The sequence below is a fragment of the Magnolia sinica genome, chromosome 16 (assembly GCF_029962835.1).
Source record: "Magnolia sinica isolate HGM2019 chromosome 16, MsV1, whole genome shotgun sequence".
NCBI classification, from domain to species: Eukaryota; Viridiplantae; Streptophyta; class Magnoliopsida; order Magnoliales; family Magnoliaceae; genus Magnolia; species Magnolia sinica.
Genome location: NC_080588.1, coordinates 3,934,079 through 4,006,167, shown reverse-complemented (window position 1 = coordinate 4,006,167; position 72,089 = coordinate 3,934,079). Strand labels below are relative to the sequence as shown.

General features: G+C 39.8%; 1 protein-coding gene across 2 annotated transcripts; it reads right to left on the bottom strand.

The window, feature by feature from the left end:
• Nucleotides 1-29,090: 29,090 nt before the first annotated feature.
• LOC131229873 (WRKY transcription factor SUSIBA2) lies at nt 29,091-54,832 on the bottom strand. 2 transcript variants are annotated; one of them, XM_058225917.1, is made up of 6 exons: nt 54,579-54,832; nt 47,729-47,923; nt 33,899-34,469; nt 33,350-33,518; nt 33,095-33,253; nt 29,091-29,973 (listed from the first exon to the last, which is right to left on the bottom strand). In XM_058225917.1, the coding sequence occupies exons 1-6, from the start codon at nt 54,765-54,767 to the stop codon at nt 29,394-29,396; spliced, it is 1,863 nt and encodes a 620-aa protein (XP_058081900.1). In that variant the 5' UTR covers nt 54,768-54,832; the 3' UTR covers nt 29,091-29,393. The 2 variants fall into 2 exon arrangements, with proteins under 2 accessions (XP_058081900.1, XP_058081902.1); XM_058225919.1 differs by lacking the exon at nt 47,729-47,923.
• Nucleotides 54,833-72,089: the final 17,257 nt, after the last annotated feature.

Below are 72,089 nucleotides of genomic sequence, written 5' to 3'. Positions count from 1 at the left end.
TAATAACATGAATTTTTTTTTTGTAACTAGCGGTTAAGAAAATTTCTCTAACCCTTGATGTGGCCTAATTAGAAAGTGTTACGTGTGCTTATTAAATGTGGGCCCGTAATCAAATGGGCAAAGTCGTTATCTTACATTATTGAATCTTTGTTTCTTACTACGAGGCACGTATTTAATAAGCGCGTGTTATTATTGAGCTACATCAAGGTTTATAAGAATCCCTCGGTAATTCACATCTTTGATTAATTAAGCCTAAAACTTATTTTTTTCATGCAAGGGTAAGATACATGTGAAAATAGATTGTAGGTTAAGATAATTTACAGCGAGCTGTAAGTGATTAATCCTCTTTTAAATTGGAATGGATGAAATTTCCAAGGTAATTTCAAGGGTAAAAGTGAAAAGATTTTGAAGGCATAAAATGGGCCTAGCTTGCAGCTAGTTGTAGGTGATGAATTACCCGTGGCATTATTGTGCCATTTAAAAAAGAAGCTTATATATGCAAGGGAATAATCATAAGTCATAACCATCATTATATTACAATGAGGTGTTAGAATATATATTGATCCATATGACTTTTAGGCTTCATGTGTGTCATTTCACATTCTGACTCTTAACATTCCAGAGAATGCATTTTCATATTTTGAGGATGTACTTTAACATTTCAAAAAATAACATTTCACATACCAAGACTCTTCATATTTCGAGGATGTCTTTTCATATTCCAATCAGTGTTTTCATATTTCGAAAATGTCTTTTCATATTCTAAATATGTGACTTTTTTCATTCTTAAAAAAAATTATTTCGAGTACAAAAATCTTTTAAAAATTTTTAATGTCACTAAAATTTTTAATTAATTGAAGGAAACGAAGAGTCACATAATTAATTGATTACTTTTGATGGGTTAAAATCTAACTATCTATAAATTTAGTTCTCTTGTTTTATTTCTCAAACTCAACATTGTGGTTGATCTCCAATCTTTATTTATCCATCATAGCTAGTTAAGGAAATTAAGAAGATCAAAGCTAGTTGATTTTAGTTGTTGTCTAAGACTAGAGGTGTCATGTGGAGACGATCTAGATCGTTGAAAGCATGCAAGCAATGGCTCATCACTATCAAACTTCTTCATACAATTCAATGGTGTAAAACACGCCATCTAATTTGTATAACATTTTAGTTTTTGTTGCTTGCAATAAGTCAAGATCATATAGGTTTATATTATTGGAAAACCTTATAGCTACTAACATATGATATCATAACATAGATTCTTATTGATGTCTTTGACAATCCATTTATCTGATATCTTTATCTAATGATTCGATTATTATCCCTACATATGATCAACTATATGCATGTAAAGTTTACCGTTGGATTAAGTACATATGCTCATAAACCTTAATGATAGTTAGCTTATTTTCAAATTTAATGCAATTGTGTGGCTTATTGGTAAACTCATGCATTTAGGTTCACCAATCAATTGTGATCGATAGGTTCACATTTGATGACATAATTTTACACTCTTGGTATGCTTGTACATGCATATGATGATCATCATGTTCACACATGAAATTATGTTTTATTGTCTTATTTATGTAAAAGTATCATGTTTGAATTTTGATTTTCACCATATTAGGCCCATCATGTATGCTTTGGCCCACGAGTTAAAATATAATAGTTTGTTAAATAATTGAAATTTAGCCTAAACGAATTAAGTGAGCCATTAGTGGTACAATGATCAAACAATTATTTATGTTTCTCTTAGGCTATTTGTATAGATGTTATTAGCTCTTATTAGAAATTCATAGCTTAGAATAGTTCAGTAGTCGCCAAAGTGACCTAAGTAGAAATATCTATAGATATCCAATTAAAATAATTAGTCTTTCGAATTATAATAAAATTTCAAGAGTAATAGAGTTGAAATTACGATTGTGCTTTTTGAATATCATAGATCGGTGGCCCAAAAGTACAATCATTTTTTAAGTAATTGCAAAACCAAAATATGATAATGAGAATGAGCATCCTGATTGAGTTTGGGTTGGAATATCAAAAGTATGAACCCTTCTCAATTATGGCATGATTGATTATTTAGTACTATGAATAATGTTTCTCATCCACTGAGTAGACTAATAACAAATTGTGGTCTTGACCCAAAGGAAGGATTACAATGATGCAATGAAGTCGCTTACTTGAGTAAGTCTATAAATGCTTTTTAGAATTACTTTGAACTATTGAATTGGCTGAATCCCAAAGCATTTTAAGTAATTAGTGAGTTGTTGATCTTTACAACAAGGCCCACACCAATATCAATTTCTTATAATGTTCTCATGTTAGCTAGACGTAATTATTCAGATTGACATAAGCAAATTTTGTTTACACTGAGCTCTATGGATTTGGACTTGACCTTATGCATTAATAAGCCATTGAGCCCACAAATGAGAATTCTCTTGAAGCTAAGATTCTATATGAAAACTAGGAGCGATCGAACCAATTAAATCTCATATATATAAAAATGTCTATTGCTAAACATATCCGTGGATTCATATCATTGTCCATGAAGGCACAAAAATACCTTGCATATATGGAAAAACGCTTTGGGTTGATGGACGAATCATTGGCCGGAATGCTCATGGCAAAGACAACAACTATGAAGTATGATGGACTAAGCGTGTAAGAACACATTCTTGAAATGGTGCATATAATAGTGCAACTTAAAGTCCTAGATATGAAAGTAAATGAATATTTCCTCATACAATTTATTCTAAGATCGCTTTATCAGTCATTTGTACCATTTAAGATCCATTATAGCACCAATAAGTATAAATGGAATATTAATGAACTGCCAAGTATGCGTGCAAGAGAAATCATGACTTGTACAGGAGAGAGGACATGTCTGTTGGGGGGATGCACGTAAGCAACCTCGAGTTAGAATCAAATAATAAGACATTAAACAAAACAAGCACATAGAAAATACAAGGTTTTACGTGGAAAACCCTCGCAGGAAAAAAAACTGTGGCACAAAGCGACAACAAATCCACTATAATAAATAATGTTACGAGAGATGAAAGAGCTTACCGATCCAAGAAACCCCAATTACCCTTTATAAAATCCTAGCTTTTCTTTCCCTTTACTATAAAATAACCCTCGCACATTTTTCAATACTCTAATTCTCGATTACAAACCTTTAAAAAAGATTAAAAATGAATTAGAAAACAACTCGTAATTTCACAAAACTGTGCAAGTCGGTTGATAAAAGTTTTGATCATATCGAGTACCATCGACGACCCATCAATGGGATTGAAGCCACCTTCGATTAGATCGATTTGGACCTAAAAACCGTCCAACAAGCAAATGTCAATAAACAGGATTTTTTCGATGGGATCAAGTGGTTGTCGATGGGATTGAGTGGTCTATCGATGCTGTAAGCCCCGTATCCTAGACCGTACCATTCCATAGGCTTCCGCGATCTTCCCGGTTGAATTCCGGCAACCTTCGACCCTTAACCGGTATTTGCGCGAGACCTGGATTCTCGTGCCGTCAACCTGAGTCTACTCAACCCAGGGCTATACCTTAGCGACCGCGTCGTCGCCGCGGTTCCGATGCCGCGACTCGCGCGCTGATGCGATACTCTGGTCAAGAGTTGTGGGCCAGCGTTCGGTGAGAGGAAACGCCGCGCGTGCGAATTTCGAGGAATCTCTACAAGGTGTCACATCAATCAATCAATCCCATCAATCCCATCATGTCAAGTACACATCAACTTTCACCCTTTCCCAAGCAACCCCCAAAGTCAAAAAGCTCTTACACAACCCATGCTTTTCTTACACATTTAGCCAAAAAAGTCAAAAAAGTTCTTACACTCCCATCCCTCTCTCCCATCCATCACTCCATCACCCATCATTCTCTCTCTCTCTCTCTCCCTTACAAGTCTCTCTCTCATTTCAACTCTCCCTTAAGCAATTCCATACGTATGAGCCCCTCTCCCATTTCTCCCAAGTTTCAAGTGTGGTCCATTTCCTACCCCTTCATCTCTCATCTCAACCTTCCATTTTTCATCTTCCTCCATCAAAGAGGAGCACAAGGAGCTAAGGAAGCCAAGGGAGCAAGAAGATCAAGTGGTGGGTGCCTTGATAGGGTAGATTTTGATATTTTTAAGATGGGCCAAGTGAGGCCAACCGATCAATGGTTTGGATCTCACTTTGGACCTTAAGATGTGGCCGATGGCCCACTTGGATCATCATGATCACTCCATGATGGGGCCATTCTCCATGGACCCCATCATGATGTTTATTTCTTTGCATCCTTAGGGTCATCTAGACCGTCTATTTTAGTGGAGAAGGGATCTCCACCGTTGGATTTCGATTTCATGGACCCACAAGTAATGAGACCCACTTGATGTATGATTTAGTGCAAGGGAGGGCCCATAGTGCCGGGGTCCCTCCATCACGCGGATCTCACCCTCTATCTCTCTCTCTCCCTCTCTATTTCTCTTTTTTTTCTTTTGTGTTTGATGATAATGAGTTTGTGTGGCCCACTTGAATGGTCCCCACCATGAGGTAAGTGTTTTATCCAAACCATTTATAAGTGGGGCCCATCTTACATGAGTAGTACCCTTGACTTGGTGGCCCACCTAAGCAGGGCCCACCTCCAGCGTATGTGCCAAGTCCAGCGTCCAGGGACGCTGGACGTTTGCTGTAAAGGAACATAAATATCAGCTTCTTCCCAAGCTTGGGGACGGTCCACTCATGTAGGCCCCACCTTGATGCATGTATTCAATCCATGCCGTCCATTCTTTCCCCAAGATTGTTTTAGGCGTTGAGCCAAAAGATGGGACCAATCAGACTTTCAGGCGGGCCATAACATGGTAAATAGTGGGCTTACCATTGAAACATCCCCTATTGCTTCTATACACTGAAACAGGCCCAATATTGGGCTTGTTTTGCTTGTCTTGAGCCGTGGAGGGCCACTGGACGGAGTGGATTATCGGACGTGGGCCCCACCTGTGCTGCTGCTGTGTCAGCAACGCAGCAGCGCTGCCTGCGCACTCCAGCGTGCGGACGGCTTGGCCGACGTACAGCCCAGCACGGCTGTAGCCGTGGGCCCCACATTGATATTTATTTGTCATCTGATCCATTCATACGGTGGGCCCTAATGCCAGTGGATCACCCTCCAAAAATCAGTCTGATCCAAGACTCAGGTGGCCCACACCGAAGGAAACAGTGGGATTGAGCCTCTACCTTTGAAACCCTTTTCGGGCCCACAGAAGTTTTGGATCAGGGTGAAATTTGTTTTCACCCTTCATCTAGGCCCGCTTGGCCTTATCAACGGGTTGGATGGCATAGAAACATTACGGTGGGCCCCACATGGAGCCCACAAAATGTATGTGTTTAATGTCCACCGTCCGCCTGGACGGTGGAGCCCACTGTGATGATTGTGTGGGGCCACTGTGATGTTCACAGTTGGGGGCCCTTATGCGTGCGTGTGTGTGTGTGTACGTGCGTACGTATGTGGTGTGTGCGTGTGTGTATATTTATATATATATATATATATAATATTATATTATATATAATATCATATGTATTATATATATATATATATATATACATATGATATTATATCATATTTAACATAATATTGGTGGGAGGCCCACCTCAGTTACTTGTGGCCCATGATTGAGGCCCACTTTGATGCATATGCAAGGCCCATGGGTCGAGGCCCATTTAATGCATTAGGGGCCCATGGGTCGAGGCCCATTAAAATGTAATGGGGCTAATGGGTTGAGGCCCATTTGATGCACATATGGGGGCCCAATTGGCGAGGCCCATTTGATACGCATACGGCCCATAAGATTAGGCCCATTTGAAGCATTCTAAGGCCCACGGGTTATAGCCCATTGCAATGTACATAAGGCCCATTGGTGCGGCCCATTGATGTGGCCCACTTAATGAATATAGGCCCATATGATACGGCCCATTTGATGTATTGAAGGCCCAATGGGATATACCAAAGGTCCATTGCAATGTGCAATCGTAATAATGTTTATGACAGTCGTGCCTTGGGAGCAATGTTGGTTTGACGTCCACATTGCAAGTATAATGTTGGTTAAATGTCCGCATTATACCTTTCCCTAGGGCCCATTGTTGGGCCCATGCGTGTAATGTGTAGGCCGTCTAGGCCCATCTTCGTTATGAACATCATCCACCCCATATAACATGTTTAATTCCATGATTCATGATCATATGCATCATACGTATGCTTGATATGAGAAATGACTGATCATAGCATATGCCTTCGGGTAGATTGTTTAGGGGCTCCCGTACAGGGGGTGTTGCCCTACATGAGCGCACGATATGCGCATGATTGCTATATGACTGGATAGTGTGATTCATGCATTCGCATTGTGTGATATGGTTACTATACGCCCTAGCGACATCAGGGCCGTAGCCTCCACAGACATATCGTGGTTGGCATGATTGGATACCGGAAATACTGTTCTACATGGGGTGCGATAGATATCCCTGGGTGAAAGTCCCTAAACCCTTATGGTACCAGGAGGTTGCTCCAACGTCTAGACCGAGTGGATGCATGAGCGCTGAGTGCCGATTACCAGACGGTTGCGCTTTCCACTGTGTCGTGGTCGGTTGGAAGGGGGTGCGGCCTTACCCGCCCGAGAGTAGGGGGCAATGCTAGGCTGAGTCTGACCAGCTCGAGGAATGGGTCCGCTATTGACGAGCCGAGCCCGATATTGGCAGGCGGATAGTGAGGTCTTTTCCACTCACCTTATTGCGCGCGATGGGGCGGCAATCTGGCTTGGAGTGTACTAGACCCCGGTGATATTCCAGATTTTGAGCTGTATTGATATGTGGACTTAGATGAGGATTTGTATGCTTGAGTTGCATTTCGCATTGCATGGCCTTGGTATGGCCGACATCATTCTTGCACCCCATGGCCTTAGTACGGCCAATGGTATTCCTGGCATTCATCAGCATGTTCCGCATTACTCTGATACTGCATAACTGCATTACCACCTTGAGCATACACTTTCACCACCCTCTAAGCTTTCTATAAGCTTATGCACGACTGTTGCGTGTAGGTGACGTTGGATCGCAGCAGCGCTGAGGCTTGGGCGCGTAGCTGATCTTTTTGGAGCTTTTGGTCTATCATCATTGTATTTCCCTTATGCTCATTGTACTTGTAAAGTTTTTTATTATAGTGGAAATGTGATGGAGTTTTTGGTTGTTGTTGTGGGTTATGCCTTTGGTTATGCTTATTACGAATCAAACTAATGTTGAAAATCCTCCTTGTAGCATCCCAGGATCGGAACCTGGCGAATGGGCGCTGGGAGCCGAGAATGGAGTTCTACGAAGGCTGTCGGCGCCGGATTCGGCGATCGGAAATTTTGTGAGCCCGGTTTCCGAGTTTGGGGCGTGACAGATGCCATCGACGAACCTAATTACAGACAAATTTAAGATATCTGATAACAATATCTATCATGTCTTCAATTATCATGAACCACAATTCTAAGCTCCATCTCTAGTTGCCTCCAACATAGCTCCACCATCATTGTCGCTTCTCATGCACACTCTGCCTTCGTCAAGTTATCGTCAAGCCTAGAGAAGTCACATATAACTTGAACTTCTCTGTAGGAACCACCTTCGTAATCATGTCCGCTAAACTCATATTTTTGTGGATCTTCTCAAAAGTCACTCCACCTTCCTCAAGCACCTGTCAGATAAAATGATCACAAACATCAATATGTTTAGTATGACAATAGTAAACTGAGTTCTTCGCTAAATACATCACGTTTTCGTTGTCACAATTTATTGGCACGGCTTCCTACTTAAGCACAAGTTAATTTATCATTCCTCTCAACCAAACACCTTCTTTGAATGCTTCTGTCACCACCATTACTTTGCTTCAGTTATAAAAAGAACTACCACAAACTAAAGCTTCGACATCTAACTGATCGCTCCACCCACTAACACAAACGAGTATCTGGAAGTCAATCCCTTGTTATCCATGTTACTTGTGTAATTGGCATCCACGTGGCCTACCAACTTGTCCTCAAATTTTTCAAACATCAAGATATAGTGTAACATCCTGAATTTTTGCTATTTTGGATTGTCAAAAATCCTTTAAAAAAAAATTTTATAACTAGCCCACGTCGTCACTTACTGACCCTTGACGCTCGAGGTGAGCCTATACGTAGGTGATACCAGTAAAGAACTACACAAATTCGATTAACCAACTGTATGAAGCCAATTAATCTGCTTGATCACTAAAACCTCAAGTCTAGTCTCATGAATTGTTCATCTAGGGCCCAAATCTAACTAACCCATCACTAACTAATCAAGACAACCGTAACTAAATTAAAGATCTAGCCAAAGCGGAGCCAACTATGGCTCGAATCTTAACTAATAGACCAAGTTAACTTATTTACTCATTTAGTTTAAGAACTAACGGTTTAAAGTGATCATGACCGAATCACCATTTTCGCTAATTTTGAATAGGCCACACTGTGAACTTGGTTAATCCAGACCCTAACAACTACACCTAAGAAATCTCCCTGCACAGTTCATTAAAAAAATGCCTCAATTATCCGAACAAGCTCTAAACCGCTCGTTAGTGGGCCACTAGTTCCAAAATTATAGAATAATGTCCGTCTCACTGAGCTTGACGTCCATCACGAGTGGAGAACCAAGATAGTGCCCACAACTACTCAACTTGGGCTAGAAGCCAAGTACTTGAAATGTGCGAATCCCCTAGGCTAAAATCTAAAAACTTAAGTGAAATAGACCCTCCGCTCTTTCGTGAAGTAATGGATTTCTGACCGTTAAATCACAACCAAACTCGAGGCATGAGTTAAGGATATTTTCTTGCTCATATCCGTATAATTGTGGCCCCGATCGATCACCGATGATCGTCGATCGCAAATAAGGCCCCGCGGTAAATTGAGTCATTCATTTGCCACCAAATTTGGACTAATCGCTCATCCGACAATTGGGCACTTGCCCTATGGCACAGATGGGTTAGGGGGCCACTGGAATGGCCCTAGAGATCAAAATTCAGCCCACTAGAGGCATGCATGTTAGAAAAAGGGCCCATAGAGCCCTTTAGACACAAAAACTAGACTATATAAAGCCTAAAATTTCACTCTCCCACTCCCATCCGAATTTCTAATTATAAGGAAGAGAAGGAGAGAGCTCCTTGGGGAGCTGATTTTGGAAAAATTCCCCCTTACTGCTGCCCACAACGGACCTCGCAACCATGCCCCACCATATAAAGCGGCCCACTAGCGATCGAAAGGTAATCAGTCTAGCCCCTTCCAAAATTTAGGTGTCCTAAACCACTTGCATGAACTCAAAAATTCTATTGGCACAGGGCACCATTACGCCAACTCGCGGAACCAACACCTTAGGAGCGGCTCCTCAAACCGTCAAACCATTCTTACGTGCAGACCATTATCCTTAAGTGACCAATTATCGAACCTACGCTGAAATTAATGATTGTATGTGTGAAGTTGTTGTGTATGTTGATTGGTAAGAAATTCGTTGGTAATTACTTTTCTTTAAATTTGCCTAACCATGTTTAAATTAGCCAATGTTTACTTCCATGCTAGATTAGGCCAAGATATTGAATTGCTGCCTTTGTTTACTTCAAATTCTGTTATATGAAATCGATTTTGATGTATCCCCAAATTTTTGACGATTTGGAGGTAATGAGCATGCATGTCTGTCACGCACCAGACTCGGTAACCGAACTCACATGGAACCCGATAGCCAGTTCTGGCCGCAACAGCCTCCGTAGTACCTTATTCTCGGCTCCTAAAGCAGGTTCCAATCCTGAGATCCCACAAGGAGGATTTCCATAACCGTTTAACCATTTCCACTATGAGCATACCCAAGATCACAATGAGTAAATCGTGAAAATAACAAAGGGACACATTACAAAATCTACTATAAATTTGAACTTTTACAAGTACATAGCTTAAAGGAAATACATCAGATAGCAAAAGAAGAAAGAAGAAGATCTGCAACACCGGGGGTCCTCGGTCCAACTCTAATCCAAGCTCTGCCGCTACGATGCTGACCTAGAATCTCCTGCACGCATCAATCGTGCATAAGCTTATAGAAGCTTAGAGGATGGTGGAAGTATGTGACAATAGTGCTCAGAAGAATAATAGGAGGTACAGGAAGGAAAACATGATCAATGACAATATCACTAGCCTTACCGAGGCTCATCATGAATACAATGCAATGAGTATTGGGCGCTATACCAAGGCGATGCATAAAGGGGGCTTAAGTAGCCGATGCAAATGCGATGTGAAGTGATGTTAGTCCTCATATCTAATCCACATATCAAATACATTTTCATCATAAGAAAATCACTAGGGTCCATTACACTGCTGGATGACTACCGCTCTCCGGAACCGCACAGTCAAACGAGTGTAAGAGACCTCACTACCCACTTATGGACAACCAATCACCAACAAGGCTAGTCGGTAGCGGTGTAACGTCTCGGAGAAATTCGTACAAAGACCCGAGTACCACCTCAGGTAGAAATCTCTAAGGACCAAATTCCTTTAGAAATTAGACGAATTAACTAAGTGTTAAACTAGATTAGCTGTGAAATTAGCTTGAACCACTTTGAATACGATCTGCAAGACCCAAAAAGAGTAGAACCGTTAACGCTATATTACCTAAAAACTTAGGATCCATCTTAAAACCCAGTTGCTCTCGGGAGCATCATGAAACTCCGTATCGGACCTGGACCGCACGTCGAAAGTCCGATTACCGTGAAACTATACAGTTATGACTGTAGTACTAGACTTAACAACCACCTCAAAAATCAAGTCTTAATAGTACCCAGAAATGCACAACTTGAGCCTGAAACGAAGTGTGTGAGAAACGCGAATATCTTTAGGAAATGAACTAAAAATTAAGTGAATTGAGTCATTCGCTTGCAGGCTAAATCTAAGGATTCAAACTGTAGGAATCTGACCCAATTACACCCTCGGATCAGGAAAAATTTACAACACATATCAGTGTACTTGTGACCCTGATCGAGTACCGGTGACCGTTGACCTGAAACTGGTCCCCCGCAGTCGATCCACTGATCCAATCGGGCCAAGATCTTAGCCTGACCTAGATCCAACGTCAGGAAGCTTAAGTCCGACTGCATGTGAAAAAAGGGGCCTCCAAAACAGTTCCGTTGGATCGAAATTGTCGCCCTTTGGCTATAACCTAAGTATACCTTGGCCCTGGGGCCATTTCCATCAATCCTGGGCTTATATAATGGCCTAAAACTCTCTCTCACCCTTCACATACGAATTTCTAACCCTAGGTGAGAGAAGAGAAAAAGAAAGAGAAGGAAAGAGAGTGTGTGTGAGGGAAAGCTAGGGTTTGCTGCAAAGATTCTTCCCTACCGCTCTACGTATCATATCACCGCTACCGTATCACTATACCAATGATTCTGGTTCCATTTTCGGGTAAAAAATCCTAACCCTAACCTATTTTAGGGTTTCAAATAGAGTAAATGATGAAATAGTTAACTTATTTCATACTTTAGGTTGCCGTTGTGACGTAGACGGTGAGTCAGTGTACGAACTGAGTTCGTTACGTGTCTACCGGCGTAAGGTGCGGACTATAAACGTTTAGGTTATGGTTTTCAAGGCTTTCAATGTCAGTCAATGATTTATGACTGACTTGAGTGCTATCACATATGCGTAGTTAGGATGTTTCAACATATTACACATATATGTAGGTTAGGCTATTTCGAATGCATTCTAACTGTTTGTTAAAATATTTGAATGAATATGAAATTATGTTTTGTACTTGTTATGATTATTGATTGCTAATACATGATCGTTGTGTGTGGAAACTCCTATGTAGGAGGATTTGCTATAACATATGTTTTAACTGATTTATTACATGTATGTAATATGTGTAGACTAAGTGTTTGATAAAATGCCTGAATGAGAAAATGCTGATTTAAATGTAAGTAATGAGGGTGTTGAGATGGGATTCTCAATCCCCTTAACTATGGTTATAGTATCCTTTATTTAACCTATCTTACTACTATGTCCTGTATGGATGAAATGTCTGTGTATGGTAATATTTGTAGTATGTGTTTGTTAAATTGCTTAAGTAGGATTTATATCTGATTTCAGTTGTCACATGCTGTTTGGATTACTATATGTAAATGCTATTGTTTGGAATATGATTGGGGCTACGATGTAGCCCAGGCAATCGGTAATTGTCTGTGAACGGTGGTTGAACTGCTTAACCACGACAGACATGCCTGATAAATTCGAGTCGTACATTACTTGTCAACAGTGGTTAGGCCACACGGAGTGCTTACGCGCTCCATGTCGATTGGCTCGACGTATGCTCGTACTAGTCGAGCTTGTCAAGTAACCCGATTTACCCAATGTATGTTCACCATGTATGGACGCTACTGCTTGAATCTAAGGTACCAACTTACCAGTGCCAAACCCGTTTAACCTTGGTACCTCGATCTGTTAAGACTCATGAGCCGAGCATGGTGGTATGGGACACCATGGTCGTGTTGTCGGCCTACGCTGGGGCGACGAGCCTCCCCGTAGTGTCCAGTGAGCAACCCAGACTCGTAAGCCGAATACGGTAGTATGGGACACTATATTCGAGCTGTCGGCCTACGATCAGGTGACGATCCCGTAGTGACCTCGAGCATACACCAGAAACAATGTTGAGGTGACGAGCCTTTCCGTAGAAAACTAGAGTATAAGCTAGGCCTGCATTGAGTTGACGAGCCCTTTTGTAGTGACTTGGAACCGCAACATCGTATGAGACTAGCTAGGACTGACGACCCTAGAATGGATCATTGTTTGGGAAATAATATAAGGGAGGTACCGTAGTTCCCAATCCTGCTATATGAAAAGGTCTAATAAGAACTCGGTAATCACGCTCATGCATCTCATTACGCGGTGCTTTGGCGAGGAAGTGCACAGAGGAAGGGGTGCATGCCACGACCATAAGAGGAAGATCGCAGAGGGAGTGCAGGCGAGGGCATGCATCATTAATACATATCATTTTTGTATTAACCAGAGTACTTAGGGATGCTTAATTGTATTACTTTACCATTACTGCTTGATTGAATTGATAACATGTTAACCTTTGCCTTATAGCTCCACTGAGTTGATCACTCACTCCCACATTCTAGGACGGTGTTTTAAACACCAACCAGACTCTGTCTTAGCTGCAGGTGATAGCGATGCTTATGAGGCAGAGCCGGACTATTACGATGACGAGGAAGAGTTCTCCTATATGTAACTCTCTGGCGGGTCTATGTAGACATGGAGTTGCGTTGACGGGGGTATAGGGTTTTGGATAGAGAACATTACACTTTCTGATTTTGTACATTCTTGAATTAAACTTGTAATTATTTAACCTAGTGACATTCATACTCTGAGGGCTTGCTATTACTTTTATACAGTTTATATATATATCACAGTATTCCGCTAGCGTACTTTAATTGCCTCTGGAGTATGATATGTTGTTTTGGTATAATCACATTCATGTTTAAGACACTAATCCGGACAACATTTAATTATCATTATCTATGTTACATAAGTGATGTGTTGGAACTCGGGAGTTGAGTCTATGCTTGACCCCCGATTTTCAGGGCGTTACAAGTGGACTCATTTACGAGCTGGTCAGACTCAGCCTGGCAATGCCTTCTTACACCAGGCGGGTAAGGCCACACCCCTACCCAACTGACTACACGATAGTGGGAGTTGTGGCCTAACGGTATAAGGCCCTCGTGCACTCATAATTTTCACTCTGTCATGACGTTGGGGTAGATCCTTGGTACCATGGAAGTTTTAAAATTTTCACCCATGGGCATCCTATGCACCCAGTATGCTCAAGTAACATTTTCGATGTCCACACATACGGTCATCCACAAATGTCCCTGTGGAGGTAAGGCCCTGACGAAGCAAGGGCGGTATCATTATGAAATGTGATGCCAATGCATGACTCACGCATACAGATCATGCACTAGCTTCAAGCACTCGATGTGCATAAGGGGAGAAACTCCATCCTTTATCATATCAACCCAATGACTACACGCAATGCAAACCATTCACATAGATGATGTATATGGGTCATAATGGCGTAAGTGCGCTACTTGGCGATGATGACATGGAACATACTCCTCCATCCCAAGGAGGGACAAGGGCTAGATACATAGACATGTACTCTAAGGAGAAGTCCTCTAGTGAGGGCCCCATACTTTGGGGTAGCCCATAAGCTAAGAGGGTTATAAAGGCCCAAGGAAGAAACAGTCCTAATAAGGGTCCAAGGTGGGCCTTCAACCACCTATAAGAACCTTATGGCTTAGGGCTATCAAGGAGGACATTCAACCTCAACTGGGTCCCAAAAAGTAGCCCGCTATGTACACACATACAAAGCAAGGCCCAAGGCCTAAACAATCCATGGCCTAGTGGGCTATACACCAAGCCCATCACATAGGCAACACGGTGAGCCCTCAAGCAAGGTTTGGGCCCAACAATAAGGATCACAAACCCATACATTATGGTGGCCCTAATGGGCAGCCCGGTATTCCAACCATATGGGCAATTCTTATGTTTGAAACAAGTGAGTTGGGCCTCACTTCTTGGCCTAAGTATGGGATTAATTTAGTGGGCAGCCAAAGGCCCAATTACTTGAGTATTTTGGCCCATAAAACTCATCACAATAGCATGATAAATATAGGCCCCAAGGTCCAATGAGCCTATCTAAAGGTTTTAGCCCAACTGAGCCTAGAGAATCCAACAATTAGCCATGTTCATGAACCCAATAAAATTCCAACTGTGGCGAGCCTCAAAAGTGCATGCATTAAGCCTAAATTTTTAAGGGACTAAAGGCATAAATGGGGACCCAATATCTCAGGAAATTCGTTCCTAGGGTGTACACATAGCACCCCAATCCGGTTGAAAATTACAATTCAAAACCACCTAACAATGTATAGTGAAAACTGGGCCTTGCAGGAATTTCAACCCATCCAACTTCCTGGGCCTTCTGAGGTCCAGCAAATGGGCTTACTAAATGAAATAAATATCCTAGGGTGGCCCATACATGATACAAATGGTCTTAACCAAAAAAGAATTGCACAAAAATCACAAGGTGAGGATACACAACATATCAAGGTGGGCCCACAAGGAGGATAGGCGGCCAACCATGGCTAGACGTCCCAACCTGGTGGGCCGGTCCAGCCAGCACCACAAATTTCACAGGGGTCCGTTGACCCCAAAACTTGGTAGGTGGGTCCTACCATAGGTGGGCCACCTCTATGTAAATTTTCAGAATTTTTAAAATAACAGAAGTATTTTAATTAATTTAAGGAATCCAAACTGTCCAGCAAATCTACTAAGTGCAGAATTTTGATAGACCCTGATCTGAGCCTCAAATGGGGTGGATCAGTGGCCTTAAAAAAATTAAGAAAAACAGGTTTTAGGTCCCCTCATATATGTACTATAAGGTGGGATCCACAGATGTGGCCCACCAGTGGAAAAATTATTTTATATTTAAAGAATTCCACACTGATATGTTGCTGGAACAGTGCAGAAATTTCAGACTAACCACCTCACTTGGGCCATACCTTTGGGACCTCAATCAGGGTCAAGTGGGGCTAAAATTTGGTAGGTTTACAGGTGGGACATACATCTTCAAGAATCATATATTAGATGGGATCAAATTTCCCACCAAAAGATCAAAAATCAGGCCCCAAAATGTTCCAAAATCTGTCCAGACAGACTGGACAGCAACTTATGCTTCACAAAAATAAATTGCAAACTTAAATGGGGATTTATCCCCTGGAATTCATGGTATGGTCCACCCAAGTGGGCCCCACAAATATCCAAACCATCCCATCACCAAAAACAAGCTTGCACACACCCTTTTTTGTGCATTTAGGGGCCACACGTTCAATGGGAGGGACTGTGAAAACGTCCCCTCTCTATGGATGGTTGGGATCTTGTCAGTCCACAAGGTGGGCCACACACATCATCATCCAACATAAGAGAAAAGAGAGAAAGAAGGACAATCCAGCCATAAGGATAGGACCCCGCCACTAATGGGCCCTCCCAAGAACAATCACACTCATAGATCTACATTGATTTGTATTTACAACCACAAATCTAGCACATACATGGTCTATATTTACAATGGATGGTTGGGATGCCATCCCAATATAATGTTTAAGGTCTAAATGACCTTAGGATGGTGTAGATCATAAGATACTTCATGATGGGGTCCATGGAGGATGGCCCCATCATGGAACATGGCATACATGTAGGATGGGCCCAAGGGCCACATCCATGGGATCAAATGGGATCCCCACCATGGATTGGTGGGTCCCATATAATCCATTCATGAAGAAATAAGAAGATTAAGGGATGAAAAGAAATCAGCAAAAATATAGTCACCCACATGCAATCCAAGCTCTCAAACTTCCACACCATGTAGATCTTGGACCAATGAAGAGGTTTTGATGGTTGAGATGAGTTTTTAATGGTGGGATTGGAGGGATTTTAGAGCTTTGAGGGCTGGAGAAATGGGAAAGAAAGAGACATTGGGAGAGGGAGGTTGCTAGCATGGAGAGAATGAGAAAAAGGGAGAGAGAGAGAGAGAGAGAGAGAGAGAGGGGTCATGATTATTTTGTAAGAAAGGCAATGATTGCCTATGGGAGGAGAAAACAATGTTTGTAAAATAGGGTAGGCTTTTTGGCGGTGTGTGGGGTTGGGTGGTGTTTGCTATAGAATTTTTGTGTGGTGTGTGTATAGTGTGCTTTAGAACTTGTGCCAAGGGTAGGGTCTCATGCATCATATCTAAGTGGGCCACATGATAAAGGGTCATACAATGAAATGTTCATAACTTTTGATCTATATATCAGCTAGACACACAAGACACATCGTCGGAACCACAACGATGATGCGAACAAGATGGCATAGGTTTTGGGCCGATCCAAGTCGGGTCAACGTAACCGGACTCAAGGATGACCGCAAACACTATCCGAGGGTCGCGAGTTGCCGGGATAAGACCGGTAAGATTGCGGGACAAAGAGAAATGAAATGCTTACCTACACACACACATGCACACATAGGAAGTCTCAGATCGAGTCTTACAATTGTTAATATGTTTCAATAGGGTTGAATGTCTATGTTTATTGATATGCATGCCTGAATTTTCTATAACTAAGAGTAGTTTATGACCTCCTATATAATGTTAAATGATTAAATTCTTTTTTGGGTTGGCCAATTAAACTACAAGACCCGTACAGGCATCCCCACCGGTTGGGCCGCCCAATGACCAATCTGAATAATTTAGGTCGAACACGGATAGTCGGCAGTAGTTGGACTACGTGGGATGCTTGCACCCAATGTCAGGTGTTCCGCAGTTCGCTTGAAATGATCAGACCAACCATGTATGATCGCACCTGTTTGAACTTGAGACACCTTACGCCCATGTAGCGCCCACTGGTAATAACTATGATGCGATCCACAAGTCTTGGGAGCCGTGCATGGTGGAATGGGACACTATGCTCGATCTGTCGACCTACGCTGGGGTGACAAGCCTCCCCGTAGTGATCACAAGCAATTTAGGGTACAAACCCGCCTCGTGAGACGGGCATGGTAAAATGAGACACTATGTTCGAGCTATCAGCCTACGCTGGGGTGATGAACCTCCCCTTAGTGACCGTGAGTAAGCATACTTTACAAGGTGCCTTTCTTATGCATTTTGTGGGAGTGACGAACCCAAATGGATCAAGGATCGTAGGCGCAAGGCCACCACGGCCAGCCTTGCAATCGGGTTAAGGCATTGACTTCGTTAGGGTGTCCTAATTTCTTTAAAAATACTGGATGAATGAATGTAACTAAACACTTAGCTAACTATTCTTCATCACATCGCATTGTTAAATTGGCGACTCGACAGTCAAGGTCGCATTGAAGGAGTGTTGGGCATATGAGATCGTTAGATGGTGTTGCTTGAGGGAGTGTTGGATGGCGAGGGCATACACCATATCATAATAACATGCATATGCATTAACAAGAGTAGTTAGGAACTGTATTTGATGCTTTTCATTAATTGCACCTATGGAACTGATAACTTGTGTAACTTATTGTTAATGGAACCCACTAAGTTGATCACTCACTCCCACTCTGGGACGGTATTTTAAAACACCAACCAGACCCTATTTTAGATGCAGGTACTAGGAATCCGATGCATTGGAGGAGGCTCACACAAACTCGAAGGAGTCCTCGTATTTCCAGTTGCTGCATGGGCAGATGTCGGACACCTACTGGACATCGATGAGATTTTAAAGTCAATACATTTGTATTTTTGGTACTGTAAACTTTCCTCAACTGTAGTCCTGTATTCTGGATAGACATATTTTACTTGTTAACTGATTTACTTGCATTAAAATTTATGTTTATTCCAGGTTACATCGTATAGTCTATTTTAATTCTATGAACTGCTCAAATGTCAAGTGAAATGAATTATAAAATCCTGCTTCCACAAAGCATAAGTGGCACCCAGGATGTTGGGAGTCGAGTATCTACTCGACTCCTGAAATCCGGGGTGTTACACATAATCTACTGTACATCAAATATACCGAAGTAACATTTCACTACCTTACGATGTTGTTTGCTAGAGTTAGCAATGTATCTGCTCACAATATTTACTGTATGTGAAATATTAAGTATTATAGAGACCATGGCATACATCAAATTACCAATAATGCTCGAATAGGGCACATAAGGAATCACTTGATTTTCTTCATTTGTACTAGGACATTGTTCAGAAGAAAGCCTAAAGTGAGCAGCATGAGGTGTGCTAACCAATTTTACCTTGTCCATACCGAACTTAACTAATACTTCATCAAGGTATTCTGCCTGTGATAACCGTAGCTTCCTCCTCTGTCCATCTCTGTGAATATCTATGCCTAGAATCTTCTTTACAGCCCTCAGATTTTTCATTTTGAATGTCCCTGACAACTGAGTATTCAATGTATCGATCTCAAATATGTTATGGCTGGCAATAAACATATCATCTACGTACAATACCAGTACAATAAATTGTCCATCATTTAATGCCATGTAATAGATACAATGATCATATTCACTTTTAATAAATTGTTAGCCCATTATGAAAGTATTAAACATTTTGTACCACTGCCTAGGCAATTTTTTCAGGCCATACAATGACATCCTTAATCTGTAAATTTTATTCCCTTCCTCTTTCACTTCGAGCCCTTTCAATTGCTTCATGTAAATATTCTCCTCCACCTCCCTATGAAAGAAAGAAATCTTCACATCCATATTTTCTAATTCCAGGTTATATTGGTCAAGCAACGCCGATACAAGTTTGATATACACCTGCTTGACTACCGGCACAAAAATCTCACTGAAGTCGATACCCTCCTTCTGTGTATACCCTTTCGCGACCAATTTTGTCTTATATCGATCAAATTTTTTTCTTTTCAATCCACTTACAACCGATCATTTTGTGCCCCACTGGAAGCTCCACCAGCTCCCATGTCTCATTCTTATGTAGAGAATCAATCTCGTCATGCATGGCCACTATCCATTTCTTAGCATCAAAACCATTTAATGCTTACTGGAAGGCAAACGGCTCCCTCTCATCTATAATGAGAGTGAATACAATATTCGAGTCATCCCTGTATTTGACTGGTAATGTGCAAGCTCTTGGCGGATTTATTCTAAGAGGTGATTGCTCCACCTACTCTTGTACCTCTACTTGCGGCTCAGGCTCTGCCTGTGTATCTTTTTTTTTCAATCTTGACATCAATGACTAAGCATTTCTCCGATTCCATGCGTTCGTCCTTACAGAACAAGGAATCTTCATCAAACTTGACATATATACTAATTATAATCTTCTGTGTAACTCGATAGTACAACATATACCATTTCACACCATCACCATAGCCCATAAAAAAAATACTTCTTAGCTCTTTGGTATAACTTATCTCTCTCAACTGACGGTACATGAGAATAAGTGTCACAACCAAATACATACAACTATAAGTAGTCTACATCATGACAATCCCACACTTCTTCAAGAATCTTGTAGTCTATCAACGTAGACAGAGACCGATTCACCAAGTAATAAGTCATGTTAACAGCCTTATCCATAACTCCTTGCCCAATCCAACATTACTCAACATGCTTCGGGCTCTCTATAAGAGTCTCTGATTCATCTGCTTGGCCACTCTATTATGCTCAAGAGTGTACCTTACTGTATTGTGCCTCATAATTTTCTCATCTTTATAAAACTAGTTAAATTCATTTAAAGTGAATTTACCTTCGTTAGCAGTTCTTGATAACTTCAGTTTATGTCATGTCTTCCTTTCAACCATCGCCTTCTACATTTTAAATGTGGCAAAAACATCATATTTATTTTTGAAAAAATAAACCCACACTTTCCTGAAGTAGTCATCGATGAATGAGACAAAATACGATGACTCCCCAGCAGAAACAACAGGTGATACGCCCCATACATCTGAATGCACAAACTCAAGCACACTTTTATAAACATACTTTTCAATTTTAAAAGTTAGTCTTAACTGTTTACTATACATACAATGATCGCATATACTAAGTTCAATACTTTTAAAAACAATAGTCAAGTAATGATTAGAAAGTACCTTCATGCCACAATCGCTCATGTGTCCTAAGGGCACATGCCACAATCGTGCCGGTATGGATTCTGCTACAGACGCCCCATCTCCACCCATTTCAGTGTTTCCGATCAACTTGTATAAAGTACTGCTCCATTGTACTTTCATCACAATAAGTGCCTCTTTCAAAATTTTAAGGACCATGTCATAACCGGTGAACTTACAACCAAATACCTCAAGAGCCCCTAGAGATATTAAATTTTTCCTGAAGTCTGAAACATGTCGACCATTTGTCAAAATACGCTCCATCTCATTGAACATTCTGATGCGCACAAAATCGATTCCAACAACTTTACAAGCAATATTATTGCCCATATAAACATATCCACCGTTATACTCAATGTATGTGGTCAACGAATTCCTGTGAAAAGTCATGTTGCATGAGGCCTTCGAATCCAAAATCTAGTCATTACTAAGGTAATCAGATGTAAATGCGATCAAGACATCATCACCATCCACCTCCTTGTATGATTACACTGCGTTGGCTTCTTTTGGCGCATTCTCATATTTTTCTCCATTTTGAGCCTTAGGGTTCCTGTAGTCCTTCATATGCCTAGTTATCCCACAATTCAAGCACCTCATCTTGACATTCCCTTTCGATTTAGATCGCGATCAAGAATTATCATTCTCCCTTTTAGTATTCCTTCCCCAAACAACCAACACATCCGAAGAGGTGCCTCTGTTATTGTCTTTCTTTCTCAACTGCTTCTCATGAAGGGCTGAGATGACAGTCTCTACATCGATGGTATCCCGACCATGGATTAATGTCCCTACAAAATTCTCGAAAGATAGTGGAAGCGAATTCAAGAGAAATTAGGCTTGATCTTCCTCTTTGATCTTAACATTCGCATTCGTCAATTTATAAAGCAACTTGTTGAAAGTGCTCATGTGTTTATTAATGTCAGACCCCTCTATCACCTTAAAATTATAGAATTGCTTTTTAAGATAAAGACAACTACACAGGAATTTTTTTCATGTACAAAATATCTAATTTTGTCCATGTCCTTGTGGCTATCTTTTGATCCAAGACATTATATATAATATTTTCCGGTAGACACAATTGTATTGAGGTTGTAACCCTCTCATCTAGTTCATCACACTCTTCATTAGTAATACATGAAGGACGCTTTGCCTTGCCAAGCAGAGAGTGTTGCAATGCTTGCTGAACAAGAAAGCCTCTCATCTTAACCTTCCATTGTTTAAAGTTATTTCTCCTAGTGAACTTCTCTATTTCATACTTAATATTAAATACCTTAGAAGGTTTTCATATTTAAAAAAAAACTCAAAACTCTAACGTTAGCTCTTATACCACTTATTAAGGGGACGCGTGGAAGCAACCCCAAGTTAAAATAAAACAATAAGATATCAAACAAACCAAACACAGAGAACACAAGGTTTTACATGAAAAAATCCTCGTGGAAAAAAACTACGGCACAAAGTGATAATGAATCCAATAGGATAAACAATGTTACAAGAGACGGAAGAGCTTATCGATCCGAGAAACCTTGATTACCCTTTACAAAACCCTAGTTTTTCTTCCCATTTGCTCTAAAACAACCCTATCACATTTTTTTAATACCTTAATCCCTGATTACAAATCCTTAAAAAGGATTTAAAAATGAATTAGGAAACAAAACCTGCAATTCCATAAAACTGCGCAAGTCGATCGATGGGAGTTTTGATCATATCGAGTGTCATCAATGGGATGGAAGCCACCTTCGATTAGATTGATTTGGACCTAAAAACTGTCCAACGAGCGAAGGCCAAAAAAATGGAATTTTCTCAATGGGATTGAGTGGGCTATCAATGGGATCGACAACTGCTCGATGGGATCATGTGGTCTATCGATACCATCGGCAGACCTAGTTATAAACAAATTTAAGACATCTGATAATAATATCATCCACTCAGTGTGATGTCCCTGATTCGACATTAGAAGTATATTGATTATTCTCCAATAATCGAATAATTTTTTCTATAAGGACTTCATATTTGATTCTATCCACTTTCTTCCCTATGAGTTCTAGTATCGATAAGAATTCTAGTCTTTACTCCCTTCAAACAGTTGGTGGATTGACTCGGGTGTATCTATCTACATTTCCATTTCAATGCAGGGATTCCTTTCAAGCCAGAATTCCTTTCAGGTTGGAATTCAAATGATGGAGAGAAGAGCGTTTGCATGAAAAATCGGTTAGAGTTTGAAGCACAAGCAATCGACACCTACAGATTCATTTTGGGTCGGACTTCTAATTGGACTTGAATAATAGATTATTCGTATCATCTATATTTAGAAATTTTATTTCCTTATCTAAATTGGACAAAGAAGACTTAATTTTTGTTGTGTTTTTTAAAATAAAAAATAATTTTCAAAAATAAAAGTTTATTTTAATAAGTAAATAAATATATTAATAATTAAAACTTTCCATAAATAGAGTATGCAGTCAGATGATAAGAGAATGGGTTTTTACTTCTGCAACCAGGGTTCAAATCTCCTCAAGGACAGTGCGAAGCACCATCCACATGAGCGTGATGTGGGCTGCTTGGGCACAGTTAGCACTTCGCACGTGCGCATGAAGCCTTAGCCTTTTGACACTGGTTCAAATCTTTTTGATCCATGGTGCAACTTGAATTGAATTAGGGTCTACCATGAAGTATTTTAACCTTAGCGTTGATTGAGATTGACTATGACATGATTGTACATGTGGCACCTATGCCACGTGTAGCTTATGTGGCAATAGTTATGATGATTAGAACTTATGGCTACAGTTTTATACTGTTGGATAATTGTTTCTGTCTAAAAGGGTACAGAAATAACTTTCATATGACAAAGAGTCATGTCCCTTTATGAAAGACAATTGTTTGTTGTGAATGGGTATGGAGTTCTTAAAGAGGCACATTAGCATCTCTTCAGGAAGAACTCCATGACCCTTTAATTGCTATAAATCCTGGATACTATAATCCAGAAGATATACTATTCATTCTTAAGATAATATCATCTTTTGTACAAGTACTCTTGATCTGACTTCTTGCTAAGTTTTGTCTGAATGTCTTAAAGGCATATCAGTGTCAAATCTAGAGATTTGTTCAATACTTAAATGTGCAAATTTTCGTGTTGAAATTCGGATTGAGAGTTTATTGTATCCTGAAGACAATTTGTAGATTTTCTATGTTTGCACTTACTGGAACTACCAGAAAAAGGGCAGTAAATCTGTCTTGAGATATTGATTATTCAATTCAAGCCTTGAACTCAATAGATCTGATCGTCTCATTATCTTTTTTCCTATATCCTTCATTGTGTACAAGATTCCTTATTTTCTAACAAGTTTTCGTTTTGTAAACGATCATTTAAATTCATATAAGAATAATATTTTAGTTGATATTAGATATTTAAACAATGGTCTTTATTGGTTACATTTAAATTCCATATCTGAGCAATCTCTCTTTATTCTACATTTGAATATTGGATCAAAACAAGGCTCACCTAATGATAATTCTTCGATGTTGTGGCACTAATATTTAAGTGACATTTAAAGAAAAATTATGAGGTGGGTGAGGAAGGGGTGCTTACTACTTTTGACTTCACAGACTTCAATATCAGTGTATATTGAATAAAAGGAAAGCAATCTAAAACTAATAAGAAATGTACCCAAAATAGTGAAGAACTCCTAAAATTGATACATACTGATATTTATAGACAATTTCTATATTGTATTATTAGAGAAAAATATTTCATCACTTTTATTGATGATTACTCATGATACAATTATATTTATTTACTAAAAGAAATGTTAAAGGATATAAACGGTTTTGTAAAGTTCTGGGCTAAAGTGACAAATTAATTAGACAAAAACATTAAGGTTGTGAGGTCAAATCGATGTAGTAAATACTATGGTAGACACACTAACTTGAGCCAAAGTTAAGGCCCACGGTTTTCTTAAATCTAACGGAATGGTTTCTCAATATACGACATCAGGTATGCCCTAACAAAATGGTGTTGCTAAGAAGCATAATTGGATACTTATAGATATGGTGCACAATATGATTAATAATTCCTCATTGCCTGAATCAATGTAGAGTGAAGCACTAAAACTCTTTTCAAGTAATGGACAAAAAGGAACATAGTTTGAAATGCTTATACATCTTGGGTTGTCCTACAAACGGCAAATTGTATAATCCACAAGAAAGAAAATTTGATCTCAAAACTGTGAGTTATTTTTTCATCGGATATTGTGAGAGATCAAAGGGATATGGGCTTTACAGTCTTGAGCACAACACTAGAATCATTAAGACTCGAACAACAAGACTCTTCAAAAATGATGACAACAGTGAGAGTGATAAACCACAAAATATGGTATTAGAAGAAAAATAAGTATCGATCTCATATACCTTATAAAAGTATTGTTCGTCCATATAACATCAACCATAATCAAGAGAAACAACGGCTAAAATTAAGCCACTCCGTGACGAAAAGGTCGTTATAGAACTTGTATATGAAATGCCCCCAATTGGAAGCATTGCTAAGATCTCATAGGATGAGGAGATCTACAATTTCAAATGATTACATTGATTACCTTCAAGAATTAATGTTTGATATATGAGTTTTAAATGATCCACTAACATTTTCATAAGCCATAAATGATAAGGATCTAGAAGCACTGAGGAGATTTGCAATTCCAAATTATTACATTCTTTACTTTTAAGCATTAAAGTTTGATATATGAATCTCAAATGATCCACTAATATTTTATCAAGCCATGAATTATAAGGATTCTGATAAATAGCTTGATGCGAAGAAATATGATTTAAAATTCATGAACAACAAAAAAGTATAAGATCTTGTTCAATTATCCATAGACTTTAAGGCAATTAGTTGTAAATGGGTATATAAAACCAAATGTAACTCAAAGGACAAAATTGAATGGTATAAAGCCAGATTAAATGTTAAGTAATTCACTTAAGACTCCTGGATCTAAAAAGGATTCACTCAAAATCATTTTAGTACTAGTGGTTCACTATAATCTCAAGTTATATCAAATAGATGTGAAAAATGCATTCTTGAATTGAAACTTAAATAAGAAATTCTACTTGAAACTTAAATAAGAAGTTCTACATGAGCAAACTAGAAAGCTTTATTCAACAGGGTAATGAGCAACTAGTATGGCAATTGAAGAAATCCATATATGGACTTAAACAAGCTTTCAGACAATGGTATCTTAAATTTAACAACATAATTATTGCTTTTGTTTTAAAAAATATATATATTACAAATTGGTATATATATTTGAAGATCAATAGAAGTAAGTTTATCTTTTTTATCTTATATGTGAATGAGATTTTGCTTACTAGGAATGATCTAGACATATTGCATGAAATTAAAGATTTTTTCTAAGAATTTTGAAATAAAAGATATGAATGCAGTCATTTTCATTATTGGCATTGAGATATATCGATATAGATCAGACTAATTACTTGGTCTATCTCAAAAAGCCTAAATCGATACAATTCTAAAAAAGTATAATATAAGGAATTGTAGGGCCGATTATACACCCATTGTTAAAGGATATAAATTCAGCTAAGACCAATGTCCAAATAACGATATCGAAAGAGCATAGTGAAAAACAAAGCTTATACTTCTGTAGTGGGACGCCTTATATATGCATAAACTTATGCTCGACTAGATATTAGCTTTGTTGTTGGAATGTTAGGAAAATATCAAAGTAATCCCGATTGGATGAATTAAAAGCTATAAAGAAAGTCATGTGCTATGTATAAGGAACTAAAGATTACATGTTCACATATAGAGGAGTCAATCATCAAATAACTTCGATTATATGGGTTGCACTAACATCATAAAGTTAGTATCTAGTTATGTTTTTTTATTTGTTGGCTAGACTATTTTGTAAAAAAAAAAAAGTATCAAGCAGACTTGCGTCTCTACTTCTACGATGGAAGTAGAATTTATGGCGTGTTTTGAGGCCACTACCCCAGCTATATGATTGCAGAACTTCATCTAAAGGCTTTAGATTGCCGACATTATTTTAAAGGCACAAAGAATTTATTGTGATAATGTCACAACAGTATGTTACTCTAAAAATGACGACCATTTTAATTGAGTGAAGTATATTAGAGTTAAATATAATTTTGTCCATGAAAATGTTTAAAATCGTTAACTATTTATTAAATATATAAAGACAAATCAAATGATTACGGATCCAATGACCAAAGGCTTACTGCTAAAAACCTATAAAAGTTATGTAATTAAAACGGTACTAATTAGGATATGATGTACTTTAGTAATTAATTTGATGTAATATGCATTATCTATTTATGATCACATTTTCATTATGTATTCTAACTTATCATTGTATATACATTTACGATAGGTATAAGTAGATATAATTATTAGACCATTATACTTAACAAGCCTTACGCTTAGCCTGTTAGTTTCCTCATTAAGTACTAGCTTAGATGGAGTTATTGGTCTTGTAATACATGGAAGGGATATGTCGTTAAATGATGTATAACCGCCATAATTCACGTTAATAATTTTATTTAGTTAAGGTATAATATTTTATCAGAAATGTTCAATGGATAAAATTGTTTTCTAATGTGGTGCCATAGGAAGTGTGTTTTTTTTTTTTTTAATTATTATTATTATTATAAATATCTAAATTCAAGAGGAGTCTGTTTTGCAAAATTAATATTTAAAATTTTTAAAGAAATCAAGGAAAAAAATTCTCATATTGTAGTCATATAGGCCAAATAGGAGAATGTTGGAATATATAGTGACCCGCTTGACTCTTGGGCTTCCATGGGTGTCCTTTTACATTTCAACTCTTTATATTTGTATAACGTCTTTTCATATTTCGAGTAATGCTATTTTACATTCTAAATAATGACTTTTTACATACCAAGACTCTTTATATTATGAAGCTATCTTTTTATATTCTAATGAGCATCTCTTCATAATCCAATAATGTCTTTTCATATTTTAAAGAGATAATTGTTTTCATTCCCAAATATTCTATTTTAAGTATAAGAACTCTTGAAATTTCGTAATACTATTTAATTTTCTAATTAATTGAAAAGGATGAAGAGTCACATAATTAATTGGTTCATTTGATAGTTGGAACCAAATCATCTATAAATTTAAGGTTCTGTTCATCTCGACAACTCAACATTGCAATTGATCTCTTAGTGAGTTGAGGAAAGAAAATATCAGAGCTAATTAATCTTAGTTGTTGTGCAAGGCCAGAGGAGTGATCTAGACCATTAAAAGCATGCAAAAATAACTCATCACCATCAAGCTTCTTCATCCAATTAAATTGTGCAAGGTAGGCCCTTTAATTATAATGACATTTTGATTCCCCCCGGTGCCGCGTCAATTCGACACTCAATAAATGGAATGTCAGCAGAAAATCTTTGGCCATGTTTGGAAGTAACCCAAATCAGATTAAATGTGTTCTGGGATTTGTTCTGAACTGACGTAGAATTTGAGACGGTGCTGAAAATGTATTCCAACTTAGGAGGATCATCAGTTTTCTATCTTTTCCACCATGAAATAGCATTCCACTTGTTTGAACTAGCTGCGAAGCCGAATTAATATCATTTTCTGTTGATTACTTACACCCCTCCCCAATGCCGATAAAAATGATTCTTGTGCCATAGGCAATCCAAATTGCACCACACTTATGGAGTTACACTACAAAGGTAGTTAGGCAGAGGTGCACATTTTCTGCTAGAGCTACTGACCTACTCCATTTTAATTAACAATTGGCTGGTGACCCCGAAAGGCAGTGGGCCTGACTCATATCCAGTCTAATTAATGATCAGATGGTGATGACTGATGTATACACGCTACATGCTATAAACAGCACAATTCTTCCTTGGTCAGGATCTTCTTGCCGTTTCATGAATGCCACACAGGCAGATTACGCATCGTGACTTCAATGCTGTAAATTTCTTCATATCCGGCCTGCAGAACTCTTATCCTATCCGCCATTGAAATGGTGAATCTTGCCATCTAATGCAAATGAAATTCCTCACAGCAGCACATGTGCACAAGACCCACGTCATTCATTGGACAGCCTGCCTCACCATTAACAGTGTGGCCCCAAAATCAGGCTGATCCAATCATCAGGTAGGCAGAATTCGAACATTGAATGTGGACCATTGGTCGATGCTTTTAAACATCCTGTTTTTAAGGTACAGGAGGCGCACCCGACGCACAAACCAGCATGATTTTTGGGCCTGGGCAGGATTCGAGCACTGTGGGCTTTCTGATAATCTGCAAAGCTGAGAACCTCTGAGAGAAGCTTCTTTTTCAAATGAGCAGGGCAAGCTAGAAACAACAGCATCCGAAAATCCAAACCATTACCTGCATTAAATTCAGAAAATATTTGTACACAAGTCGATAGCTTACACGGTTGTTGATAATACGACAACAAATAGAAATTTCCAGCAGCAGTTACATGATCATGCAACAAAATCTCTAAAGACCAGAGACATGCTGCATAGAGAACGAGTTATGCTACAGCATGAGAGGCTTGCCTTTCATGAAGAACATCCACGGCATTCGCAGAAGTCAACAACAGTGCCCATGGCCCACATTTCAGCTCCCAAGCTGTTCTACAGGATTTAGGTGGGGGCCATTTTTAATGATCTTACGGACCCATCACTAATCTTCCGACATTCTGCCGATATGGATTGGTGGAATGGTTTAAAATTGGGGTCTTGAAGCTAAAACTCTCTGCCTGGTCTTCTCTAGACCGATAAAGATCTGACCCATCTTTTGAACCACCATAGTATGCAGAAACGGGGTCCACTTGATTCGACTTACTATAACCTGAGCCAGTGACCTGGATTTGGGTCTGCGCTTGCTCTGTATTTAGCATGTGTTTGTTGTCATTCGATCTATTTTCAGGATTTGAGCCGATCCCAACGCCTAGATTGAGGCTGATCATATCACTTTCTTGTTGTCGGTCATAGGGGTGGGGAATCATCATCCTTGCGGTGTCCTCAGTCCGTAACAAGCCGTTCAGCGCTGCTGGCATGTGGCTATTAAGAGCGTTGGCGTCATTTAAAGTCATGGGCCCGGCATTGTCATGGCTGCTAGTCCTCGCAGATGGTACGTCATGGTTGTGCTTGCCCTCATATGTGGTTATCACTGCCTTTGGATCGTGTGATGCCCTCTCGACATGCTTCCTCACAGGGCATCCAGCATTTGTGCATTTGTAGTAACTCCTACAACATGACACATCCACAGGGTGAAAATAACCACACGCATTAGAACCAAAAGAAAAAAAGAAACTGTCAAGCAGAGGTATACCACTAAAGGCATGAGATTAAACTTATGAGCTATATATATATATATATATATAGAGAGAGAGAGAGAGAGAGAGAGAGAGAGAGGATGCTCAGCTGCGCACCAGTTCTCATGAGTTCTCGTGAGAACTTTTTGAGAGAACTTTTTGAGCATTCATTTCCGGTTATATGAGCCCAAAATCTGAACCATCCACCTGATGCAGCACCCCATGAAACCCCTAGGGCCCAACTTTTACCCTGATCCAAAACTTTAGTGGGCCATGACAAAAGAGAGGCAAATCAAGGGAGGAAACTATTTCCTTTTTCTATGGCCCACCAGAGTTTTAGATCAGGATAAAAGTCGGGCCCTGAGGGTTTTAAGGGGTGCTGCATCAGGTGGACGGTTCAGATTTTGGGCTCATATTACAGTGAATCAGTTTGGGATAGAGTGATTGAGCAAAGTCTAAGGCATGATATGGATGTAGCAGGAAATCAGTTTGGTTTCATGCCAGGGAGGTCCACCAATGAAGCTATTTTCCTACTAAGACATTCGATGGAGAAACATAGGGAGAGGAGAAAGGATCTCCACATGGTCTTTATTGACTTAGAGAAAGCTTAGGATAGGGTCCCTAGAGAGTTAATTTGGTAGGTGTTAGTAAAAAAAAAAGTTTCAAGAGGATATATTGACATAATTAAGTATGAGGGAGCAATAACAAACGCGATGACAACTAGTGGACAAAAGTGAGTTCCCAATTACTGTAGGCTTGCACCAGGGGTCAGCATTGAGTCAGTACCTTTTCACATTGGTTATGGATGAGTTAACAAGGCATTTGCAAGAAGAGATCCCATGGTTTATGTTATTTGTAGATGACACAGTTTTGATTGAAAGACGAGAGAGAGCGTAAACATAAAGCTAGATTTATAGAGAAGTGCTTTAGAATTTAAAGGATTTAAAATTATTCAGACTAAAAAAGAGCACATGGAGTGCAATTTAGTAATAATAGGAGTGGGAACAAGGAATTAGTTAGGACTGCTGACCAAGAAATTTCCCAAAATGATCACTTCCGATACCTTGGGTCAACAATTCATGAGACTGGAGAGATTGAGATGGATGTTGCCCATAGAATTCAAGTTGGGTGGAAGAAATGGAGAAATGCTTCTAGAGTTTTAGGTTATCATTGTGTAAAAACTAACTGAAAGGGAAATTTTATAGGATGGTTATAGGACCTGCCATGCTTTATGGGACAGAATGTTGGGCAGTTAAGGAATACGTCCGTACGATGAGGGTAGCTGAAAAGAGGACGTTGAGATGAATGGGTGGCGAGACGAGCAAGGATAGAATTAGAAATGAATGCGTTCAAGGGAACTTAGGAGTGGCACTAATAAGTAATAAGATGAGGGAAAGTAGACTTAGATGGTTTGGTCATGTGCAACAGAGACCAAGAACCACGTCAGTTGGAGTGAGTTCGTACAAGTTGAAGGCTCTTAAAGTCAAGGGTTAGGCCCAAAAGGACATGGAGGGAGGTAGAAGAAAAGACTTAATGACCCATGGTCTAACTGAAGGTCTGGCCCTTGATAGAGTGGAATGGTGGAACAGGATTCATGTAGCGGACCCCAACTAGTTGGGATAAGGTTTAGATGATGATAAGGAACTGTCAAGCAAGCATAGAAGTCTTGAGCCAAAGAGTTGCGACGGGGAGAGTGAAAGTTGAAAAATGGGATGCATCAGTCAAATTCAGTGAAGGAGATGTATGTTTTGTAATTCAATAAGCACTCCTAAACTAAGCAGCGCCTACTCTAGCCTGGCATGTCTATCAAGGTTTTAAATCGCTGTATCAGGTAATGCATTGTTCACCACCAATACAGCCCTGTATCACCCCTGGATTGGGCTTTTCCAGACTGATATGGACCAGTACTGCCTAATCCTTCAGGGATGATACCAGCAGTGTTCGAAATATCCGTATCGCGTTACGTATCACATTCTTGGGATACAGATACATATCGGTTATCGCATGGGATATATCGGTTGTATCATGGAATGTATCACTGTTGTTGGAAACATGGGGAAACATTAGGAAATTGATCGAATTTTTCAATGAAACTTCGGTGATTGTTAAAAAAGAGATCAATACAATTTATAAATTAAAACATCACAAAAAACAAGTATACATAATAGGTTTTCTTTGTATTGGGGTCCTAATCTATGCGTTGTCTAACTGAATTGATGCAAGTATATTCAATGTCTATTCATATAATTTATAAATGTAAGAAGCCGTGTGGAAACACAAGCAATACACTTAAAAGCAAAAGAAGAATCACTAGATTAGGTTACATACATGTTTGATTTGATGTTTAGACACAAAGATTGCAAACGATTTGCAAGAAATTAGGAAATTTTGATTTTTTTTTTTTCAATTTTCCACAACTCGGCCCATCTCCTCCAAATCTCGAAATCGAAGGTCCCAATCTGTGACTTTTCATGAAAAACATGAAAAATCGTGGATTTGTAACAATTCACACTAATTTATCATGATTTACAAAAAATAAAAGGACTGAAATTCAAAAATGCTCATCAGATCGAACATGTGGGATATATCGAACTACTTGTGCATTTCGTATCGCACTAGTGGAATACAAGATATATCGGGGGATATATCGGCCGATATCGTCGATATTTAAAACACTGGATACCAGCACATAGTGGACAATATGTACCGGTTTCGGATGATACTTAAATCTTGATGTCTATTACTGTGCCTGAAATTTATGCACAGGCCATGGGTGCCATAGCCATGCCTGTGACAACCATACTGGGCCCCAGCCCAGACCTTTTGGTTGTCAGCAATGTTACCGAAATTGCCCACCTGTGTTTTCCTTCCAAATCACATGATCCAAGTTATGGGTCATTTGCAATCCAGATTGCTTTTTTAACTGACCAGAAAATATCTATATTAAAAATTAAAATAAATAAATAAATAAGTGGAGGAAATGACCAAAATCAATAAGATAGTTTGTCATGCCAATGGCAATGATACATGTGATTGCAAGTAGTAACACATACCTTGGATTAGGATTCCCTTTCACCACTTTCTGCCCGTATTTGCGCCAGCGATACCCATCGTCCAGGATATCAACCTCACTCAGTGTTTGTACAACAACTCGTGGCTCCCGGATTGGTTTGCCCACTGCAGTAACATCTATACCGCCATTCTCCATCTTTCTGCAGATTTTCCCCCTAGATTTAGTACACAGTGGCATTCATGCACACACCGGCTTAAATGTGCAGTCCAACTGTAACGTAAAATTATCATGATACCTGCGCTTCGACTCTGGATCATCATCGTCGTCAACCTCATCGCCAATCTTGTTGGATCTTGGGGCCACACCTTCTATATCATCATCGCTTGCTGAAATAGGAGAAAGCTCAGGTGTACCATTTGGGTCAATCTGGTGAGGTGTCTGGCCATGTGCGTTCAATGTCTTGGCTGCAGAAAATAACATATCACAAAGAATTTTCAGAAAATGAAATGCACCAAATATTCAATCGAGTATTTGATCAGCCCAATACAAGTCATTCATATGCTGGGCCCTACCCTTGAGATGATCCTAGCAATCTGATAGGGCCCAATTTAGCCCCAGTTCAATGTAGAACATCGGTTCAAAAGATTTCCATTTTCCTAGGATTGCAGAGATCAACTAATAGAGAGATCTTGGGGAATATCTCATCCCCATGATGCACCTTGCCAAACAATGGCTTAGGTTAACAAAAGGTGGGCCCCACATGTACCATTGCTGGGCCAAAAAAAAGTAATTTCCTTCAAGAATTCCTTTCAAATATTAGGTTTTGTTTTTAAATTCATCTTACCTTCCCCATTAATTAAAGAAGAAAACCCATCAGATCGTTCTTCTACTTGGCTGGAAACAGTTGGACCAACCATCAAACGACGGCCCGACTGAGGTTTAGGATGATCATGAGTCCCCTTATAGATAATGTCCGTGATCTGCCCATCATAAGAGCGTTCCAATTGCTTTTTGACTTGACAGTTCGGATGCGTGCATTTGTAATAGCTCCGTGGAAATTCACTACCTTTAACAAGCTTCTGCCCATATTTTCGCCAGTTGTACCCATCTTCCGACGATTTGTCATTTGTGACCAAAGGACTAGGTCCTTTGTGATCAGATTGCAATGCTTGGGTCCCCCTCTCAGAGTCATGTCTCTGTTGTGATTCATCAGAAGCAACTTCAGTAGGTGCAGTGTTCCTCAAAGTGGCTGTGTAGGCTGGCACATTCGAAGCTGTTACGGAGAGAGTCAGATCATGAGAAGAGCCTTCCACATCCTTCATCAGAACAGGTGGAGATGAAAATGTCTGAGACTGATGTTGACCTTGGGCTTGCACAAATGGCTTGCATTGCTGGTAATTTGAAGCCGCAGAAGCCTTTAAAAAGAAAAAGAAAAAGGAATGTTAGTCATCTAGTTCATGGAACTGTCATAATGTGCACTGATGAAGCTGCTAAGGGCATTTTTGGATATCACCAATTCCATGGAAATCAATGGAAATGGAAAAGGTTTTCCATTGATGTGACACTTTGAGATGTTTGGATAGCAGAGAGAGTAGAGAGAGAGATTCCACGAAGCAATCATTGCACTTTTCAACAGTTTGGATTCTTTGGCACAAGAAACTAGGTAACCCTTATCTCACAAATACAAGGTTTCCACTTACCATCCAAACAAGACACCTCAAATGGAATCCATGTTCCAATAGTGATCACCAAAATAACCACTGTCTAATCATTACCTTTTCTTTTCATTCCCTTGGTACATGTGGGCCCCACAATAATACAAACAATCATCTGGATCCTCATTATCACACTCATAATCATTCATCACCGCAATTAAAATGAGCAATCAGTATATAGTAATAAGACAAGGACCGAATCAAAGCAATGAGTAACTTGAAACTCGTACACCATGCATTTGATCCCAAATCTAAGGATGGGATAACCTACTTACTGGTTTGCATTCAAGAGATGGTATGTAATCTCTTATATGTCAAAGAGCCTGTTTGGCATTATGCCCTAGGCATTAACTATTGGTAAGTACCCTTTTTACAGTAACTCGAAATAGTCAAGCTAAAGTGCAACGTTGGTTATATAGTTGCATGAAGTGTGAAGTGAAGCACAACAGATTTGGGTGGTGCAGGAGTGAAGAAGCGTCTGTTTCAAAATGAAAACAACTACAAATAGTTAGGAAGCGGGAGTGAGAGTTTGAAGTGCATTTTGAAGCTGGAGCTGCACCTAGTTAGAAGGATCCCGCAGCTGAGGTTGGGAATTATCGTGTCAGCTTGTCCGTGGTGTTCAGTAAACCTGTACGAGGGGGCGGCTCCTGGCTCATCTTTGCAGTCAACTACATGAGCATGTCCTTTCAAATTTTGGTCCAATGGTAGTACACGTGTCTTGGTGCCAAGTGCCAACTTGGGTGCCTATGTTTATTACACGATAAGAGGTAATTCCATGTGTCTGTATGTGCATGCATCATTCTCAACCATATATCTAGAAATTGCCCACCCATGTCCCTTCTTTTCTTGCTTGGACCTGCAGGTGCACATGTATACGTTGGGCTGGGGGTTAGTATTTGGTGGGACCATGTTAGTATGCGAGTGTGGTCATTGTGTTCTGATAGGTCATAGAACCGGGAAAAAGAGGAAGGTTGATATTAGGTGGGCATCCAATTGTGAAACCTTTCCAATTGACCAATTTAAAGCCAACCCAAATTGATGGGAGAAGGCTATTATGATTATGACGAATCCGTTTATAGTACCAGGCCAATAGTTAAGGCTGTCAATGGGTTGGGTCTGCTGGAGCACAGCCTGCGTATTTGCCAGGCCTGAAATTCATGTCCAGACAGTGCCTGAAGGCCTGAAAATCAAGTCCAGGCCTAGGGGCTTGGATTTGGCTCGGGCTGAAACTCGATGGAAAACGTTGTCAGCTATGGCCTTGGGTGTGGTCCTTTCTTTTACTTTTCAGGCCTAACCTGTGGGTATAAAAATTGGAAGAAGGCTCAGGCTAGGGCTAGTGGGGCATGGAAGTCTAAATGTGCCAACCCTATCCCCTGAGATGTAGGAATAAGTCAATGACAATCACATGGACAGCTAGGATCAAAAGAAATTGGGCTATAAAGTTCATTCCGAGGGTCTAGTGCACATTATAGCTTCCGATGGCCATAATTTTGCAATCGGCTATCTGTTTTGAGCATATAATATGTAATTGGAAAGCTATTGATGAGCTCTACATGCTTGCCAATGCCAAAAGCTGGTGACCCCCAAATGGCTTTTCAAAAAAAGGTCATTTTGGCGTTAATTTTGAGTTTTTAAATAATTTACTATCTTTGGTAACGATTTTCCTATTTTTCTTGTTGTTTTAAGGTTTAGAGAGTCTTGGAATAGCTCAAGTCCTTAATTGAGTCATGGGAAAGTTTTGAGTCAATTTAGTAGTAGTTTACTATTTCATATATATATATATATATATATATATATATATATATATATATATATATATATATATATATATATTTCGGGACAATTACAAATTTAGGGTTTAAGGATTATGTAAGTAATCATAAATAAAATAAGGAGAAATAACTCCAAGCCGACGACGACGACGATGATGAAGACGACGACGATGGAAAGCTAATGCCGTCGATGAAGACGACGACGCTGACGAACTATTAACCATAATGGCGACCGGTCACGTAAAGGAAAAGTTAACTACAGCAAAGAAAGGAAAGTTCATAGCAAACGACAACATCAATCTCTCTCTTGGAGAGGATGACGGGGAATGGGTGAAAGTTCAGTCTACAAGAAATCCAAGGGATCATGTATCTATGGGACGGAGTAAGTATTTTTCTTATCCTACTCTCTTCGTTAAAGGATATCCACCCGGGTGGTATCCTCTTAATCTTGAAAAGATCTTTGGTCGAGCGGGAGCTGTAATGGATGTCGTCATGCCCAGAGATAAAGAGAGCGGAGCTTATCATGGCTTTGCCCTTATTCGAATGGGAAGCGAGGTAGAGCTCGCTAGAGCAGTCAGTATGATTCATGGAATGAGCTTCAGAGGTAAGAAGATCCTAGTGCAAAGAGCGCGTTATGGTCCTGATTCGATTTCAACTAAGCAGGGTCCTCCAAAGCATGCCCCTACCAAAAACATCGCTTCTACTGCCTCCCTATCACAAAAAACTAGGCCAATTTATCGTCCTATTTTCGATCAGCCTAAGTCGTCCGCAGCACACTCGTTTAAAGACACTCTGCTCCTTGGCGCTCCTGCTCTTTCTCCAATCCTAACACCTGAGGTTGAAATGGGGGGAATGATGGAGAAGGGCGACACTGGTGCCCTCCTCCCTAGAATGACGGTACTAATGAATCTTTTGAAGCAACTGTCAAAGTTGCTCAGGATATTTTTGAGAAAAACAGTGCCGACCTAGCAAAGTTAGTGGTTCTTATTACAAGAGACAGAGTTTCCATTACAATGGTCCGTCAATGGATCCTTCACAGTACCAGGATTAAGTTTGGTTTGTCCGAATTCAAACCTATAGGGTTTAACTCTCTCTGGGTCAGGTCGGGAGCAAGTCTCCATCCAGAGAAGGTTTCAACGGAGAATCTGTTCACTGTATCTAGTCCAGTGGTCAAAATTTTGCCATGGGAAGAGTTCTCCATCTTCAGCAAAGAAAATATATGGGTCCTCATATGGGATATTCCCATGGAATGTTGGTATGATGAATTCTTAATAGCGGCAACCTCATCCCTGGGTTTTCTTTTGGAACTAGACACCAAGACGAAACTCGGAATCGAAGTCAGGGTCATGAGAGCCAGGATCAGGAGGAAGAAAGGCTTTCCCCTGCCTGCTACAGTGAGGGTGAAGGTCGACAATCATTCTATTTTACTTCCAGTCCAGCAGGAGATTACTGGTGCAACCCAACCTTGTTGGGGCGAAGTTTGGAGCTCCAAAGATTCGGAGAGTTCGACCGCTGCGATGGAGACGGTCTTAGAAGACGAAGCTCTTCTCCCATTCTCCCGCGGACTACCGAATATTCGTGAGGCGGGAACGAACGTTCTTTCCCATCAAAGTCCCGTCAGAAGCTGTCCGAATGAGACATGTGGCCGTCTCTCCGCCGAACCAGAGCCTCAGCTGTCAGAAGATTTCTTTCGCTTTGCCGCCACAAGATCGAGCGCGATGGAGAACGTGACACGTAGCACAAGATCTGCATCCAAATCTCGTAAGGAGCATCGTCCATCGCCTCTGAAGACTCCGAAGAAGCCACGTACGCTCTGTCCTTCGCATCACATTTATGAGGGAGGAGTGTTACCTGCATCCAACCACGTGCCTGCTGACATCAACGCTGCTTCCATCCTTACCACCCACGTGGACGATCGTGCTTCTCTCCCAAAGCCTTCAACGTTATTCGACCTCGGGTCTTATGAAGCAGGTCCGGGTTCGACCCGGTTCAGTATTTCGTCACGTAGATGGGGTCCGATTAAAATAACCAACACTGTACCCTCTAATCCCTCCCCATCTCATCCTCATATTCCTGCCCTTCCCTCTCCCGGGCCCCCCCATTCGCTTTATCCCCCCCGAGAAATGGGGTGATGATTTTACAGCAGGGGCCGATTCCGAAAGTCTGCTTTCTGACAGCTAGCCCTCCAGTCCTAATTCCGAGCCTGATTCCCCTATCCTGCATAGAGACTGGACTGAAATGGGCCCTCTCACACTGTTTTAGGAGTGCTCATCTAGTGAAGTGTTAGATGCCGAACCTTTGCAGGTTTATCTCAATTGTCCTATGCATCAGCAGGATAACAGTCTCTCATCCTCTCTGCCCAAGCTGGATCATCTCTTGGCGATCAATCCTGAAGGGAAGAGTAGAGGATATTTTTGATGAAATTCAGAACAAGAAATGGATCAGAGATGCGGTCGGACATGTCGGAAGATCCCTCGGCTTATCTTTTAGGAATAGACACGAAGATTATACTAGCCTATTTCAGTTCATTGAAAATCGTGGCAGACCCCTTCCTCCTTCCAGAACTCCAACCAAAGCAGTAGTGCGATCGACTGACAGAGAATTGTCTCGCCTTCAACCGACTCCGGAATCAGCGTCCTGATCGGTGGGTCGTCGTGGACGAAAGGGTGCTCGGGGCAGTAGCGTTCCCCAATGAATATTATCTCCTGGAACGTAAGGGAGATGGGATCTAAGCAAAAGAGGGGGCTAATTAAGGAATCCATCTCCAGAAAGAATCCGGATATTGTCTGTCTTCAAGAAACCAAAGTCCCACGTTTCTCCGATAGGTTGATAGCGTCGATATGGAGAGCCAACGACATTCATCGTGTTACTATGGATGTCGTGGGGTCTTCAGGTGGTATTTTGGTCGCCTGGAAATCCTCCAGATGGGTCTTGATTTCCTCTTTCACGGGAAATCACTCTGTATCCGTCATGCTTCAAGATAAGTCATCTCCTTTCTGTTGTAAAATTATTGTTGTTTATGGTCCTAATGATGATTCTCTCAGGCCTTCTTTTTGGAATGAACTGACGTTGGCTCATCAGTCTTTCCCAGATTCATGCTGTATTGTCGGAGACTTCAATGTTATTCGTTTCCCAGATGAACACTCTTGTCTTAGGAGAACCTCGGTTGCCATGCAAAATTTCTTCGACTGGATCCAAGAGCAGGAGTTGATAGACCTCCCTCTGTCAAGCGCCTCATTCACATGGTCTAATTGCCGTAGAAGTCCTATTCAGTCGCGTTTGGATAGGTTTCTTCTCTCCTCTGAATGGCTGGAGGCTTTTCCTTCGGTTCATCAGGTGGCCCTTCCTAGAACAACCTCAAATCACTACCTGATCATGCTCTCTATGGAGGAAGTTAACTGGGGCCCTAAACCATTCAAATTTAACCCAGCATGGCTCAAAGTTGAAGGATTTCACGATAAAGTAGCGGAATGGTGGAACTCTTTCCAGGTTGATGGTTATGCTGGTCACAGACTAATGTGCAAGCTCAAACGCCTAAAAGAGAAAATAAAGGAATGGAAGGTGAACGAACTCAAGAAAAGAGAGAAGGAAATTGAGTCCCTCATGGCAGAACTCCAGCAGATTGACGTGTCAAATAATGACGAGGAGATTCCGCTAGATACTCCGATCAAACGGATTCAGATTATCCAAACTTTGTCTTCCCGAGCCTTGGAAGATGAAATTAACTAGAAGGTTAAGTCGAGAGTGAAGTGGCTGAAAGAAGGAGATAGAAATACTAAATATTTTCATAGTATTGCCATTATGAGAGCTCGTACTAAAGCCATTCGTAACATCACGGTGTAAGGAAGACAGATCGATGACAAAGATGAGATTGCAGATTGCGCGATCGATCATTTTAGAGCTCTTCTCTCATCTGAAGGGTGGGCCAGACTTCGGTTAGATGGAATCACCTTTTCTGCTATCCAAAGGTCGGAAGCCGATTTGCTGGAGGCTCCATTCTCTGTTGAGGAAACTAAAGCAGCCATTTTTGTTTTGTCAGGAGATAAATCTCCAGGTCCAGACGGATTCACTATGTTTTTTTTTCAGGTGTTCTGGGACATGATTCAAGCTGATTTTATGGAATTTCTCTGTGAGTTTCACGAGAGGGGGAAGCTATCAAGGAGCTTTGGTGCTTCCTTCGTCACATTGATTCCTAAAATCTCAGGTGCCTCCTCATTTTCTGAGTACAGGCCCATTAGTCTCATCAGTGGACCTTACAAAATCCTGGCAAGAATTCTGGCTTCCCGTCTCACAGCGGTTATGGGGAGCCTTATCCCCAATTATCAAAATGCATTCATTAAAGGGAGACAGATTATCGATGGGGCGCTGATCGCCAATGAATGTTTGCACTCCTGCCACAGATCAGGAAGGAAAACTGTATTCTATAAACTGGATATTGAAAAGGCCTATGACCACGTCGATTGGGAGTTTCTGCAATATATGATGATTCGTATGGGCTTTGGGGATAGATGGCGAAGATGGATCAGTTCGCGTGTGAAGTCGGCGCACTTCTCTATCCTTTTAAATGGTACTCCTATAGGCTTCTTCCAAGGATCAAGAGGATTACGCCAAGGTGACCCCCTCTCCCCTCTTTTGTTCCTTTTGATTGGAGAGGCCTTCTCGCAAATGATTCTTAGTGGGCAGAATGTTAGTTTGTTCAAAGGTATTTCGATCACTAATGCTCTCATTCCTATCTCCCATATTCAATTTGCCGATGATACTTTGATCATGATCGAGGCAGATGATGAATCCGTTAATAATCTTCATATGACTCTAAGATGTTTCGAGGTGGTTTCGAGATTGAAAATCAATATGGCCAAATCTAAACTCTACGGAGTGAACATTTTGGATCAGGATCTAGTTTTTTTCGCCGAGTATTTGGGCTGCTCCCCGGTTTCCTTCCCAACGACGTTTGTATGTCTCCCCCTCGCGGTTGGCCCCCCCGATAGTGATGTGGGATAAAATTGTCGCCAAAATCCAAGCAAAACTTGCTACCTGGCAATGCAGCTACCTTTCGATAAGAGGCAGGATCACTCTAATTAAAGTCACGTTGTCCAACCTCCCTCTTTACTTCATGTCTCTTTTCAGATGTCCGTCCTCTGTTTTGAAATGTATAGATGCGCTCAGACGTAACTTCCTTTGGTGTGGTAAGGAAAATCAAAAGAAATTTCATCTAATAGACTAGAGGGAAGTTTGCAATCACTTTAGGAATGGGGGAGCTAATATTAAAAACCTTAAGATTATGAACTCCGCTCTGCTGGGCAAGTGGTTATGGCGTCTGGGCAACGAATCTGAAGCCTTGTGGAATATCATAGTCAAGGGGAAATATGGCTTGTCACCTGGCGGTTGGTGGACTAAGGACGCTTCATACTACAAGGCCTCGCACGTGTGGAAAGGTATTCTTCGCTATAAAACAGTTGTGCTTTCAAATATAGGTTATGTTCCGGGCAATGGTAGGAGAATCAGGTTCTGGGAAGATCAGTGGCTGGGAGATCGTACCCCGAAAAGCAGATTTCCGAGTATCTATCGTATTGCCACTAACAAAGAGAGTACGATTGCTACTCACTATGCGCAGGTGGGATCTAGCAGGGTCTGGGAAATTAATTGTGTCAGGAATCTTCATGACCGGGAGGCAGAGGAATACGTGGATCTGCTCGATTGTCTCTCTACTGTGTCTCTGGATAATCTGACCAAGAAGCATCACAAATCCAGCAACTTTTCGGTGAAATCTCTATACTCGGTTCTTGCCCCCATTTCTTCCTTGTCTCGGCGGGTCTTCCCGTTTATCTGGAAATACATAGCACACCCCCCCCCCCCCCCCCCAAGTTCATCTGCTTTGGTTGGCTGGTAGCTATGAACCGGATCCTCACCATCGATAACCTCAGGAAGCTTGGGATGCAGATGGCTAATATTTGTCTCTGCTGTATGAGTAGTGAGGAGACTGTCAACCATCTCTTCGTCCATTGTCCCTTCATCACCCAGATTTGGTGGGACTTCTGGTCTAGATTTAATATCGTTAGATGCATTCCAAACTCTGCAGCCTCATTCTTAGCAGCGTGGCAAGGCCATAAACTAGGTAAAGTGCAAACACAAATTTGGAGAATGGCAATAATCGCCATCTGGTGGGCTGTCTAGAAGGAATGATAGGTGCTTCAATGACTCTCAATCTACGGCTAAAGATGTGGGATCCTTCGCCAAAAAGTTGATTTTTGAATGGGTGTCGAATGTTTTAGGTTTAACAGATTATAATCTTGTTTTCTTAGGTGTTTAAGTTTCTTTTCTGTCTGTTATCTCAGCAGTCTTCTTTGTATGCTTTTCCTCTTTTTAATATATTTCCTTCGTTACCTTTAAAAAAATATATGGAAGGGCTTTGTACATAAATTTTATTCGGACTTTTCATCAATAATATCTTCTTTTTTCTCATTTTTAGATATTTCTCTGCTTGTGGTTTCAAGGGCTATTCTTGAAAAGAAGATGGTGATCTCCTCTTTATCCATACACCCACTATATTGTTTGATATAAAGGCCACCAAGTTATTTGGTATCAGAGCGAGGTGTATACTCGGGTCATGGCATCCAAAGGTGGATCAGGAAGCAAAAATCCTTCGGACAGTGCTCCAAGAAATACCTATGTGATTGAGCCAAGGCTCGAGGTCCTTTATCAATAATTCCAATGCTCAATGCAAGAGTTACAAGCAAGGATTGATCATATGATTGAAGTTATGCATCACAAACATATTCATGGCAACAAACAACTTATGACTGTCAAAGGGGCTTGCGGTCAATTAGTTTGTCATCAAGTAATAATGCCAAAGTGTAGGGCACAAACCTACAGATATGAGGCTAACTCAGGGACCCAGATGTTTTTTGGCCAATCAAATAATGATGGAGTGCCTCTTGAGGATGAAGAGAAATAGTGGACTTATGCAAATGGAGTGTGTCTTAATGAATCCACCATCGAATTACTTGATGGATCCATGGATAGGTCAATTGATAACTTCATGGTTGAACTAGAAAAAGTTCCAATCAAATTAGAAGATTAGTAGACGAGTAGCCTAAGAGAAAATGGGTTGGCAGATAAGGATGGCTCAATGGCCAAGGAGATCGATACTTTCATGATCATTCCATGAAGCTCTAAGTAGATAGTCACCCTTTTACCTTCTCCGCAGTGATCAAAGTGCATAGTACTAACGGGAAAAACAGTGTGGCCGTTCAACGTTCATCAAGAGTGACCAATCACACATCCATTATTATGAAAAAGGGGAAGTCGACATCCAAGATGCAAAGGATTGTAAATAAACAATAGGTGAGGTTTTGTTTTCTAAAGTTCCATCATAGGTATAAAATTCCTATCAGATGCATGGGCCTTTACCATCAATTATTGTCAAAGACAAAGAAGATGCATTACAAAGGCAGGTCATTGTGATGGGCTACTGCCATTCTAAACTCAAGGACAAGTTTAAGTTCTCAAGTGGAGGGTACTGATGCATGACAAAGTTAAGGACAATCATGTGGATGGCTAGAATTGAAAGAAACCGGGTTAGAAAATTCGATCTAAGGATCTAGCACGCATTATAGCTTCCAACAACCATAATTTTGTGACCGGTTATCCGTTTTTTGCATATAATGTCATTGGAAAACTATCAACGAGCTGTACATGCTGGCCAATGCCTAAAAGCCATTGGCCCCCAAACGGTTTTCCAAAAATAAGTCATTTTATTAGTTAATTTTGAGTTTTTAGTCAAAATTTATTATTTTTAGTAAGTTGTGATTTTTTTCTATTATTGTTATAGTTTTTTAGGGTTTGGAGTCTTGGAATAGGTTAAAATACTTATTTGTAAAGGTGTACACGAGTCGAGTCGAGCTTGTGCCAAGCTCAACTCGACTCGGCCACTAGCTTGAACTCGGCTCGGCTCGATCCTCAAGCCTGACTGGTCAGCTCGGCTCGGTTCATTCAAAAGCTCGGGCCAGTTCGATCTGAGTTCAAGCCGAGTTCGCCAGTGCAACATTTTCACAAACACATGGACTGCATATTCAAATTCTCACTATATGTAAAACAGCAGCAGCAATTTTACAGGTATTTCATCAAACACCTTGTAGGCAACATCGAAATCAAGAAAAAAGAGGGTATTTCTTTCATATACATACCTTCCTTGCACCAGCCGACACTGCGTTGAGTCATTTCATCAAACACTTAGTGAGTAACATCAATATCAAAGTAACCGAGTCACCAAACTGGTTCGATCTGAGTTCAATTCGAGTTGGGGTTCGATCCAAGTCGAGTTGAGCTTGGCCAAGCTCGAACTAGGTTTGAAATTTTTTCGAGCTCGAAAAATCAGCTCGACTCGGTTCGAACTCAGTTTTGAACCGAGTCGAATCGAGCTTTTTCAAGTTGAGTTGAGTGAGCTAACCGAGCTAACTCAGTTCGTGTACAACCCTACTTATTTGAGTCATGAGAAAGCATTTGAATCAATTTAGAAGTAATTTGCTATTTTTTTTTCATAAGTTCACTATTTTAGGAAGTTGACTATTTCATGAAAGTTTATAGCTTATGCAAGTCATATTAAGGGTTTTGTAAATAGACTTTTTTTTTCAAACTTATCAATTATCATCAACAATCTCAATTTTATTTATCGCTTTTAGAGCTCTCTCCTAATGGATTCAAGAGCTATTCTTAAGAAGAAGATGGTGATCTCCTCTTCATCCATGCATCTGCTATGCTAAACATTTTGGAGAAGAAGAAAGGAGATTAAAGAGAGTTTCTCTCTAATCTAGGTGCGCATGTAATCCCGATGCTCCCTCAGGACACCATATAATGTGTTTTTGTGTGTATGTAATCCCAATGCTCCCTCAGGGCACCATATAATGTGTTTTTAGGTTTATTATGAAAAACAATAAGGTTAGAGAGAAACTCTCTAATCTCCTTTCTTCTTCTCCAAAATCTCTCTGATAAAGGTGGAAGAGAGAGAGCTGGAGAAAGGGGATTGTAGAGAGTCTCTCTAACTTATCATTATTAATAATAAAACCCTAAAAACGAATTATATGGTGTCCTAAGGGAGCATTGGAATCACAGGCACGCACACACTTCTAACATCTCTAACCATCATAATGTTAATTTCAGCATATGTGTGTGCGTGTGGCTACCATTGAGCTATGGCCTCAAACCCGAGGGGGCACATGACTTGGCAAGTGTTGCCAAGCGCACGCGCATACCAACCAAGCAATATACCAGCTGTTGGGACATCCAACCATGTATCGAGAAGGCCTACTGAGTAGTGTGAACTGGCCCAAAAACAGTCTGGTCAACTCATCAGATGGGACTCGTAAAAACAATGGACGGTTTAAAGGAAATGGATATATCCACATTCAAATACACGTGTGGCCGGCTTGATGAGTGGACTAGCCTGATTCTTGGACTAGGACATTTAGACAGTGGTGCCCACCTGATGCACAACTCAGATGTTCCAACAAACATGCCAAGTGATGCACATAGAGGTGCATGGGGGTTTAACAGACTCTGAGTTGCATTAACTAGTAAGATCATGCAAATGATCAAGAGTTTGTCCATGTTAGTTGAGAGGGTGGTTTCCTTTAAGTAAGATAAATCAACATCAATGGTTCCTGTTCATCATGAAGACTTGCAAAGCACTGTAAATTAAAACCGATAGTGGACATGACTCAAGCCATCGGCTCTGGCTGGTTCAATGCATTGGCACAGCTGCACATGTGATGATGTTGTCGAAGAGCCAAACTAAAATGGCATTGAAATAACTGTGGACTCCTACCCAGAACACCTATTGGTGGCCAGCAACAAGAATGGCAGGGAAGTCAGGGGAGTCTTAATCCATGTGCCAGAAGGATCACCGTAGAACTTTTGCAAAAAAGGTGAGTTGCAGGCACCTCTCCTATCAACCTCTTCATTAAGAAAGTCAACCACAGAGCTCAGTGCAACTAACACATATCAAAAGCCACAGCAACAAATAAAAAACTTGGCTCTCAAGTCTCAACACTGAAACCATCCTCAACCACTTCATAATGTAGTTCAAAAACCAAATTTCAATTCAAGTCGACCTTCAGCCGGGCCAGGTTGACTCCAAGACTCGACCCAACTGAACTGGGTATTTAGTTACTATAAATTGGAAGTATTACAATTGTTCATAGATATTTAAAATAGTTAGACCTTGAATAAGTAGAATAAACCATAATTCAAAGCAACAACATTACTAATAGCTTGCTGGTTACAGTTTGTTGCCTCTGTAGTTGAGGTTGGGGATTCGAATCTTGCTCCTGACATATTTCATTTTTAATAAAATCCAGCCACTTAAGGCGAGTGACTCAGTTCAAGTCATGCCTAGTGGTGTCAAGTCGACCGAGCCAAGTCGATTCTAAGAGTCTCTCCAAGTCCAGGCTGAGTCAGGCCCAGTATCAAGTTTTTCAGAGACTCAACTCGAAATCTCACTGAGTTGACTTGACTTGGCCGAGTTTCAAGTCAAGTTAGTGAGTTTTAGATCCGTCCATCACGCCCCCTCAAAGGAACTATCTTCATTGGTGAAATTTAAAGAATTTTATTATATCATGATGCAAGAAGTCCAGAACTCAACAGTGAGAATGTTTTCATCAGATTTGGGATTATTGCAAAATCATTATAGGATCCTTCCAAATGTCCTTCATTTAGAATGCCAAATCATGCCAATGGCGAAAGAAAATAAAACATTTTCGGTCCAATCAGTTCAACATCCACCTAAGCCGCCCTAATGATGCAGCAGCATAGGCACTCGAAAGATAGCTTTTACCAGAAGAACAATTTCCTGAACCGTCTATATGCATATCACTATCACACCAAATAATGGAACTATGAGGAACTGCGGATTGTATGTTTGGCAAATTTATACAAAGAGGTATGTTATGAGTCAGTTGTCATCGAAATTCTCTCAATTTAATAATCACTCTCATGTGCAAAAAGCATGTTAGTTTGAGATTCTGTATAGTTCAAACTTTGAAAGGGCATGAATAAGAATAATTTAATCGGATTCCATATTGGTCTATTTACCAGATCATATAGAATCCATATGCAAAAACAAGATTGAGAAAATCGCCCTTCTTCAAAACATGTTTTACCCAAACTAGTTCAAATAGTTGCAGAAATTACCAAATGACCCAATGAAGATAGGTTTGACCCAGAGCCTGATCTAGTGTGGGGTTTGAACTCAAATTCACCGGAGCTTCCCTCATCACATGTACTGTTATTGGTAGTGTCCCTTGGAGAAGAGAATGTGTCAGAACCAACAGCATCATGCATAATAAGGGGCATGGAAAATGTACCAGTAGTTGGGGAGGGCTCTGCCTACAAAAACACCAAATGAGGGTTAGATGAGCAGCCCATAAAATTCTGATGAAAAGGTGATGCATAAAAATATGGAAAATGCTTGTGTACCTCAAGTAGGTACCACTGGGTTCATTTACTCTAATATGGGAGAAACGATTTGACGTACATGAAATCCACCCTGTCCATCAGATACATCACCATTGTTTAACTTTCATCCCAAAAATCAGACTGATTCAACACTCAGGTGGGCCACCCCATAAAATTATACCTAAAACCTCTAAATTCACGTGGTATGGCCCACCTGAAATTTGGAATACTGTGACTATTGGGTAATTCTTTCATCTTGATGAGGCACATCAGATGAATGGATAGATGACATTAAAAACACTATGTGGGCCCTACACAAAACTAATGGCGGGCATCCCATTCCAACTTTTACCTAGGGTGTGGCCTACCCGAGTTCTGGATGGTCACGATTTTTGTGTTCCAAGGTGAACATGAGGCATCATACCTGATGGACAGGGTGAATCTCATTAAAATTCCATCCATGTGGCTGTCTTTGCGTGCAGTATGCTAGTGCAGCTATAAAAATATAAAGGTGCTTGGGGAGAAAAAAAAAAAAAAGATAGACAAAGGTAGCTTTTGGCTTCTAGCAAACAGAAAACAAATGTCAAAAAATTGTAATTTTGAACACTATCATGACAATGTTCTGATAGAAAAATATCATATGGTAAAAGCCTCGTGCCATTGACTTATTATTGAAAATTCAAATGCAACCATTCCTTAAGTTGATTTAACAACATGACTAATCACCAATTGAGCACATCGGTATACTTCCCTGAGATCATTCCAAGAAGCATAACGTGAAGTAAAAGAACCAAGGGCCTGTTTGGAATGTCTGCCAAATGCGTACAAGAGCCTAACTGAACAACACACCAAATACAAATGTGGTGATATGGGGTCTTCCACTTTTAATTGCTCATTTTGGCCAGATTTTATGGGCAGAGTGCAGCACATTTGAAAGCGTAATCTGCATTTTGCAGGATGCACAAAGAGATTGTATTCCAAAAGATTGGCATGGCCGAACCACATTCTATTCAAATCTGATTCTGAGGTACATATGGGCCAATACATATCAGATAACACCCAATATGTATCAGGCATAGGTAGATACTGATATAATACTTTAATGAGAACCCATTATGCCCCAAATTCACACTAACTCAGCCACTTTGGCCTATAGATGCTGATATGCATGTTAATACTTGTAGGACTAATTTTTCCCCTTTTCTTTGTTGTTTGGTGTCTTCTTCTTCTTTTATCTTAGGGGTCCTTTGGATGGGAGTAAATGGGAGGAATTGGGGTAAGTGGTGGGTTTCATGTGGCATCTGATTTGTTTCACGTGGCATCTGATTTACAAAATAACTCGTTGATTGTAGTCAACCTATGTAATAGAGTATTTGATTGCTCTTGATTGTAATCAACCTATTGTGATAGTCAATTACGTTGCGCCTACGGGAGTTTTGTGCTCTCATCATCGGTTCTGTAGCCCACATAAAGGAGGATTCCATCAAGTTGGCAACCAACGTCAAACTTATGCCATAACTTTGCCACATGGAATATAGGAATATTGACAGGTAAGAGTATAGAGTTAGTAGATACAATGAAATGAAGGAGAATTAATATAACATGAGTTCAAGAGACCAAATGGAACGGGGCTAAAACTAGAGAAATTAATGGATATAAACTTTGATATTATAGGAAATAACAATAATAAAAATGGGGTAGTGATAGTGGTAAACAAAGATTTAAAGGAAAAACTTGTAGATGATAGGAGAGTATGTGATAATCAATGTTATTAGTTGCATATGTGCCATAGGAAGGGTCAGAGACTCAGAAGATATAATCACGAGACAATTCTGGAAGGTTATGGATAGACTAATGTAAGGGATTCTGAATGGAGAGAGAATATTTGTTGAAGGAGACTTAAATGGTCATGCAAAAAAATGAAGTAGAGGATATGAGAGCATACAAGGAGGATATGTTTTGGGGAGAAGAATTGAGATGTAGGATGTTATCCTTGATTTCGTTATGGCATCCAATCTAGCTCTAGTAAACACATACTTTAAAAAGAGAGATGAACATTTAATAACTTTCAAAAGTGGATCATATACAGGCCAAATAGATTTTAAGAAAATAAACCAATTAATATGTAAGGATTGCAAGGTTATACAAGGAGAGTTTGACTAGGCAATATAAGTTAATTGTTATGGATGTTTTCATTAAGAGATGGAAGAAAAGGAATGAAATTAATAGGTGTCCAAGAACTGGGTGGTGGAATTTGAAAGGAGAGAAAACAATGTTATTTAAAAGTAAATGGATGGAAGAAGGAAAGTGGAATGTCGAGGAAGAAGCAAATGCTATGTGGAACGAGATGGATGAATCCATTAGGAAAGTGGCAAAAGATGTTTTAGTAGCATCTAGAAGGACAAGCCAATTATATAAGGAAACTTGGTGGTGGAATGATGATGCACAAAAACTTATTCATAAGAACCTTTCATGTTTCAAAGCCTGGCAAAGAATTAGAAATGATGAAAATTTGAACAATATAGAAATGCCAAAAAGATTACTAAGAAAGTAGTGAAGCTGAACGGAAGGCTTATAATGATCTTTTCAATAGATTGGTGACAAGAGAATGTGAGAAAGATATCTTCAAACTTACAAAATTTAGAGAGAGGAAGGGAAGGGACCTAGACCATATTGAATACATTAAAAGCAATATCCAGGGGGTACTAATAAAAGACAATGAGATCAATAAGAGGCAGAGAAACTATCTTCAGAACTTGTTAAATGGCCACCACTCTGAGAGCATACATATAGAACCATAAACTCAAATGACGTCAGAAACTATAGATTAAGGTATTCAATAGCTGGAGTGAAACATGCTTAAAAGCACATCAAAAACACACGATGAATATTAAAAGTAGAAGAGGCATTTTTGTAATTTCTTATACGTTATCTGCCATTTTCTTATCCTTTTTTTTAAACGGAAAAGAAATTCAGACCACTCCACCAATACAGCCACAGATGCAGCTGATACACACTGCCACTTGTCAGTTTTTTGGTTACCAATGCAGATACCAATACCGACTATGTGAACCTTGAAGGTAGATCCAAACAGACAATAAACCAACATCCAGAAATTACTTGTCCAAGAAAAGTAGTCAGACTGTGATAAGACAATTAAAACCATACCATAGCATACTTGAACAAAACCCACAAAATAATGCTGAAATAGACCCACATTAGGCCCATTAGAGAGGTACCAGTTTACTTGCTTCTTTCCCCATCTTTCAAGTTTGGACGACTCCACATCAGCTACTGCCCATCTGTCAATGTTTTGCTCATGCCAAGCCAGTCCCTATTCAAATGAACTCATCCTTATCTGTTTTTTTATCTACCCTCTATAACATGAAACCAGAGAGGTTGTATATAGACATCTAAAGCATAGAAACCAACCAAAACGCAGCCATAAAAAATAAATAAATAAATAAATAAATAAATAAATAAAAGAAGAAGAAGAAGACCTCTAAGAAGACTATCCTACGCTCACTCCCTAATCCATCTTTCAACCCACCCTTCCCAAAAGCTGATGTCCATTCCACAATCTTTTCCTCTTCCTACAAAGGACAATTCCCTGTCCATGTGAATTCATACTTTTTTTTCCAACATCCAACTAAAGTCAAAGGTTGTGATGTAGACATCTAAGCCATACAAAGCGAACAAAAATGCGCCCATGAAAGGTTTCCAAGACTCGTACGCCTGATTGAAGTGATGAGCAACACCACCAGCTTTCCACCCTCCATCCTAAAGTCTGATGCTGCAGAAAGCTGATTCTATCAACCTGAGCTCATCCTCTTTCTATTCCCAATTCCAGACTGAAAAGCCGAGCAACGCAAAGGAAAGATGTATTTGGGCCCAAAAAATAGAAAGAAAGAAAAGAAAAGAAAATCACATCTAAAACAAGAAAAAGTGGAAGGGTTCTTAGAGAAAGACAAGATTCTCAATACAAGTCAGATACTAAAAAAAACAACGACATTGCATAAAGGTGCCACAACACACAACACAATAGCGTAAAGTGAGCATCAGAATCTAGGAATCTAGTTAACGGCCGTAGCTGAAATCTACCATCCCTTTCATTCCATGCTCTGAATTAAATCTAAATATTAAAAAGGCACATTGCTTATCCTATCATATCTACAAGAAGAGATCGATTACTGTGTGCATTTTCCACCATTTCCCAAATGGTGGTTGCACTTCATACACATGGATCACCCAACCCAAGAATCAAACTTATTAGATGGAACTAACCATCAAATCTGTGTCTATCAAAAGTACGATGATTACACCTTTCCAGAACAAAAAAAAAAAAAAAGGACAATGAATACAGAAATTGTAAAATGTCCAAATCCAACTGCTGAAATCAGATGGTCAAGAACCATGATCAGGGCGACCATGGGGGCCAACAATTGGAATTTTCGACGGTTTCGATCGAGGCATGCATGTTACACATGCGGTGGATGTGGTGCAAAATACATATAGTAGTTTAGCCTCTACAAAATTCAATATTCACAAAAATGTTGAATTTAGCAACAACAGAAAAAAGAAAGGAGAGCTCAGAATTTCATAAATTGGTCGAAAGAAATAATCAATTGTGCCCAAAGATTGTGTCTAACATCTCTTCTGACGGAAGTCGAAAAACACAGAGAACCATGCATTTAGCGGAAGAATTGATTAATCGATGCCTAAGGTCTCCAAAATCTTCAGTTTAACATACGTAGAAAAGTTGAATTAAAAAGAACAAAAGAGAGAGAGAGAGAGAGAGAGAGAGAGAGAGAGAGAGAGGATAGCTCAGAATTTCATAAATTAGCTTTAAAAATAATCAATTGTGCCCAAAGATTGTGTCTGACATCTCTTCCAACAGAAATCAAAAGACACACAAAGAACCATGCATTTAGCAAAAGAATTGATTATTTGATGCCTAAGGTCCCCAAAATCTTCAATTTAATATACGGAAAAAAAAAAAAGGTTGAATTTAACAAAAAAAAAAAAGAGCCCAGAATTTCATAAATTTGTTGAAAACATAATCGATTGGGCCCAAAGATTTTAATATACGGAGAAAAAAAAAAAGGAGAGCTCGGAATTTCACAAATTTGTTGAAAACATAATCGATTGGGCCCAAAGATTGTGTCTGACATCTCTTCCAACAAAAGTATTTAAATAATTTTATTTTTAAAAAAAAAAAAAACACACTTAGAAAACCATGCATTAAGTGAAAAAAAATCATTTATGTGATTCAAAATCTTCAGTTTGAATCACAGTATAATTAGAGCAAAATCAAAATGAAAATTCTAACTATGGAAATTGAAATTACATAAATCAATATTGAAAAGAAACCAACTTTACAAAGAGCTTTCAAAATATTCAATCATGTCAGATATGGGACAATCGGAACTCTCTCTCTCTCTCTCTCTCTCTCTGGAAATTTCGACCTTGAGCTCAAAATTCCACAAGGGTCTGGTGACTCGTCTCTTCGCCCCACCAAGACCGAGTTGACTCGACTGAGTCGACTCAGTTTTAGACAATATTTAGAACCATATTTTCATATTCTGGCCTCAAATTATCAAAATTGTAGCATCGGTAATGAGATCATTAATTGGAGTTTCTGAATTGCGAGTGACAGTATAGGTGGTCCCACCTCTGTGATCGAGGCCGTTCATCTGGTGGGTCCCACGTCCAATGTTACATGCCCCCAAATTTGCCGTGGCCCGAGAACCACGCCACCTGAAAAGATAGACTTCCCATCACGAATGGCGGACTGCAAGCTGAACCATCCATTTTCGGGTCGCCGATCAGATCTGTTTAGGTCCTCCGTCAGAAGATGTTTTTCGGGCATGAACCATCCATGTGGGGCCCACCAGATGAACGGTCTGGCTCACCGAAAGTGGGCTCCACCCATATGGTTGCTGGGCCAAACAAAAAGCTGATTTTTATTTCAGACGAGCATCAGTGATACGAAAGTTCCCATGTAGCCCACATCCGAGCCATGTAAAAGATGGGCCACACCACGAAGATCCTTGGTCGTGATCCAAACTACTGGAATCAACAAAAATCCGACGATTTGACTCAATGCACTGTGTGGCCAACCTAAGGAGTAAATAGGCCTGATTTTTACCCTAGGCGATCTTCAGAGTATGGCCCACCTCCTGGACGGCTCGGATGCCCAACAAACACCATACGTGCGCGAGAAAGACGTGTGGACCCCACCTTCCAGCGATCCACCCCTACCCTCTCTCATCATGGATGGTCCACTCCACAGAGAAATAAAAAACCATTGGACCATCCAAACCATCCGATTAGGAGCCTGAAAATGGACAGATTACCCAAAAAAACACCAATCCAACCAGTAAAATTCCCACCAAAAGTCAGCTACTAGTGCGCACGACTCGCCCCACAAGATGAACGGCGCGGATCACAGAAGACGAGCACAGTTCCCGAGCCGAACAGAAAACAAACCCCATCTTGTTCGATCGAGCATCGGATGAATCCCGCAGAAATACTCGACCGAACAGGGGAAAAAACGAGAAGAGAGAGGAAAAGGAAAACCCCATACCTTGATGTTCGAGAGCAGGACCGGCGACTCGAGCAACGACGTTGGGCTCAGACCGGGCGGGATCGTCAGACACGTGGTCCTCGAGATCGGCAGCTTAGCTGGCGACATCGACTTGTATCTCGCGGCGTTCGATCCGACGGTCGAGAATGGCCCGTGGTCGGTTTTCCCGGATTCCGATTTGTCGGCCATTTTTCTCGGGATTGAGAGAGTGAGAGAGAGAGGCGTCCGAAGAGGGGCTGAAAGAAGGGAAAGGGGGGAGAATCTGGATTTTGTCTTTCGGGATTTCAGGGGTAATCTAGGGATTTTGCTGTGTAGGGTATTTTCGGAACTCGGTGATCTGGTGGTGTGTTTGGGTGGGGTTTGTCAGAGAGACTCAGGACCGAACGGAGTTGACTTGTAAGGTTTCATTAAATGATGAAGCGGATGACTAAAATGCCCTAGACATTTTTTAATTGACTACAATGCCCCCCCGTCAGTTGTCGTAACTTTTATAATAACTCTCACGTGTGGCACTCATTTACGCGTATCCAGACCGTCCAAATTTTTGGGGACGTCGTGGATGGACCATTTGTCAAAAATCACACCGATAAGACGATTCTAACCGTCCAATTATATGGTGTAAAGTAGCTAGTATCATCATTTGATCAGCGGAAACTTCCGGTTATGCTCCACTAACGGTTGGGCAAGTGGTTTGGACGGTCTGGATTTCAATGAGAGACATTGGGGAAGTCGTATCTTCATCCGTACAACTACGCCATCTCTACCGTTGAAGAGTAACCACTAGTCTTATGGCATGGTAATTACATGCGTTTGAGTCATGTGGGGCCCACCGGGATGTATGAGCACCATCTAACCCGTCCATTAGATGCGTGCTTGGATGTTTGGCCTAGATCACAAAATCCAGCCTGACATATAACTCAGGTGTACCACACCATAGGTAAAAATGAGGGACGCTGGAGAGGGGGAGGCCCACCATAGAAACTTTCCTATGTAGCGTGGGATCCACATTATTATACATATGTCATCCAACCCATTCATCAGGTTTTTTCTGCCAAGATAAAAGGACCCATCAAAAATCAAGCCATTCAAAAATCTAGTGGACCACAAAAGTGATAGGCTGTACCTGTATTTGTACATACCTCCCTGTGAGCTGGCCTACCTGAGGTTTTTAAAGGAATAGTTCTTGACATATACGGTGCCCCTGAGAAGTTGCACCATACGCGCAGCTTGGATTCCTCATGCAGATTCTGGGTGGGCCCCACACATATCCAACACATGATAGTTCCCGTACGTCCAACGTATGTGATAATTCCCCTTTCTTCAAAATGGTGCTGAACAGCGAGCACTCGCAGGAATTTTCCAATGAGGACTGACATGATACTCGGGCTGCCTGTGACCCTTGATACGCAGGAACTCCGAAACTGTGCCCGAGACTCAAATAAAACCGGCTTTATTTTGCGGCCCACTGTTTCCAAATGAAAATTCCAACATCAGATTGGTTAAACAATCCTAGCCTTTGATTCATGGATACTTGTTCGTGCAAATAGGACCATTAGATATTTTTCATCCTTAACTGTTCAATAAGTGTCCACCAATCCAATAATCAGGTAATCGGATAAGTTTAGTTTTTTATTCATGATACATCTATGCTGGGATCCACAATTTGGACGGTTTATTTGACTAGATCTGCCCCGCATCTATAATTCCAAGTGCATGCGTATCATCCATCGAATACTACCAGAGTATCAAAGTTTTTCTATTTTCCAATTCTGTCAACGCAATCCATACCACTGTTCTATTATTACTATTAGGTCCTTGGCACGGATTGTGTAGAGAGGAGCTCACCACGCTGGCGTGGTGTCGGTTCTATGTGGGGCCCACCGTGATGTTTGTGTTTCATCCACGGCGTCCATCCGTTTTTCCATCTCATTTTAGTGCATAACCCCAAAATTAAAGAATATCCCAAGCTCAAGTGGACCATACCACAGGAAAAGTAGGAATTAAACCACTACCGTTGAAAACTTTTATAGGGCCACAGAAGTTTTAGATCATGCTGATATTTGTGTTTTTTATTCATCCAGGTTCTTATGACATTAAGAAAATGTTAGATGAAAAATAAACATAATTGTGGGCCCTAGGAAGGTTTCAAAGGTGGATGTCATTATCCCTACTTTTTTATGTGGTGTGGTCCACTTGAGCGTTGGATATACTTCAATTTTATTCTTATATACTAAAATGAGCTGAAAAAACGTATGAACGGCTTGGATAAAACAAATACATTATGGTGAGCCGCCACAAAGAATCTACATCTTGGTCTGTAGCATGTTGAGCTCCTTACTACACAGTCCACGCTCGTTCCGTCTGACTCGGAAGTTTCTTATAGTGGAAACTACGATCCCATGCCGTTCGTCTTCGAGTCCTCTTTTAAGTCCACCGTCTGTGTCCATGCAACCGGTCCAAAAGGTCATGCCACTTTGAAAGTCGGACGGTTCAAAAGTCAAGTTGATCTGACCACCATCATATGAGCCACCTCACTTGAATTTACGCTCCAAAAGTCAGGCTTATCTGACCATAATATGAGTCACCCCTTGAATTAGAAGCTTTTGGGTGATTTTATTTGATGTGTCCCACTTAGTGATTGATTGCGATTTTTGGAGCATGATGGGCTCACTTGATGAGCCTAAAGGTGTGGTCTCTCATGGGTGGATTCTGAGGTGCAGTGACCCCTCTTGGCAATGGTTGTGGGCTTGACCATGATATATGTATTTTACCCCCCTATCTATCTATTTTACCAGTTTATTGTAGTGCATGAGGCATATTTAAATCTCAAGTGGATTACACTGTAGGAAACCGTGGTGGTTGGATGGCCCCCATTAAAAACTTCTTAAGTCTAACTGTAACATTTATTTGCTACTCAATTTCTTGATTAGGTCACAATGACTTGAATGAATGAAAAACGGAACAACAGCTTGATCCAAAACTTTTATGGCACCCAAAAAAGTTATAATAGTGGGCATTCAATCACAATTGTTTCTTGTGGCATAGTCCACTGAAGAGTTGAATGTGTCTCATTTTTTAGGTCATGCCCTAAAATGAGCTGAGGGAATGGATGGATGGTATTGATGGAACATATACAACATGATAAGGCCCACAAAGCTTTTTCTAGTACTAACCAATACGAGGTGGGTGCTAGGGCTGAAAGTCAAGCGGGTTCAACCCGAATGACCAGTGACCAACCTGACATTGGGTTGGGCTCAAGCAGGATGTATTGGGTTCGGTCTTGGGCTGGGCTATACAAACACCAATCCGATAAAAGTTGGGTCGGGCTCAGGTTAAAGTATCAAGTTGCCTGACCTAACCCGAACCCAATCAATATATTAGTTACGAATAAATTATAAATGAGTGTGGATCGTCTATGTTGAAGGCACGAAAAATTCCAATGCCGTCGGATTTCATAGGCCCATGTCATTTCTAATGACTGAAGCTAACAATATACATCAGATATCTCTCTCCCAATACATTGCAAGCTACACAACATGACTTTTAAAAGAGTAGTTGTTCAATATATTTAGCTTATTTGTTTAGAAAAATGAAGTTCTTTATGATAAATAACTACATATATAATTAATAAAATCATAGGTACAAAAACTAATATGTGTATTGAAAATATAATAAATGTAACATCCTGATTTTTTGTTATTTTGGATCATAAAAAAAAAAACCTTAAATTATTATTATTATTATTATATATAACTAGCTTACATCATCACTTACTAACCTTTGATGGTCGAAGTGAGTCTATACGTGGGTGGAACCGATAAAGAATCATATAAATAAGATTATTCAACCATAGAAAGCCAACAAATTCGACCGATTCAAGTGGAAGACGGATAACCGACGATAGTTAAACTACACAGGATGCTTGCACTCAATGCCGGTTATGTCATAGTTTGCCTGAGTTAGACGAATTAGTCCATAGTTAGTCAACCATGTATGTTCACCATGTATAACCATGTATGTTTAAACCTAGGATACCCCATGCCCTTGAAATGCCCACTTACAACTGTTAGCAACACGATCCACAAATCTCGGGAGCCGGGCATGGTAATATAAGACACTGTGCTCGAGCTATCGGCTTACGCTGGGGTGACGAGCCTCCCCGTAGTGACCGCGAGTAATCCAGTTTACAAACTTACCTTTTGTATGAGTGCAACTGGGAGTGACAAACCCAGACGACTCAAGGATCACAAGCACGAGGCCGTTGCAGCTGCCCTGGGCCTTGCGATCATGGCCTTGATTTCATGGGAGTGCCTCAATTTCCTTAATCTTGCTGGACGAACAGACATAACTAAACATTCAGTTAACATGATCATCATCGCATTGTATTAATTAGGTTGACAACTCGGCAGTTAAGGTCGCATTCAGGAAGTGTTAGTCATATGCGAATGTGTAGATGAAGTCACTTGAGGGAGTATTGGATGACGAGGGCATTTATCATATCCTAATAGCATGCATGTGCATTAAAAAAGTTGTTAGGGACTGTATGATTAAAATGTTTTTCATTAATTATGTATGTGGATTTGATAGCTTGTGTAACTTGATGTTAATAGAACCACTGAGTTAATCACTCACTCTCACTTTAGGACGGTGTTTTAAAACACCAACTAGACCATATCTCAGATGCAGGTATCACAGAGTCTGATGTGCTGGATAAGACATCCATAGACTCGGAGGAAGAGCTCTCGTATTTTCAACTCCTGAGCGAGCCACTGTAATTACCCTAGGGCCAGCGATAGGACCGTAGGGCAGGGACGTTTTGTACATCTTTTGGACTATATGTATTTTTCTAGGACGCAGTCCCACACACTGCACATATACACATCATTTTATTAGTCATGCTCTAATCTAGTTAGTTGATTTCAATTTACGCCGCATGATCCATTTAATTTTTCAAATGCTCATACACCAATCAAATGAAACCCAAATTAGTTAAATTTGTAAAGCATAAGTGACACCCGAAATTTCGAGAGTCGGAGATTACTCGACCCTTGAAATTCGGGGTGTTACAATAAACTAATGTAATAATAAAAATATTAGTATATATCCACCCGATCAACCCATCCTAACTCACTTGGGCTGGGCTTGGGTTAAGAATTCCTAAATAGAGGTTGGGTTGAGGTATGGGAACCTTGGGTTGGGCTAGGGCTGAGCACCAACCCGCCCGACTTTCAGCCCATAGTGGGTGCTAGCATCGTTGATTTTGAATTTTGGAGCATCATATTGTCATAATAGGGTCCACTTAATGTTCCTGTTGGAAAATTTTGGTTCTCATAAGTATAAGCATGCGAAGGCAAGGTGAATAGCTTTTACACAAAAATGAATTATTTTTCATAGTTATGTGAATCACTTTAATTATCTTAAGTGATTCTTAGTTTGATTTTTTTCTACCAAATAATATATCCCACACGAGTACATACTAGGTAAGGGTTGAGGGACACTCACACCATAAACGCCCCCCCACGGTAAAATATATTAGGAATGTATAGTTGATGCTTTTAGGATTCAAACACACCTTCCTCCCTGATACCATGTCAGATAACCACTTGCTTGGAATTAACACAAGACCTTCCTCTTTGGCATCATGTCAAATAACCACTTGCTCTAAGAGCCCGAGCCATTAAAGGATGGCATATCAATGTATATCAAGGGACTTTAACCGTTTCCATTTCACCACGAACTATGATTGTATTTCCCTATATGTCTATATAGTTAGGACATAAGTTGGAAGGTCACAAGTTTTATATGCCAAGAAGATCTTTTGGGCATTGTCCATCCATGAGGGACATAATAGACCAATGGTTTAGATAATAAACGATGGGTCCATTTATAACAATTGAAAATGTTGTGCACCATATAAACATGTAATCGTATACACCATGATTGTATGAGGTCCTACTTGCTAGATTAGATGAGATCCAGGCATCCATCAAGGTCCTCTAAGGTATAATATTGAGCATGGATTAAGGTTTGCAATGGACTTTTATGTAGAATTATGGACCTATTTTATTAGTAGGAGTTCATGGGAAAGAAAACGTTTTCTTTTACAAGATGTTGACTACTATTTAATATGCAATGTACATTATGAAATTTATATAATAATCATTATACTTAACATCAAAGGTAATTCTCAAGTATAGGATATAAAATGATTGTTATCTAATGAATATGAATTTTCTATTAACGAATCAACTTCATGAAATTCTTGCTTTGGCCATTTTTTTGTGCTTATCAAATGACCCTAAGTGGCACTTAAAGAATACTTGGAAGTAATCAAAGTTTTGTCCATATAGTGTTCTTATTACTGTCAATCTTAAATGTTACATGTCAAACATTTAGAAGAAGGAACAGAAAATATATAGTGGCACATACAAGGAGTTTAAATTCAGATGTTGATCTATGTAGCACCATGGATGTTAAGTACATAATGGCATATGTGGGTTGTGTAAACACCCTACCCTAAATAGGATCAAAACTATTATTGACTTCAATACTGGTTTTGACTAAAAATTATTGCACGGACTAATGCACACAAATACGACCATACAGAATGGACAAATTATGGCTTATAAAAGAGTTTTGGAGGTAGCTAATAGACCAGATCAATTAATCGGGTAATCTATTAACCCGTTTCCTTGCACAATCATCTAGGCCTTGGGAGCAAACATACAACATACATATAAAACTATTCCCGAGCTAACCCCAGGACCCTAAAAAGCCCAAAGGGAAAGTCTGAGAAGACCATCAATGTAACCCAAAAATGATTAATAATACGGATCGAAAGAAATATAGCCCGCTTTAGCCCGATCTCAACCATTCGCTCAAGGTACCAGTGAGCCACAAATCAATCAAATCACATTTCCCTTACTCCAACGACGCCAATATCACACAAAAATACAACTAAGGGATCCCTGGGGTATTTTGGAAAAAAATAAAACAGCTGATCCAATTGACTGTCACTGGAGCAAGTACGTGGTATGGTAAAAGGAGGAGTATCGTAACCTAGAAACACCGATAGCGCACCATACGGGGTAATAATTTCATAAGCTCTAAAAAGAGATTTGCCCAAGGTTTGGGTAAAGTTGCAACTATGGCTCCTTCTGCAAAGGCTTGCATTGCCGCATGATATAAGAAAAAGGTGAGGACCTAAAAACAGCTCTTGAGGGGGCGTTATTAGAGTTTCCAAGCTTATTTAAGGGCTGGTTGCAGAACGGGCCACGAAGGAGGAATGAACGGACAGAGCGCGGACAGAGGGCGGAAACTATGGGAATGTTTTATCTTAATAAAAGGATGCTTGGGAGCCAATCCTCATACCTTATTGCAGTCAAAGCATGCTCTCGTCACCTACTTGAAGTTGTATATGTCAAAACCTACTCGATCCTCTATTGTATATAAAAAGCTCCCTCTGTAAAGCCACACTATTCAACTAAGTAACAAATCATTTAAAGTTGAAGAAGATACTGAAGTCAATGGGTAGGGTGAGAACTTTGGATATTCGACCATCCCTTTGACCGAAAATGATGTATGATTTTCCATTTTCCTTCTCATATCCCAAATCAAACTGTACTTCATTTCACACATACCCAGAACATCAACAACTTCTACACACATCCTCTACTATTTTTTCTACTTTCATTTATTCTGCCTACCTAGGATATTAGAGCCCAATGCAATATGACTTAACATAGTAAACTCTTTACCCTTCTATTGCTTTTACTCTTCTTTATCTTGCCTACCATGAGGTCATGTAGGCCAACGTAGTATGACTTAATTTGGTAGTATTAGAAGTTCCCCTGAATCCCTAAAAAAACTATACGGTCCCATAAACTAGAAATGTGCATCGCATAAGTGAAAAATGATACTTAATCCTTTCATTTTTCATAGTCGAAGCCCTTATCTAGAATTTACAGTGTGAACTAATGCATGAGTCTCTTAAGTCGATGAATCTTATGATTTCTCGTCCTCCAAGTAATTCTACAAGTTCTAGTTGAACGTAAATTTTAAAGCTACATTTTGACTAGCGGTAACTTCAAATCAATAAACAAAAAATACCTTTGCAATGGAGCTGATCTCACATATAATCTAAACATGACAAGTATCGTCTAAATAATAGAGAGTCCAACAAGAAAAAAACCAAGTGAGTGTGATGCCCAGTGTCCCATGCGAGGAAGGACATTCATAGGTTGCTTGAAAATTGATGATAGCACATGGTGGAATGTTTAAAAAATAACGGTGACACACATGACACATGCTGCATGTGCACATAAATCACATTCCAATTGATAAAAAGATGAACACTATATTTTTAGCTACTTTGTTGGGACAAGCTACCATAAATAAAGTCTATCATTGGGAGTATGCAATTCTCATTTGTCCTACTTTTCTAGTATAAGGTGGAAAGAGAAGCCATGGGTAAATTATCTTCCTCCAATAGTTTGTCCAAAACAACTTTACTTTCAACCAAACACCCCTTTGCATTATGCTTAAACTTAGGTTCAAGCCCTCATATAAAGAATTCAATATTTTATGATATTTTAAAAAATAGATTTTTATGAATGTAGCTCTTTTTTTGCCCACTTAGATTACCCCATGGCAAGAAGTTCCCATCGTTGGAAGCTAGGTAGGAACTACATTGATGTTGGCTAGAAATTGATGTAGAGCGGGTCGCAGACAATTTCATGGCCAAGATGGACCAGAGAAGGCCTGATTAGAGGCGGATGTGGTCCGGATTGTCAGAACCTTAAAATGGGCAAGTCTCACCAACCAGAATGAGTTATTCGACATACCATATATGATTTTGGGGGTAGGAGAAGCTACATTAGCCAGCCAACCCTACTATGCCGGGTTGCCCATGCCGAATTTGTAAGATTCCATCAGATTAATGATCAAAATCCATTTTATTTCCATTTTTTTTTACTATTTATAGTAATTTTTAGTTCGACCATAACTTTTGATCCATTGAGTTTTAGGAGTTGTGTCCAACATGAAAAGTGCTTACAAAACTTAGGAGAATAACATGGTTAAGCCAAATAGGACACTTACTATTTTGGACAACAACCATGAAGTCTAGTGGAAATCATGTCTATCTATAAATAATAAGTTTACCATTTATAGTAAGTTATGAATTTAGAGAGCTTGAGTTGGAGTTTGATTCTGAAACTTCTTTGTATGGTTTATATCACTATATAAGGGATAATAAACTCTTTTTTTTTTTTTTTTTTTTATCGATCAATTTATTTTGAATTTTATTAGAATTATTTTCTATTTTCTTCCCTCGTGGATTCGAGGAATCTCTGTGAGGAGTCTGGAGAAACTCCGTGAATTTGGAGTAGTTATCATTGGGGAAGACAGTGCTCGACCTATCACGTCCATCCCTACATCAATTTCGTACCAGATCGAGGCTTTCTCCTCGGATCTATGACTTCTAATGACAGGTAGGGTAATATTCCCATGGATGGTGCTATAAAGAATTTACCTTTAACAACGGCGACTTTTGAAGTGGCACAATGAGAGAATTGGCAAGTCATGCAAGGTTACAGGCTACTATCGATCGCATGACGAAGGCCCTAGGGCAGTTCCATGTTCATGGCGGTGATTCACCGCTAGTAGACATTGGAACTCGTGATCACACTGATCACAAGACAATGCCGATAGTGAACCACGAAATCACTCCTGAGAAAGTGGGATCCAGTAATATAATTCCACAACATTTCAGACGAGGCATTAATCTGATAGATCGAACGGATTAAGAATTTAAGATGAAAGTCGATCTTCGTAGTTTCAACAACCAACTCAACTTCAAGGAGTTACTCGATTGGTTGCTTGGAGTCGAACATTTCTTCGACTACATAAACATCATGGAAGAGAATAAAGTTAAACTTATGACTTACAAGTTGAAGGGCAGAGCTTTGGTTTGGTGGGAACAGTTTCAATTTGAGCGAATGAGACAGATAAATGAGTTAATCCGTACGTGATCGCGAATGAAGCAATTGTTGCGCATGTGATTCTTCCCACGCGACTACGATCATGTATTATTAAAAAACCAAAATTATTGGTAGGATAATCAATTAGTAAGGGGTTATGTAGAGATATGCCTATTTTAAGGTTTTGACGGTCCAGATCACTTTTGCCTCCAACTGGGCCTTCTCTGGTCCATCTTAGCCATGAAATTGCCCGCGACCTGCTTTGCATTAGAAATTCACCTTCTCCGTCCATTTTCTAGCTCATGCTAGGACATGAGACCAAAAAAATTGATGCTGATCCAAAACTTGAGTGGTCCACAAAATAGGAGAAACAGTTGAATACCATTGTTCTTGAGGCCATAAAAGTTTTATCCCAGTCTAATAACTTTTAGTGGAAATGACATTATAAATGAAGGTTTCAACAATAGACATTTCCCTCCTCACTTTTTTTTTTTTTTAATGCCGAATGACCCATTTGAGCTTTATATTTACCTCAATTTTTTTTCCCATGTCTTAATATAAGGTGGAAAAATAAATGTAAGGGATGAATTTCTCACAAATATGAGAGTGGTCCCCATCTAGCTTCCAACTTCCGACCGGCGGGTGGCAAGCAATCCTTACAAAAATTTTCTGTTTAAATGTCAGTACCTACATTCTGTTAACGTCACCAATTTTTGTAAAATTCCATCTGCAAGTTGTCACTCTTTTCTTCAAAACGACGAAATCACCTTTAGTTGCAGAAAATAATAAAAATACCCTCCCTCCATGTAAAATAGGCTGGACAGCGATTGGACCATCCAATCACTGTGGACAGCAATCCAGACCATAACTTGGACAATAATCTAGACCGTTCAATGATGGTACACAACAATTTAGACCATTCAAAAGTAAGTGAACAACAATTTAGACTGTTCAATGAGGGGGAAAGTGATATGGACCATCTAATAATGGCGGAGAACTATCTAAGCCGTTAATCATGTTGGTCACCATTCAAAATTGTTATATCTTTTGTCTGATGGGTTTGTCCACTAATAAGTTGTATTGGATGTTGTCCAGTGAAAAAAATTGATGGTTACAACTTTTCATGAGTGCTTTCATCATATGGAAGAGAAAAGATGGCATCCGTGATAGGTCTGGCAGAATGTGAGAGATAAAGTAATAACGGTGGAAGTACTAGTATGTAAACAAATTTTTATTGGGTGCTTTTTTGTAATTAAGCTAAGTGTGGCCATTATTTCATAATATCCCTTAAATCCCTTTAGACAGTAAATACCATTAAGGGGTTTTAATAAAATGCCAGTCGTTTCTAGCTTAATTAGAGAAAACCACCCAAAACAATTTTCTTTAGATGTCACTCCCTACATTTTGAGGGGCCTATTTATTTTACCCCTTTTGTTAAATCTAACTAATAAACATTAGTTTATTTATGAAAATGATGAAAACAGCCTAAGATGCGGTCACATATTTGAATATATTAATGGAAATATTAGTCCAAAATCATGGTTGACCATCTTAAATAGTGGAGAACCCCATACACTTTTAAATGCTATAGGTCTTTGTCGATTATCCTCGAACGGTCAAGATCACCATCCATCAAGTTTTGAATGGTCCAAATAGCTGCCACCCTACTTTTGAATAGTACAAATCACTAATAACGGAGTGTCGATTGGTCTAAGCTACACTCCTCCATCTTAAAATGGTCAGAATAATTGTCCATATACTTTTGAACAGTCCAAATTATTGTCTACTACTATTATTTTTTAAGAATATTTTTATCAGTTTTAGCAGTAAGTTAATTGTTAATTTTTAGATTTAAAAGAAAGTGGTAAAATAAAAAGATCTCTCAAAATGGGACTAGTCTTTGGTGGGTCCCTAACTATAGGTCCACCGTGATTTATTTTTCTTATATCAATGTTGTCCATCTATTTGGGTCGATCTTTTAGGGCGAGAGCCCAAAAATACAAGAGATCCAAATCTCACGTGGACTACACCACATGAAGTAGTGGTGATTAACCATTAAGCAATTCCCATGGGCTACAAAAGTTTTGATCAAGCTATATTTGTGTGCCCCCTTTATCTAAGTCTCTTTGACATTACCAATATGTTTAATATGGCAAATAAACATTCCAGTGCCCCTAAGAAGTTTTAAATGGTGCGCATTCAATCACCGCCATTTCCTTACGCGTGGTTCACTTGAGATTTAGATCTGTATCATTTTTGGATCATGTACTAAAATGAGATAGGGAAACAGATGGACAAAGTGGATATGATAAAAATACATCACACTGGTCCCCACACCTAGGGATCGACCAAAGGTGTGTCTCTCGAAATGTGGGTGGTAGTGTTATCTAAAAAAAATAAATTTGAGTGGCTTTAATTAAGTCGAAAAATAGGTGGCATTTCATAAAAATCGTCATCAATAATAGGAAAGGATAGCCAACCAGCTTATTTCTAATCAGATCCAAATCCTTGCATCTGATTTGACTTAGTTAGTAATGCACCCATAATGAGAGTTGGGTAGATCTAAATAAATGTTGATATGCATTTTGTTTGTTGGCAGTAAATGAAACCAAATAGTTCAAATTGTCTATGGCCAAATCCTAAAATTCCACTACTTGGATGATCCTAACCATCAAATAACTACATCTATAGATGGTTGAGTATCTTGTTTTTCAGTGCTAATCATTCCCATCCCTATAATGGACCAATTTATCTTTGGGCTTGGTCTCTTTTATCATGGACCCAAGGAATAAGGGTGGCAATGGGCCGGACCCAAGCCTGCCTGAGATCGTGCCAATCCCGGCATGGCTAGCACAACAAGCCCAAGCCAGGCCTAAAAGGGCCTTGGTCCAATCTAACCCTCTGGCTCAAAAATTGATAAAATTCCTGTTTCTCACTTAAAGTTTCACAGTTTATACTTAGATCAAGTGTGCCACACGTGTCAAGAAATAGACATTTTAGAAGTTTAAAGCCTACAATCAAGATAAATTAATTGCTTGACCAACTATTAGAATAATATATTTGTAGAATATAATAGATGTATATAAAGCCACGTTGGCTAGGTGGGCTGATTTGGTCAGGCTAAAATGACTTGAGCCCAAACCTTTCCCAAAAATTGACCCAACCATGGCGTAATGCCGGTGGATTTGTATCTATGGGGCTCATTGCAATGTATTTTCCTTAGATTCACACCACCCAGCCCATCCATTTAGATGGGTAATTTTAGGGCATGATCCAAAAAATGAAGTATATCCAAATCTTAGGTAGACTATGCCACAGAAACAGTTGTGACTAAATCCTCACTATTAAAATTTTCATGGGGGGCACCGGAAAGTTTATTTTCCATCCAAAGTCACAAAGACATGGATGAAGAGACCACGCAAATATCAACTTGATCCAAAACTTTTGTGGCCCATGAGAAGTTCTTAATGGTTGATTACCATTGTTTCATGTATGATGGTCCACCTGAAATTTGAATATACTTCATTTTTTGAATCATGCCCTAAAATGAATTTTCAATTCAGATAGACGGCATGGATATTATGCACATACATAATGGTGGGCCCTACGTTCAAGGATCCCCACCCACCGATGCCCATCCAACTATGCATGCAAAGCACAAGCACAACCAAGCTAGTAGGTCTCAGACTCTCAGCCTAGGTTAGGCAGCTACCCAGCCCATTGACACCCTTATCAAGGAATGACGATGGCATCCAAGCCCTTCATTTAATTGACCTTATATTCTCTATATACATGACAGATCACACTAATTGGATGATCCTTACTATCAATCATAGAATATGTGTTTGTTGAATATGGTGGACCTCATTTGTCATTTTCTATATTTTTGGACCATGAATTAGGTGAATAGGATCATTTAACTGGTGTGATATATAAGCTAACTACCATACGGTACAACACACACCTTTGTGGTTATAAGACTCGTCCGAGGAATCAATCACCACTCTTTCCTGTGGTGTGGTTCACCTGAGATTTGGATCTGCTTCATTTTTTGGTTCATGACCTAAAATGAGCTGGTAAAACGGATGGACTGCGTGGATATACAACACATACATCAAGGTGGGCCAACAGTCAAAGCTACACCTAATCCACTCTTACCGTACACCAGAACTGAGTTTATCTGAGTTGGTGAGTCTAGAAACCATGTAGACATGCAAGACAATATGAAAAGCTATGTGCGGGTACAAACATCTCTACATTTCCAACGGTAGTATATGACGAATCGAAACATGAATTTTACCAACGGTTCAGATTTACCATACAAATGTGGCCCACTAGAAGAGTGGAGAGACATGATCTTTTTGGGTTAAGATGCATAGTGGTATGACCCACATGATGGATGGAATGGATGGCTCCCACGCAGAGTTAGCACAGGTAAAAAGAGGCAGAAAACACCTATACTGTGTGGACCACCCAATTGGATGGTGTATCCTCTTCAATTATTCCAGAGTCGAGGATCATAGTCATCCAACCATTTATTTGTGGGCCAATGATCAAGGAATTAAGATCTTTCAACTTCAAAGCTTTTCCACGTAACCCACATCCACTTCAAAACTAATGAGATAAACGGTTGGGATCACATTGTCATGGCTCCACACACACAAAATGACTTATTAGGTGACTATACACATTAAGAGACGGAGATTTAGATAATATTGTATGCTTGTCTCCTTAATTTTGTTATAAAAAGGGAATGGATCATAATCAATTGTGTGTGGCCCATCAGATCAACGACATGGATCTTTATTTGGTGGGTCCATTTGTATAAAAAATGGCCTTTTAATTAATAATTTACCCCTGCAGGGAGCGTTTGGTAAATTTGTGCAAAGATGGGGATGCATCCGTCATTTCACTTCAATTAATTACAGAAGATTGAGATTCAATCACATGGCGGACCTGGTGTTTGCTGCGTGACTCATTTGGCCACTTCTGCCACCGCCCGAGGAGACCGCGGTCTCTCTTTTTCGTGTCCGAATCCTCTACAACACCCAATTCTGTGGGGCCCACTTTGTATATATGAAATCCACTCCGTATATCAGGATCTATCCTAAATTTCGAATCTAATAAAAAAATGAGCTGGATCGAAGTCTGATATGGACCATACACACACGGAACAATGGGGATGGAATGCCAACCATAGGATCGTGTGTGGCTAAAATATGGTGAGTGCGTGTGTGTATTCCGTCTAATCCGTTAATCGGGTGTAACTCATAGGGATAAAGAGGATTCATAAAAATCAGCCTGAAAGAAATCTTAGTGGACTACACTGTATGAATTAATAGTTATGGGAGAGAGATGTGGTTGATATGAGTTTTTAATCAGGCTTATATATATGTATGTACGGTTAGAAAGATATTTAGAACTGATGGACGGCGTGGATTGTACATATACAATATGGCGGGCCCCACTGATCTTGGGTGTTTCACGGGCGGTGTAAGATAAGTGTTGTAGACAACTCCAGTCCGGTAAACACAGTAGAATGTGGATGGGGTAGGCATCCGTCTTTTTATAGTAAACCTTGAATAAAAATGAATCAATCTGGACCATCCATCTTCCATTTCCTGACGTATATGGAAAATAATTCAACTTAAACCTCATGATTCTATCTATTTAATCAGTGAATGGACGGATGATATTACATATAGTGAAATGAAGGGAAGTGATGAATACGATTTTCTTATAGATGACGAGTTTTAAAAATAAGCCACCAGTGATGGAGCACACTATGTGGATGGTCCTGATCGTTGTACTACCCTGATGAATGTATCGTTTTCTTTAATAGGAGACGCTCGAGGTGAATTTGCTAGTGTACCCACTACCACATATGCCAGGTGCAAGATCCAAGCCGTTTATAAGGTTGGCCCCGAGATTTGGATTATCTGGGCAAGAGATGAGGTGTGTCTGCTCATGTATTGAGCTGCAAAAGCGTACTTCATTTGAAAGGTTTGTTATATTTTTAACCGATAATTTCGTCTGTGTATGTGTGGCCCAGAAGTTGAATCGACCAAATTAATTAGAGTATAATAATCTAGACCGTAGGTACTACCTGTTGAACGGCTTGGATCTTTCCGGTTAATAGCGCGTTGGTTACTAAAGTAGGTATTTGCACCTAAGCGTGGCCCTCTCTCTATCTGATTATAAGTTACAGTCCAAATAGCTGATAACTCTCAACATATTAAGTACACTTGGCATTTAACCATTCCAATAGGTTGGCCCCACCATGAGGACCATCTGATGCAAAACTCACTCCCATTTAATTATCCAATGGGTCATACTATATAAAATAATTTCTGACTGTTGATAAATATGAAAAATACAAGTTTTGTCTACTCAATGAGTGGCTATGGCTGATTTTTGTGCAGGATCAACCACCATGATGGGACAACGTGAATTCTGCATGTAGACCATTGGTTTTTATTTTCGTAATTGTTTATTTATTTATGCATGCAAGGCCCACCTGATCAAATGGATGGATTAGGAACATTCACCCAGACTATTGATTGTATGATTACGAATATTTGGCACCTTATTTCCTTATGACTAGGATCAAAATCAGCTGGATTTGGAGTTGAGTCATTGAATATTAGAACTATGTTAAACATACCTGTGAATGTCCTCCGTCACGTAGAACGTGGGGGCCCGACCCTCATTTGGTTTTTGGTTTTTTAGCGCTGGACTTTCTTTTAGTTTGGGTGGCACTAATAAGTTTTGGATTACAAGTGGAATTGTGTCACATTGTAAAAACATTTCTTTTGTGGACTCGGAGTCTTCACTAGTTAAAATATTACTCCAGAATTCACGGCCAGCTAGAACTAGTAGAATTGTCTAAAAGACGGAAAATTAACAAGGTTTCTCGACTTGGGTGACTCCTATAAGTGATATATATATCATAGATTTTAGATAAGAACCTTGGTTATGAAAAAAGAATGAGCTAGGTTTCCTTTTTCGACAATGCATTACACAGTCTCTACCCTACGGCACTTTATGGTTTCCAGGGAGATTCAAGAAAACTTCCAATGTTAATGTATCAAGCCATACTACACTAGATTTTAAGACCCTATGTAGGTGAAATAAAAATGAGCAATAGAAGAAGTCCAATGTGACTATGTTAAGCCATACTATATTGGGTTTCAGGATCCTAGGTAGGTGAAACAAATAAGAAGCAATAGAAGTGTACAGTGAAGATGTGTATGTGCATAGAAGTTATTGATGTTCTAGGCATGTGTGGAGTTATGTACGGTTTGATTTGAAATGTGAAAAGAAAAATGGGAAACCATGTATCCTTTTTGGTCAAAGGGATGGTCGAATATCCCGAATTTCAACACTACTCATTGACTTCAATATCTTCTTCGGCTTTAGGTTATTTATACCTTAGTTGGATAGAGTGGCCTTTCAGGAGAGACTTTTCTGAAATGATAAAGAATCGAGTAGGTTAGACACATATAGCTTCAAGTAACGGATGACACGCCGC

Coding starts and splice junctions, on each gene's coding strand:
- LOC131229873 (XM_058225917.1), bottom strand. CDS start 54,767: ATGGCCGACAAATCGGAATCCGGGAAAACCGACCACGGGCCATTCTCG. Junction 47,924..54,578: donor TCCTGCTCTCGAACATCAAG/GTATGGGGTTTT, acceptor GTGTTTTTGTAG/GCAGAGCCCTCCCCAACTAC. Junction 34,470..47,728: donor TATCTTCATTGGGTCATTTG/GTAATTTCTGCA, acceptor TTCTTTTTAAAG/GCTTCTGCGGCTTCAAATTA.